General features: G+C 39.7%; 4 protein-coding genes across 7 annotated transcripts in view; 3 read left to right on the forward strand and 1 right to left on the reverse strand.

Moving 5' to 3' along the window:
* LOC115223189 (hephaestin-like) overlaps positions 1-14251 on the forward strand; it is a 42397-nt gene extending 28146 nt beyond the window's left edge. Inside the window, exons 11-14 of the mRNA XM_036512113.1 lie at positions 397-604; positions 8486-9102; positions 11114-11431; positions 14074-14251. Of these exons, the coding sequence (XP_036368006.1) occupies positions 397-604; positions 8486-9102; positions 11114-11431; positions 14074-14120 (1190 nt within the window). The 3' untranslated portion in view covers positions 14121-14251. The remainder of the gene's footprint in view (positions 1-396; positions 605-8485; positions 9103-11113; positions 11432-14073) is intronic.
* Positions 14252-25116: 10865 nt separating this feature from the next.
* LOC115223273 (beclin-1) lies at positions 25117-46713 on the forward strand. Its single transcript, XM_029793779.2, has 15 exons — positions 25117-25664; positions 27707-27777; positions 29598-29653; positions 31581-31674; positions 32289-32351; positions 33572-33645; positions 35613-35810; positions 36494-36556; positions 39465-39548; positions 40795-40855; positions 41704-41792; positions 42546-42656; positions 44841-44883; positions 45235-45338; positions 46083-46713. The coding sequence occupies exons 1-15, from the start codon at positions 25529-25531 to the stop codon at positions 46186-46188; spliced, it is 1353 nt and encodes a 450-aa protein (XP_029649639.1). The 5' UTR covers positions 25117-25528; the 3' UTR covers positions 46189-46713.
* Positions 46714-49265: 2552 nt separating this feature from the next.
* Positions 49266-59888, reverse strand: LOC115223326 (elongation factor Ts, mitochondrial). Of its 2 annotated transcripts, none has more exons than XM_029793845.2 (6): positions 59798-59888; positions 57356-57578; positions 56076-56204; positions 52084-52191; positions 50756-50933; positions 49266-49995 (listed from the first exon to the last, which is right to left on the reverse strand). In XM_029793845.2, exons 2-6 carry the CDS (start codon positions 57548-57550, stop codon positions 49628-49630), a joined length of 978 nt encoding a protein of 325 aa, XP_029649705.1. In that variant the 5' UTR covers positions 57551-57578; positions 59798-59888; the 3' UTR covers positions 49266-49627. The 2 variants fall into 2 exon arrangements, with proteins under 2 accessions (XP_029649705.1, XP_029649704.1); XM_029793844.2 differs by lacking the exon at positions 59798-59888 and adding an exon at positions 58174-58226.
* Positions 59889-71603: 11715 nt separating this feature from the next.
* LOC115223211 (protein SMG7) overlaps positions 71604-72089 on the forward strand; it is a 174891-nt gene continuing 174405 nt past the window's right edge. For 2 of the 3 annotated variants that reach the window (XM_029793686.2, XM_029793685.2), the window contains exon 1: positions 71604-71770. In XM_029793686.2, coding sequence (XP_029649546.1) covers positions 71745-71770 — 26 coding nt within the window. In that variant the 5' untranslated portion in view covers positions 71604-71744. The remainder of the gene's footprint in view (positions 71771-72089) is intronic. The other variant, XM_029793684.2, reaches the window with a different exon arrangement.

A 72089-nucleotide genomic window follows, 5' to 3' on the forward strand; every position in this document is an offset into this window, starting at 1 on the left:
CACAAGGGGCTAAACATAGAGGGGACAAACAAGGACAGACATAGGTATTAAGTCGATTACATCGACCCCAGTGCGTAACTGGTACTTAATTTATCGACCCCGAAAGGATGAAAGGCAAAGTCGACCTCGGCGGAATTTGAACTCAGAACGTAACTGCAGACGAAATACCGCAAAGCATTTCGCCCGGCGTGCTAACATTTCTGCCAGCTCATCGCCTATTATTTAAATAATAAAATTCCACAATGAACAAAACGTCGAAGAGCTGTCGTTATCCCGAATTGTCAAATGTTTTTCTACTCATTACAGCACAATCAAGTCTGTTACGGATTTTTTGCCATTGTTATTGTTGTTTTTGATCAGTTCCTACGTCTTTTTTTCCTCTATTTATCATTTCAGGCCGCTGGCTCCTTGAATGTCGAACTACGATTCACTTCAAAGAAGGCATGAGGGCATTTTACAACGTTAAAATATGTTATAATGCTCCAGACTTGCCTCGCAAAACGAATATTCGTCGTTATTTTATCGCAGCAGAAGAATTAAGGTGGGATCATGCCCCAAAGAAGAGAAGTATAGTCACTGGTAACGACTTGAATAATGTAGATGAGTAAGTACTGTCATGTGTATGTGTGAATTAGTTGAAGACGAGTTATTACTCGTATACACATATATTAGTTAATCAAAGCGGGAAATTTTCAACCAGTTTCTCCGGGTATATTTGGTGACTGAGATAAATTTTTATATACCTCAAGGTACTCTTGCTTTTGTGCATGCACACAAGGATTGCCAAAGCAGTTATTAGCTCAGTTGGCAAATTTGCTTAACCGGAAATAATTAAAAAGTTCTAGATCTATAACATTGATTTCACATGGTTCCAGATTCAGTTCAACTACGTGGCACCCCGGGCACGTGTCTTCTACTCTAGCCTCGGGCCAGCCAAACCTTTGTGAGTGGATTTGGTTGACGGAAATTGAATGAAGCCTGTTGTGTACATATGTGTGTTTGTGTGTGTGCGTTTGTGTGTGTTTCTGTCTATGTTTGTACCCTGCCGCTGTTTGACACAAGTGTTGGTATGTTTGCGTCCTTTTTTCTTAGCGGTTCAACAAAACAGACTGATAAAATAAGTATTTTAAAAAGATAAGTCCTAGCGTCGATTTATTCGACTAAAAAACCTTCAAATCAGCGCTCCAGCATGGCTGCAATCAAAAGATTGAAACAAGTAAAAGAAATGCGTTATAAGATGTGAATTTTTTTTTTTTAAGTCAGAATTATATAAAACCTTTTAGAAAGAAGCATTCGTTATATCGCTTTCGCTGTTTACAGCTTTTCAAACTCTCGTGTTATGGGATTATCTGTATAAAATAATTTTTTTCTAGCAGTATAGACCATTTTCGGTTTAGTTTCACATTTAGAATTCTTACAAAGTGCTCTTCTTTTGCCTTTCGTAGTTGATCATTTCCTTCGTTTATTTTAAAACTTCCATGTACTCAAATGCCGTATAATATTCCTAAGAGAAAAATCTATGATTTGTTGTTTAGGTACTCTAATGCGATCTACAAATTTTGAACCTGTTTCATCGATGTAATTCTCATTACATTTTGGGTATATGATGCTGTAAACGAGACGTTTTGCAGGGTGGAGTTTGCAAAATTATATTTGCATTAATCGTCAATTCCTTCACATTCGTGAAATTTTGGCTGTTCAATTATTTGAAATGTCCTACATACACATTACACACACACACACACACACACACACACACACACACACACACACACACACAACACACACACACATACTTGCATGTGTGCGTGTGAGTTTATATGTATGCATGTTTATATGAATCTCTCTCTCTCTCTCTCTCTATATATATATATATAAAGGGAAAGTTTACGAAAATAAACAAAAGACGAAGGCAGGTGGAGTACAAACAAACAAATGTATTAGTATAGCGCTCAGGAATAGAAATAGAAACAGTCTTTTACGTTTCGAGCCTACGCTCTTAGACAGAAAGATACACAGAAAAAAACAAGGAGAGAAAAAAATGCGTGTAGGAGCTAACGATCTATTATAGCGATCTATATATATATATCATCATCATCATCATCATCATTTAGCGTCCGCTTTCCATGCTAGCATGGGTTGGACGGTTCAACTGGGGTCTGTGAAGCCAGAAGGCTGCATCGGCCCAATCTGATCTGGCAGTGTCTCTACGGCTGGATGCCCTTCCTAACGCCAACCACTCCGTGAGTGTAGTGGGTGCTTTTTACGTGCCACCCGCACAGGTGCCAGACGGAGCTGGCAAACGGCCACGGACGGATGGTGCTTTTTACGTGCCACCGGCACGGGGGCCAGGTGAGGCTGGCAACGGCCACGAATGGATGGTGCTTTTTACGTGCCACCGGCATGGAGGCCAGTCGTGTTATGGGATTATCTATGATTTGTTGTTTAGGTACTCTAATGCGATCTACAAATTTTGAACCTGTTTCATCGATGTAATTCTCATTACATTTTGGGTATATGATGCTGCAAACGAGACGTTTAATGCACACAACTATCTTCAGCCATTCTCGTCACATGACCATACCAGCGCAAACGTCTCTCTTGCACACCACAACTGATGCTTCTTAGGTCCAACTTTTCTCTCAAGGTACTTACACTCTGTCGAGTATGAACACTGACATTACACATCCATCAGAGCATACTAGCTTCATTTCTTGCGAGCTTACGCAAATCCTCAGCAGTCACAGTCCAAGTTTTACTACCATGTAGCATGGCTGTTCGTACACATGCATCATACAGTCTGCCTTTTACTCTGAGCGAGAGGCATTTTGTCACCAGCAGGGGTAAGAGCTCTCTGAACTTTGCCCAGGCTATTCTTACTCTAGCAGTTACACTTTCAGCACACCCAACCCCGCTACTGACTTGGTCACCTAGGTAGCGGAAGCTATCAACTACTTCTAGTTTTTCTCCCTGGAAAGTGGTAGAAGTTGGTCTCTGCACATTTTCAGTGTTTATTGCTCCGAGCATCTGCCACAAACAAAAACTATTTTCCTAGTTAGCCTTCCTTTGACATTGCTGCACCTCTTATGTGTCCATAGCTTACACTTGGTGCATCTTATAGAGTTTCTACCTACACCTTTTCTACAGATCGAGCAGGGCCATCTACCTGAAGGCGTTTGTAATTGGTCTACCTTCCTACTTATTAGGACTTTGGTTTTGGCTAGGTCGATTCTAATCCTTGCTTCCACACTTGAAACTTCTCCTCCAGTTCTGATAGTGAATCAGCAATTAGAGCAAGGTCATCAGCATAGAGGAGCTCCCAGGGGCATCCTGTCTTGAATTCCTCCGTTATTGCCTGGAGGACTATGATAAATAGGAAGGGACTGAGGACTGAACCTTGGTGGACCCCAACCTCTACCCGGAATTCTTCACTGTACTCGTTGCCAACCCTCACCTTACTAGCAGCGTCTCTGTACATGGCTCGCACAGCTCTCACTAACCATTCATCTATCCCTAGTTTCCTCATTGACCACCAGATAAGGGATCGGGGGACCCTGTCGAAGGCTTTCTCCATGTCAACAAAAGCCAGGTACAGGGGCTTATCGTTGGCTAGGTATTTCTCCTGCAGCTGTCTTACCAGGAATATTGCATCAGTAGTACTTTTCCCTGGCATGAACCCAAACTGCATCTCATCTAAGCTAACTCTCTCTCTCTAATTAGTTGGGCTATAACCCTCTCCGTAACCTTCATTACCTGATCCAGCAGCTTGATACCCCTGTAGTTATTTGTATCTAGGGCGTCACCTTTACCTTTGTAGCAGTTGACTATTATGCTGCTACACCAGTCATTGGGTATGACTCCTGGTTAACTATACGGGTGACTAGGCTATAGCCTACACTACCAGATATTTTGAGCATCTCTGCTGTAATTCCTGATGGGCCTGGGGCTTTCCCTGTTTTCATGCTTGTAATTGCCTTAACTACTAAGGAACTGTCAACTCGGATAGCTGGTCCCTCTGTTGGGTCGACATTCGGCAGACTCTCTTTATCCCATTCATTTTCCTCATTCAGCAACCTTTCATAGTAGCGTCTCCAAACCTCTCTCTTTGCATCCTCATTTAGCGCAAGTGAACCGTCATCCTTGCGAACACATTTCTCTCCTACCACGTCGCGATTCTCTCTCACACACTGTCTTGCAACACGAAATACCTCAAGTCTTTCATCCTCACGGTGCAGAACATTGGCAATTTTTTTCTTATCTTCTTCCCCTCTGGCTAAATACACCTGCCTCCTAACTTCCCTTCTGGCAGTCTGATACACTTCCCTGCTACCACCGTTCTTTCAGTCCTTCCAAGCCTGTTTCTTTTGTATAATAGCCCTGTCAACAATATTGTTCCACCACCACGTTATTTTGGGTCTTGAGGGGACTTTGCACCAGCCACAGATCTGGTCAGTGGCTTTCAGCAGGTTGTCCCTTAGAAGCGTCCAGTTGTCTTCTACCCCATGTGTAGCTATACTCCCTTCTATTTCGTCAAAGGCTTCAAGTAACATGTCTCTAAATCTCTGTCCATTCGCAGGATCTTTAAGCTTCCATACCCTTCTACTCCATGTTGGTCGTCTTCTAGTCGTCCTCTTAGTCCTGATCCTAAAGTCACTAACTACCAGTCTATGTTGTGGGGTATATTCTTCGCCTGGGAAGGTTTTGGCATTTATAAGCAGCCATCTTTCCCTTTTTCTGGCAAGGATGTAGTCGATTTGGCTAGTATGTCGGCCCGATCGTTAGGTGACCAGATGGCTTGTAGGTTTCCTGAAGTTAGTGTTGCAAACCATAAGACTATTCGCATCGCAGAACTCCAGCAGCCTGGTTCCCTCCTCGTTGCGGGAACCATAACCGTAGCCTCCATGTACGCCATGGAAGCCCCCAGCATGTCGTCCAACATGCCCATTGAAGTCACCAGCCACAAAGAGAAGGTCCCTGTCGTTCGTCAATGAGGTGGTCTGCAGTAGGGTGTCATAGAAACGGTCTTTCTGTCCATCGGGTAGCCCTGGCTGAGGGGCATAGGCCGATATAATGGTTGCTAAACTATGATGAAGCACTAATCTAATCTTAAGTATTCTGTCGCATACTTTGACTACCTCGATTACCTTATCTACCCATTTTTCGGCGATAAGTATACCCACACCCCCGACCCCGTCAGTATTCCCAGCCCAGAAAATCTTGTACCTCTGTCCTTTGCCTGTGAGGAACCTAGCAGGACCTCCTCTCCACCTCACTCCTTGAATGCAGCATATATCAACACACCTCCGTTCAAGCAATTCAACGATCTTGCCAGACCTGCCTTTCAGTGTGCCAACATTGAGGGTGCCAACCCTGAGGGTGTGGGAGGTATTGGCCCTAGTAGCTTCATGAACCTGAAAAGAAAACTCGCGTTTGGCAGGATTCATAGACAAACAATAAAACTCAAGTTCAAACCCGAGGAACCTAGCAGGACCTCCTCTCCACCTCACTCCTTGAATGCAGCATATATCAACACACCTCCGTTCAAGCAATTCAACGATCTTGCCAGACCTGCCTTTCAGTGTGCCAACATTGAGGGTGCCAACCCTGAGGGTGTGGGAGGTATTGGCCCTAGTAGCTTCATGAACCTGAAAAGAAAACTCGCGTTTGGCAGGATTCATAGACAAACAATAAAACTCAAGTTCAAACCCGCTTACACTACACTAACATATTTTGCAATGAATGACCACTACCTTTTATGGAAGGAGGTGGGGGTGGCGTAAGACTTTGAAGTGTACATGGGAGACAACAAGGATGAGAAAATTTAGGACTTCCTGTAACGGTAGAGGGGGTGGGAGGGCGGGTGCACCGCGAAAATTACCAGCCATGTAGGGGCGCCTCTTATTTCTTGGAAAAGGAATACTTATTAGTAGGTATAAAATACCTAAATTTGAGAGAGAGATATTTTGCAGATTTATGGGAGATACGTGAGCTAAATTTATCTTAGACATCGATAAGTAAGAGGAGCTATAAAATTATAAATATACGAGCAGTATCGCCCGGCGTTGCTCGGGTTTGTAAGAGAAATAACTATATAAGCATTTTTAGAGAGTTACTTCCCTTATAGATGCCAATTCGGGCTTTCTTAGCCATTTCTGTTTTGGTGTCTTCAAGCCATGAAGTCGTTGTTCTAAAAGAACGCTGGTCTCCTTGACAACGCTTTACGACGTTGATTTTCTTACACTCCCTTCCCCACAGCTTCACGAGGGAGGGAAGAAGGGGGAGAAGCAAACAGGTGCAGGTGTGACCATGGACGCCAACTCCGCCGCCATCGACACACGAAAAATTATGCATTAAAATGGAATAAAAAATGATGTTTAATTATTTTTAAAATCGTAGACTCATCGTAGACGCGCGCTAATACGCAGACGGGCTCGATATGAATCACAACTATAAGATACCCGAATTTGGTTAAACTGCACCGCAAAATGTGGGAGTAGTTAGGAATCTAAATCGAAGGGGACAGACACTCACACAACTACAGTTTTATATATATAGATATATTTATTCTATATTTAACGAGACGTGAGGCTGATCAATAATTAGGGAGGGAGCTATAGGATTATATATATATTTAACACAAGACGTGAGGCTGAAATTTATCTGAGACATCGATATATTGAGATGAACTATAGAATTATATAAATGTATAACACGAGGCGTGAGGCTGAAATAGACAGAGTAAAAGTCATAACATAACAGAGATAAACAGGGATAACTAAAGATCAATCAATTGCACAGAAATATTACTGGTAGGCACGGGCTGAATTAAATTAATATTGCTTAGCTGTGATTCATCTTTCGGTCGAAGTTGACAGCAACAGTTTGAATCAAAAAGTGGGACCGCTGTCATTCAGGCGTTAGTGTATATAGGGTGGTGGTGAAGGATATATATATATATATATAGATAGATAGATAGATAGATAGATAGATAGATAGATAGATAGATAGATAGATAGATAGATAGATCGCCATAATAGATCGTTAGCTCCTACACGCATTTTTTCTCTCCTTGTTTTTTTCTGTGTATCTTTCTGTCGAAGAGCGTAGGCTCAAAACGTAAAAGACTTTTTCTATTTCTATTCCTGAGCGCTATACTAATACATTTGTTTGTTTGTACTCCACCTGCCTTCGTCTTTTGTTTTTCGTAAACCTACCCGTTATATATATATATACACGACGGGCTACTTTCAATTTCTGTCAACCAAATTCACTCACAGGGCTTTAGTCGGCCCGAGGCTTAACTAGAAGACACTTATCCAAGGTACCACGCAGTACACCTGAATCAGGATCCACGTGGATAGGAAGCAAGCTTCTTACCACATAGCTACGCCTGTAAAAGATAATTTATTTTCATACCATGCTTTTATGTTAGTAAATATGTATTTTTCATACACACACACACACACACACACACACACGGACTCACTTGGTTAAGGGTGGGAGATTAAAAACTTGATTACAAATTTTTTGTTGTTGACTAAAGCGCCCAGCAATGGACGACTGCATCAACATTCCATAAAATGAGTTTACAGAGGAAAAAAATTAACAATATCATTGCATGTGACAACGAGGAAAGTATCAGGTGGTCGTTGGATGAGCTAGAAACAACAGCTAGGCCACCCTTAAATCACACACCTTTTCGTCTGAGCATTATTTTGAAATTATGGAGAGAAACAAATTTCATATTTAAATTGTCCGTATTTTAACCATCTTTTTAACCATCTTTTTTTTTTAATGGCCAAAATCGGTACTGATTGGGAGAGGGTGGGGTGAAAAATTCATAAATTTTCAAACCTTTTTTTTTTCATAAAAAGCTTCTTCCCACCAACCACTCCCTATCATTTGCAAAGGTTTAGTGGGGAAAAAATTTGAAAAATCCCCGTCAAAATGAAGAAAAATCTATATGAATGTGATACTCAGGCGCAGGAGTGGCTGTGTGGTAAGTAGCTTGCTTACCAACCACATGGTTCCGGGTTCAGTCCCACTGCATGGCATCTTGGGCAAGTGTCTTCTACTATAGCCTCGGGTTGACCAAAACCTCGTGAGTGGATTTGGTAGACGGAAACTGAAAGAAGCCCGTCGTATATATGTATATGTATATGTGTGTGTGTGTATATGTTTGTGTGTCTGTGTTTGTCCCCCCACCATCGCTTGACAACCGATGTTGGTGTGTTTACGTCCCCGTCACTTAGCGGTTCGGCAAAAAGGTACCAATAGAATAAGTACTGGGCTTACAAAGAATAAGTCCCGGGGTCGATTTGCTCGACTAAAGGTGGTGCTCCAGCATGGCCGCAGTCAAATGACTGAAACAAGTAAAAGAGTAAAAGAGTAAAGAGTCAGAAAGTCTGCCATGGCATTCTATTGCGAAAATTGCCTGACAACATCGGAGTACTCAACCAGTATATAACGTTTTGTATTTTCTCAGGGATGGCAACATTTATATCCGTCATAACCAATACTTCATCGGTTCCGTATACAAGAAAGCTCTGTTTCGCGAATATACAGACGAGAAATTCGACCAAAGAGTTGTGAGAGACAGCAGCGATGTACATCTTGGAGTCATGGGGCCAATAATAAGAGCTGAGGTCGGAGAAACTATTGAGGTGCATTTCAAGAACAAGGCGTCCAGACCATATTCTATGCTTCCCCATGGGTTATATTTTCAGAATGAGGAAGATGGAGAACTTTATAATGCAAGTAATCCAACTGCTGCTTCTAAAGTAATGCCCAACAGTACTTTTAAATATACTTGGAGAGTTCCAGCAAGTTCTGGACCAGGTGCTAAAGACCCCAATTGTATTTCATGGCATTACATTTCGGCTGTGGACCCAATTAAAGATGTCTACAGTGGATTGATTGGTCCGATAATTATTTGTCGAAAAGGTATTTTGAATAATAACGAGAAAAGAAAGGACGTCGATAAAGAATTTGTGTTCTTGTTTTGGGTTTTGGACGAGAACCAAAGTTGGTATTTCAAAGACAACATCAACTATTATGCTCCAGGTAGAAAGAAGATATCTGGTGACGAGGACTTCGAGGAAAGTAAGTGAAGTAGTACTATCTTATATAACACATGCAATGTGTGTGTGCGTGCATGCGTGTGTGTGTGTTTGTGTGTGTGTGTGTGTGTGAGTGTGTGTACGTGCGTGTGTGTACGTGCGTGCGTGCATGCACCCGTGTGTAGATAGACAGACAGATAGATAGATAGATAGATAGATAGATAGATAGATAGATAGATAGATAGACAGACAGACAGACAGACAGACAGACAGACAGACAGACAGACAGACAGACAGATAGATAGATAGATAGATAGATAGATAGATAGATAGATAGATAGATAGATAGATGGACAGATAGACAGACAGACAGACAGATAGATAGATAGATAGATGGACAGACAGACAGACAGACAGACAGACAGATAGATAGATAGATAGATAGATAGATAGATAGATAGATAGATAGATAGACAGACAGACAGACAGACGACAGACAGACAGACAGACAACAGACAGACAGATAGATAGATAGATAGATAGATAGATAGATAGATAGATAGATAGATAGATGGACAGATAGACAGACAGACAGACAGATAGATAGATAGATATAGATAGATAGATAGACAGACAGACAGATAGATAGATAGATAGATAATAGATAGATAGATAGATAGATAGATAGATAGATAGATGGACAGATAGACAGACAGACAGACAACAGACAGACAGACAGACAGACAACAGACAGACAGATAGATAGATAGATAGATAGATAGATAGATATAGATAGATAGATAGATGATAGATAGATAGATGGATGTCCTGCCTGTGTAATGGGAATGTTGTTGTTAGTCATAGTTTTCATAATGTGAGGAAGATTATGTGTGTAGACTATGACCGCACTAAAGTCTAATTGAGTTTTCAAATATTTCTATTAACCTTCATCGTTATATTAACAAATGTATATCGAACAAATTGATGGAACAACGTCCTACGAGCGTCATGCTTAGGAATCTTCTGTACGTATATAATTTGCTAGATATCATTATGCATGTAGTGTAGTGGTTATCACATCTGCTTAACACGCAGATGGTCGTGAGTTCGAAACTCGCTGGAACCTCAAATGACTTTTTTAAGGCGGCGAGCTGGCAGAATCGTTAGCACGCCGGGCGAAATGCGTAGCCGTATTTCGTCTGCCGCTACGGTCTGGGTTCAAATTCCGCCGAGGTCGACTTAGCCTTTCATCCTTTCGGGGTCGATAAATTAAGTACCAGTTACGCACTTGGGTTCATCTAATCGACTTAATCCCTTTGTCTGTCCTTGTTTGTCCCCTCTATGTTTAGCCCCTTGTGGGCAATAAAGAAATTAGATATCATTATGCACGTAGCGCGAACAATCTAAATCTACATATAATTAACTTTTCTTACTAGACATTACAACTTAAGATGTTGGCTTATGTTGATTACGACATAAGTATGTTACTTAAGAAATGGAAAAGGTAAGAAGAAAGGACAACTCTCAGAGACAAGCAGCAGAGATTCCCCTTGACGGTTAGTGGCTCTCTGGTTAGGTTTCATTCGAAAGGCTTTTATAGCTGTAAACCATCGTTCGAGAATCTTCAACCAAACTGTTTCGCTGGGAAAACTCGCATACTTTCTTTGATATTTGCGAGTTTTTCACCATACTAACTGCTAATTAGTCGAGTCATATTTGCGTAGCTGTTAATACCATTTATGAATATACCTTAGTTCTATACTGGGAAAACCTGAATGCCATGGTTCAAATCTCAGCCGGTGTTTGCTATAGCAGGGAACTTTGTTGAAACCTAAAATTATATTAAGCGATGGTTGTCTTAGTATAAAAGTATACTCATAATTTGTTAAAGCAACAGGACTAGGCATTAAACTGTCTAACTTAATGAGATCCTTAAAAATATATAAAACCCCTCCATGATTTTCTTAAGATAAGAATATAAAGCAGGGGTTAGATAATAACGATTATTTCAAACAATCAGTATTTAACATTAATTTCTCATATCTTCCAAATAGGTAATTTATTTCACTCAATTAACGGTCAAATCTACGGCAACAATGAAGGTCTGTTAATTAATGTTGGTGATAAAGTTGCCTGGTATTTGATGTCGTATGGAAGCGAGAACGACGTCCACGTTGTTCATCTCCACGGTCAGACGTTCATAAACAAAGCCGGAATGCGTCAGAGGAGTGACGTCATAACAATTTCGCCTAGCACCACACGCCAGGTTGAATTCGAGGCCACCAACCCTGGTACTTGGTTCTTACACTGTCACGTCAACGACCATATCGCCGCCGGCATGGAAACCGTTTACACAATTCTGAAGAAGCGCTGTATGTATTATTTCACTTCTAGTTTATAACTTCTCTCTCTCTCTCTCTCTCTCTCTCTCTCTCTCTCTCTCTCTCTCTCTCTCTCTCTCTCTCTATCTATCTATCTATCTATCTATCTATCTATCTATCTCTATCTATCTATCTATCTATCTATCTGTCTATCTATCTATCTTTCTAGCTTTTTTATCTATGAGAAAGATAGAGAAAGTTAGTGATAATGAGCTCCTTATTCATTTATCAGCTCGTAATTGCTGACTATGCCTCCCTGAAAAACGCCATATACTGCAACAGCTCATGGCATCCATCAACAGGAAAAGTATTCTATCGTATTATTGCCTTCAAAGAAACACTTTGTTGATAAATTTCAAACGCTTGGTTGCTAATAGCACAAAAAGGCCGCCTTTACTCTACTTGTCCTGTATGCAGTCGCAAAGAAAACAACCCCTGTTTATTCATATTGTGATAAAACCTAGCACCAAATACGTCAAATACAGTAACGCACGATGCACTACCGACATGTTCAGTAAATTATACTCGTGCAATGCGAGTAAAAGACAGCGAAGCGAGATACCCGGATGTGCGAGATACCCGGATGTGCGAGATACCCGGATGTGCGAGATACGTTACTAATTAATTCACAGTCCGCTGTGTGTGTGTGTGTGTGTGTGTGTGTGTGTGTCTGTGTGTCTGTGTGTCTGTGTTTATTCCCTCACAATCGCTTGACAACCGATACTAGTGTGTTTACGTCCCCGTAACTTAGCGGTTCGGCAAAAAAAAGACCGATAGAATAAGTAGTAAGCTTACAAAGAATAAGTCCTGGGGGTCGATTTGTTCGAATAAAGGCGGTGCTCCAGCATTGTCGCAGTCAAATGACTGAAACAAATAAAAGAATGTGTGTGTATGCGTGTGTGTGTATGCGTGTGTGTGTGTGTGTGGTGTGTGTGTGTGTGTGTGCATACATACACATATATGTACTATCACCATGATTGATCGTTAACTCCAAAGGTTTTTTTCTTATTCTCTCTCTCTCTCTCTCTCTCTCTCTCTCTCTCTCTCTCTCTCTCTTGTTTATTTCCTCGTGTTCCTTTCTGTTGAAGAGCGTAGGCTCGAAACCTAAAAGACTTTCTCACCTTCCCGAGCGTTAAACTAATACACCTGCTTGTTGTTTATACACATGTCTTCGTCATTTGTTTTTCTGTAAACTTCAATCGCATATATATACATTTACATAAATTAAATACCAAGGGTAGAAATTAATATTATTAAATAGTATTAATTTAAACCGGTGACCAGTATATATATATATGAAAAAAAACCTCTGAGGACTGCAAATTATATTCAGATATATAAATAAGAGGAAAGACCACTAAGTGGATTCCTTGTGTGCTGAAGATAGACACCAAATCGTCCTACCACGAAAACTATGTTCTAACGAGAACACATATATCGTGGTAGGATGATTTGGCGTCTATCTTCAGCATAGGCATGGTTGTGTGGCAATAGCTTGCTTCCCAACCACATAGTTCAGTTCGATTCAGTCCCTCTGCGTAACACCTTCATGTCGTTTGGAAGCAGCTGTCTTCTAAAAAACCTTGTAAGTGGATTTGATAAACAGAAACTGAAAAAAATCCCGTCGTGCATATAATAATAATAATAATAATAATAATATTAATAATAATAATAATAATAATAATAATAATAATATATAATAACAAAAACAATAATAATAATGATAATGATAATGATAATAATAATAATAATAATAATAATAATAATAATAATAATAATAATAATAATAATAATAATAATAATAATAACAATAATAGTTTCAAATATTACCACAAGGGCAGCCATTTTGGGAGAGGGGATGAGTCGATTACATCGACCCCAGTGTTCAACTGGTACTTAATTTAGCGACCCCGAAAGAATGAAAGGCAAAGTCGACATCGGCGGTATTTGAACTCAGAACATAAAGATAGATGAAATACCTATTTCTTTACTACTACTACTACTACTAATAATAATAATAATAATAATAATAATAATAATAATAATAATGATGATGATGATGATAATAATAATAATAATGATAGTAATAATAATAATGATGATAATAATAATAATAATAATAATAATAATAATAATAATAATAATAATAATAATAATAATAATAATAATAATAATAAACATGGGTGGTTCTTTCAACATCCTTAAACAACCCTTATTCAGGGACCTTTTGAGCGGGATGGGCTACTCAACCTGAAGAAATTTCTAACTGGGCCCCACCTGCAAGGTCATGTGCTGTTTATCTTGATATGAGATCACGATGTCGCGCACATATGGTTGTGATGCATGTGCCTGGTGTACCCTTATCAGACGGGTAGTCATGATGGGTATATTGGGCTTCGTATATTTTACCCCAGTGTCACTTTGATGGCATGAACTGCTCTTTCACTCAATAATAATAATAATAATAATAATGATATAATAATAATAATAATAATAATAATAATAATATAATAATAATAATAATAATGATAATAATAATAATAATAATAATAATAATAATAATAATAATAATAATAATAATAATAATAATAATAATAATAATAATATTTGTTATTGTTGTTGTTGTTTTTCAGCTCATCTGGTAAGATCTTTCAACCCGTTTGGAAACCGAGACTACTAGAGAAAAGGGATCCTTTTGCCAACCATTCAGTGTATGATTAAATATTAAACACGAATGGTTCTAATTACTTTCCATATTAACTTTTATAACCTCGAACATTTTCTATGCAATAAACACATTTTTACAATTTACTTGATCTTTTAGTAAATTTACTTGATCTTTCACTTCAGTTCCATCCATTGTCATCCAGTGTTTGCTTTTCAGAAACCGTGTATTTTAATATCATCATAAAAGATCCTTCCTAACATCGTTACAAATAAGAGTGTGTGTGTGGAGGCACATGGCCTAGTGGTTAGTGCAGCGGACTCGCGGTCGAAGGATCGCAGGCTCGAATCTCAGACCGGGTGATGATGTGTGTGTTTATGAGCGAAACACCTGAGCTCCATGCAGATCCGACAGAAGGTAATGGCTAACTTCTGCTGACTCTTTCGCCACGACTTTCTCTCACTCTCTCCTCATGCATCTAGCAGCTCACCTGAGACTGACCGGCGTCTCGTCCAGGTGGGGAACCTATACGCCAATGAAACCGGGGAAACCGGCCCGTATGAGCCAAGCATGGCACGAGAAGGAACAACAACAACATATATATATATATATATATATATATATATATATATATATATATATATACATATAGTGACGTATATTTGCCATTTGAATATGGCTAACCCCTAAGGGTGGATGCTACTGTAGTTTGTAGCCCCAGGAAGACACCTTCTCCAGCTGGCTATAGACACACTTTCTGTGCCCTATCAGTATTTGTGAAGGGAAGCCATCCTTCCCGTCTTCAACTTATGATACACACGGACTCGAGTTTCAGGGTATTGACCCATCATCGGCGTGTGACAATCATAGTTGTCGACGAGAAGTCAGTTCCCCTCACAAATACATATACTTTTTCCAGTATCGATTGACACTGATATTGAAAAAGTGAAATCAAACAATGATAAATCTCAGAGCGAGTTATAAACAGTTGCGGCAACACATCGTGACGTATATTTGCCATTTGTATATGGCTAACCCCTAAGGGTGGATGCTACTGTAGTTTGTAGCCCCAGGAAGACACCTCCTCCAGCTGGCTATAGACACACTTTCTGTGCCCTATTAAATGGCAAATATACGTCACGATGTGTTGCCGCTACTGTTTATAACTCGCTCTGAGATTTATCATTATATATATATATATATATATTATATATATATATATATATATACATATAGTGACGTATATTTGCCATTTGAATATGGCTAACCCCTAAGGGTGGATGCTACTGTAGTTTGTAGCCCCAGGAAGACACCTTCTCCAGCTGGCTATAGACACACTTTCTGTGCCCTATCAGTATTTGTGAAGGGAAGCCATCCTTCCCGTCTTCAACTTATGATACACACGGACTCGAGTTTCAAGGTATTGACCTATCATCGGCGTGTGACAATCATAGTTGTCGACGAGAAGTCAGTTCCCCTCACAAATACATATACTTTTTCCAGTATCGATTGACACTGATATTGAAAAGTGAAATCAAACAATAACTCTGAGCGAGTTATAAACAGTAGCGGCAACACATCGTGACGTATATTTGCCATTTGAATATGGCTAACCCCTAAGGGTGGATGCTACTGTAGTTTGTAGCCCCAGGAAGACACCTCCTCCAGCTGGCTATAGACACACTTTCTGTGCCCTATTAAATGGCAAATATACGTCACGATGTGTTGCCGCTACTGTTTATAACTCGCTCTGAGATTTATCATTATATATATATATATATATATATATATATATATATATATATATATATATATATATATATATATATATACATACAAGGCCAAACAATTCACGAGAAAAATAATTCTCGAAAAATTAATTTGCTAAGATATTATTAAATTTGTTATTATCTGGAATGACTATTTTAAAAAATAATAATAACAGAATCAATAATATAGGCGATTGCAGGACCAAGAAAAGCATTAAATAGCTGAAGGATTAAAATTAATCAAAGGACATACTAAGTATGTCTGCTTGCTGGAAATAACAGTCAAAACTCTTGTTATCATCATTTTTTATAATAGTCATTCCAGATAATGACAAAATTAATAATATCTTAGTAAATTAATTTTCGAGAATTATTTTTCTCGTGAATAATTGTTTGCCCTTGTATCGAGAGTATTTCCTTACTGGTGACTGTAATTGATTTCGGCGCAAAACGAATTAGTTGCGGCGCAGACTTCAAAACGATAGGTTGGGGGTCTCTATCATTGTAATGCGTACTGAAGAAGCTAAGGCGATATTTTTTTGCCAGTGCAGAAACCGGTCCACGTGACTCCAAATGGTTAAATGTACGTTGGGAGATTTTATTAACCTGATCTGCTTTCGGTTGGTTTCTGTAGTTGTCATCAGTGTTTTTTGCGATTTAAATAAGAGTTTTAACTGCTCTTTCCAGCAGGTAGACATAATTTGATTAATTTTAATCCTTCAGCTCTGTGTGTGTATACATATATATGTATGTATGTATTTAAAGGGCTAAAAAACCACTATGTGGTCAGCCATATGCTAGAAGTAGATCACCTACGAACAAACTACAAAGAAAAGAAAAGAAAATTCAGCGGACACCAGAACAATATGCGGGCAAGACAAATGAAAATTATATAAAAAACAAGAATTAATCGCAGACCGGCGGCTTCGCCTATTAACGAATGAATCACTTACGTAATACCTCGTCCGTAGGGCTCGTCAGTGCGATCGTTCCACAGGTAATATAATTTGTAAAACTAACCACCAGTTTTCCGTATAAAAACAGACACGTGCTTAGTTTCATATATGTATGTATTGTGGCGAGAGTACAACACCCTCTGACGAGAATAGATGGTACCACTACATATAAATAGTAGCGGTCTGATGTGGTGGCAGTTCGTAGCTTGGTCTTCGAAGTCCAGGTACAGTTTACAGTTCGAGTTAGTGTGTTGGAAATATTGATCATTGGTTCGTTACGTGTTTGTTACTGCCGCTGTTTCTATTTTGAATTGTTGTAACACTGTTACAGTGTATTCTTCATCTGTCGCCGACAATATCAGCCGTACTACGATAATGGAGGCGTATGGATATAACATCTGATGACGAGGATTTTTCGAAGCTCACATAGGTTATTTGACAATTTATGAGTCGTATAAATTGTTAAATTATGGAGATCCTTATTAGCTGCAGTAATACAGCTTCAAGAGAAGCAACAGGAACAACTGCAGGAGTTGCAGAAGCAGATATTTTATTTCTTTACAACCCACAAGGGGCTAAACACAGAGGGAACAAACAAGGACAAACAAACGGATTAAGTCGATTATATCGACCCCAGTGCGTAACTGGTACTTATTTAATCGGGCCCGAAAGGATGAAAGGCAAAGTCGACCTCGGCGGAATTTGAACTCAGAACGTAACAACAGATGAAATACGACTACGCATTTCGTCCGGCGTGCTAACGTTTCTGCCAGCTCGCTACAACAACAACAACAGTTAACTGAGTTACAGTCAAGGAAATCCGAAAATTCGTTAAGTTCGTTTACGCCAGACGGCGTGGCGAACTCGATTTCTGAATTCACTTATAATCCAGAGAAGAGTATTACGTTTTCTGCATACTATAGAAGGTACGAAGAAAATTTTAACAAAGATTGCAAGTGGTGGTCAGATGAGGAGAAACTGAGGTTATTACTACGCAAGGTAGCTCCGGCCGAGCATGAAGGCTACTGTAACTTTATATTTCCCAAAATGTCGAGTGAGATTGGTTTCCAAGAAACTAAGGAATTACTATCAAAGATCTTTGGTGACAAAAGTTCGTTATTTAACACTCGAATGGAGTGTTGGACTTAACAAAAAATGACGATGATGACTTTATTACATACGCCGGTGTAGTCAACTTTACTTGTTTCAGTCATTTGACTGCGGCCATGCTGGAGCACCGCCTTTAGTCGAGCAAATCGACCCCAGTACTTATTCTTTGTAAGCCTAGTACTTATTCTATCGGTCTCTTTTGCCGAACCGCTAAGTTACGGGGACATGAACACACCAGCATCGGTTGTCAAACGATTTTTTGGGGACAAACACAGACACACAAACACACACACACACACACACACACACACACACACACACCACACACACACATATAATATATATATATATATATATATATATATATATATATATATATATATATATATATATATATATACATATACACGACAGGCTTCTTTCAGTTTCCGTCTTCCAAATCCACTCACAAGACTTTGGTCAGCCCGAGGCTATAGCAGAAGACACTTGCCCAAAGTGCCATGCAGTGGGACTGAACCCGGTACCATGTGGTTGGCAAGCAAGCTACTTACCACACAGCCGTGAAAACTTTAAACTTCAGGAACTCATTCATGTTTAAATCCCTTATCCATGTTTAAATCCCTTATCTTCGTACAAGGCCTTACGGCAGCTGAAGATAGAGAAATTCGGGCAAGAATTCTCTCAAAAATGAAGCAAGCAAACCAAGGCTTAACCCTACAGACTATTGCAGAAGAATGTCAAACAATGGTAAACCTGAAGCACATGACAAAAATTCAGTAGAAAGATTCTGCAAAAATACAGATGCATCGACCCAGAAAGTACAACCAAAAAAGAGTACCAGGCCCCAATCCATGTTACAGATATGGAAGCCTACACTTCAGAAAAGAGTGTCCGTTTAAAAACCGAAAATGCTTTAGTTGTCAGAAACTTGGTCACAAGAGCTCACACTGCAGGACAAGGTTACGACGGTCGAACGCAAAAAGTTCTAAGGGGTTTCCAGCAGAAAGTGAATGAGACACAAAAACAAGAAAATTCGTACAGGTAAAAATAAATGGTGTAAATATTAAACTACAGTTGGATACGGGTAGTGATATTTCAATCATAAATGCGGATACATAGAGAAAAAATCAGGAAACCGAGGTTACGTAAAACAGCGAAAATTGACGTGGAGTGACGGACGATAAATTACAATTCATGGGCGAAATGTGTACAGACGTCACATTTCGGGGAAAAACATGCGAAGCAAAAATATTCATTGTGGAGAATACAATCAATCTGTTTGGTACAGATTGGTTGAAGTTGTTTGAATTATGGCATCTCTCCATAAGTCTCTACTGCAGAAACATAAATGGTTGTCCCGTTAAAAATAAATCGTCTGAGGAATTGAAGAGAAAATTGAAAAAGGTGTTTCCTTAAGTACTATTGAAGGACTTGGATTTATGTAAAAGAAAACTGAAACCTGCTTTCAAGTAAGTGAAAACACTGTGCCGGTTTTTAAATCTAACAGAAGAGTTCAGTTCGCGGCAATTGAAATTGTAAATGAATAGTTGGGCCAGAAAAAGGGGAAATCATCAAAAAGATGGATTACTCTAAGTGGGCGGCGCCGACGGTGTACAATTAGAAAGGAAAATAATAAGATTAGGCTGTGTGTCGATTTCTCTACAGGATCGAACGACTGCTTGAAGACATGCCACTCGACTCCAGAGGACATTTTCGCAAAATTAAATGGTAGAAAAATTTGCTCCAAGTTGGATCTGTCTGACGCTTAGTTATTGATTAAAACAAGTGACAAATGCTCAAAGTATCTGACAGTAAATACATACAAAGGATTATACAGACATACCCGGTTGCCCTTTGGATTAACGGTTGTACCGGCAATATTTCAGCAAATTATGGACGCCATGTTATCTGATTGTGAATTTGCGATCCCTTATTTGGACGATATATTGATTAAGAATAATTCGCGTGGACATCATGTGGATCATATAAAAGCAGTGTTCAAGAAAATGAAAGGGTACGGGTTCGCCTTGAGTGAAGAAAAATGCGAATTCTTTTTGTCTCAGGGCAAGTACTTAGGGCAAATAATTGATAAAAATGGTAAACGACCTGACCCGTCGAGGACAGACGCAATAAAGAATATGCCTGCTCCAACATCTACACCAACATTACAAGCGTTTCTTGGGCTGGCAAACTACTACCAAAACAACATTCCTAACATGCATAAATTAAGAGCTCCATTGAATGACTTATTAAAAAAGGAAGTAAAGTGAAATTGATTAATTAAATGCCAAAACGCGTTTGAAGAAATAAAAAAAGTTCTAATCGCAGATTTGTCTCTAGCGCATTTCGATCCTGAAATGGACATTGTTGTAGCATCTAACGCTTCGGAGTACGGAATAGAAGCAGTTTTGCTACACAAGTATAAATATGGAAGTGCGAAACCAATGATACATATTTCGCGCTCTCTGATAGCGGCAGAGGAAAAATGCAGTCAGGTAGGAAAAGAAGCCCTATCGATTATCTTTGCTGTGAAAAAATTTCACAGGTTTCTACGTGGTAGAAGTTTTCTGTTACAAACGGATCGTTGACCATTGCTATCATTTATGGGTCAAAGAAAGGGTTACCTACCCATACAGCGAACCGACTACAACGCTGGGGGTATAATATTACTAAATTACAATTTCAAAGTGCAGTATATTCCATCGAAAATTGGGTCATACGGACAGTCAGATGAGACTAATTACGGAACCACTAGAAGGTACCGTAATAGCCGCACTACAAGCAGAAAATGAAATTAAAAAAGTGTCCATGAACCTTTCCACCTGCCCATTTGACCTCGGGTGATAGGGTGGAGGGAAAATATGCTTCCATCGCATGCACAGAAGTTTTTGAATTGCGTTCCATTATCAGAAACTAACGCATCTGGAACACCGTATCGCGGGAACAATTCATGGAGGAACTTTATAGTTGTCTTAGCGGTTGGTTTATTGTACCTGCATACCTCTGGCCACTTTGTGCAGCTGTCTGCCGATTAGATAGTAAGCACCGTTCACTGGTCCGGCATAGTCGATATGTAACCTAGGCCATGGGTTCTCAGTCTCCGGCCGCGATCGATATTCTACCGGCGGGGCTTTGGCCGCGAGAGCGCAACCTCGACAAGTTCTCACCAAACTTTTGATATCCCGGTTCATAGTTGGCCTATAGACGTAGCTCCTCATAAGAACTTTCATCCTCGACATTCCCGGGTGTCCGCTGTCGAATTGCTGCAATACACGTTTTTGTAATGTTTCAGTAATACAACTCTTTGCACATACAGCAGAATATCGTCGCATATTGAGAAACTACTCGAATTTGTATTTTTATTCTGCTTATTTTTTAAAGCTTCTTTCATTTTTGTAATATACTCATCGCTATAGATTTCATCCTTATATCCTGTGCAGTCACTGGCAGTTCTTGGATAACATTCGTCATTCTATGAACCGGGATATCAAAAATTTGGTGAGAACTTGTCGAGGTTGCGCTCTCGCGGCCAAAACCCCGCCGGTAGAATATCAATCGCGGCCGGAGACTGAGAACCCATGGCCTAGGTTACATATCGACTATGCCGGACCAGTGAACGGTGGTTACTATCTAATCGGCAGATAGCTGTACAAAGTGGCCAGAGGTATGCAGGTACAATAAACCAACCTCTAAGACAACTATAAAGTTCCTCCATGAATTGTTTCCGCGATACGGTGTTCCAGATGTGTTAGTTTCTGATAATGGAACGCAATTCAAAAACTTCTGTGCATGCGATGGAAGCATATTTTCCCTCCACCCTATCACCCGAGGTCAAATGGGCAGGTGGAAAGGTTCATGGACACTTTCAAAAGAGTGTTGAGAGAAGAACTAGGAACGAATTAAGTAACGATGAAGCACTAATAAAATTCTTGAGGGTCTGTAGAGTAACCCCAATCCAAGTACAAATTCAGGAAAAAGTCACCTGCGGGGTTAATGTTCACGAGAAGAATAAAATCGATTTTTGATAAATTATCGTTAGAGGAAAAAAAGATGCAAAGGAAATATTTCGAAGTAGGGGATAAAGTGCATTTTAAAACCTACAGAAATGGTAAAGAAGACTGGGAGGATGGCCTTGTAACCAAAAAAATAGGGAGTATGATGTATTTACTTAAAGGACCACGCTGGGAACATTTATACAGTTCCTTTTTCTTGCTTTTTTGTCCAGCTGGGCATCCAACGAAAACCAGGCTCCTTGCCAAGCGGGTTTCGTAGGGTTTTCTATGCAACTGGCTGTACTGGGTTACATGTTACCAATAACACTAAAAGTGATCTGGTTTGAAAAGGGACAACTGGACGAAGTGATTTTTGCGGAGCTTGGTGAAGTCAACACATCTAAGGTAATCAAAGAAAGGCGGCGAGCTGGCAGAAACGTTAGCACGCCGGGCGAAATGCTTTGCGGTATTTCGTCTGCCGTTACGTTCTGAGTTCAAATTCCGCCGAGGTCGACTTTGCCTTTCATCCTTTCGGGGTCGATAAATTAAAGTACCAGTTACGCACTGGGGTCGATGTAATCGACTTAATACCTATGTCTGTCCTTGTTTGTCCCCTCTGTGTTTAGCCCCTTGTGGGTAGTAAAGAAATAAATAATCAAAGAAGGGGAGATAAATGAAATGGGATCGCTTGAGTAGAGGTGTCATGAAATCGTGGTAGCTCCGAGGAGTAGAGGTCGCTGAAGGAGCGACACAAAAAAGATAGAGAGTTGCTGTGTCTGTGGCCAGAACCTGATGTGTGACTGTGAGCGATTTTATGCTAATCGGTCACATGAACCTTTGAGAACAGCAACAGCAGCAGCCGTTCAAGAACTTGGACCTGAAGATCTCCATTTCCAGCGACTTCGAGGGTCACCTCCCAGTGGTGTCGGGCGTCAACGAAGAGCCCTCGACTACAAGACGACCAAAGTTTTTTTTTTTTCCAAGGTCTCGGGTCTCCCGCCCTTAAGCCCTAGACCATCACCTAATCACCCTTACCCGTCTTGTTGCTTAACAACAACAACGACAACATCAACAACAACAACATCAACAACAACAACAGCAACAGCAGCAGTAACAGCAGCAGTAGCAGCAGCAGCATCTCACGTGTAAGATCAATATCCCACTGTGGTTTTCATTTTAGTTTTATAGAGTATCAAAACGAACAGCTTTGTCAGGCAGCAAGTCAACAAATACGCAAACAGATAGGAGCCACTCCTTGCGCAGGTAAAAAATGACGACATCTTCCCTGGTACGGCCATGTATCCTGCCACAATTCCCTGTCGAAAACCATTCTTCAGGACACAGTTGAGGATCGGCGAAAGAGAAACAAACAGAGAAGGTCCTGGTTTGACACATCGAGGACTGGACAGGTGACAAAACAGCGAATCTGCTACGCATAACAGAGAAAAGAGACCAGCGGCTGACTATTGAAAGCTTCTAGAGTGACACCCCAACAACTGGCTGCACCAGTTAATCCTTTAGCAATCAAATTATTTAGACAAATGTTCTGCCTATAAAGTCACATTGTTTTGAATTAATCCAGCTTTGTCTCGTAGCAACAAGATTTTGAGTACGTGTTTCTTTTATTTTTAGAATGACATTGTAAGATATGAGTGAGAGATCAGATCTGGCAAACTTGAACATAACACAAGGTTGACTATTTGAGCCCGATGTGGCCTGTTGAAACACTAAAGGGTTAAAGGATTTTGATGGGGATGACGAGAGTATCATTAATTGTTAGTGAACTTAAAGTATTTGTAGATTTGAAAAGGGTCAGTCAGTTGGGTCTTTGTAGATTTGAAGAGAAGGGTCAGTCAGTTGGGTCTTTGTAGATTTGAAGAGAAGGGTCAGTCAGTTGGGTCTTTGTAGATTTGAAGAGAAGGGTCAGTCAGTTGGATCTTTGTAGATTTGAAGAGAAGGGTCAGTCAGTTGGGCAGTAGTCTGGATGTGTTCATGGCTGAGCTTTCGCCGGTCGAACTCCTCGCTTTCAGAGAGCAACAGTCCAATAAATAAAGGGAAAGTTTACGAAAATAAACAAAAGACGAAGGCAGGTGGTGTACAAACAAACAGATGTATTAGTATAGCGCTCAGGAATAGAAAAAGTCTTTTACGTTTCGAGCCTACGCTCTTCGACAGAAAGATACACAGAAAAAAAACAAGGAGAGAAAAAAGTGCGTGTATGAGCTAACGATCTATCATGGCGTCCTCGATCCACAACCAGCACTTATCGAATTCATGTTACTCCTTTTATCGATGGAGATTGCAAGATAATGAGATCTTAAGATTTTAGTTGGTTTCTGTTGTATTTTTTAATGAAATACACTTAATTTTGAAAAAAAAATCTTGCTTCTCACAATATAGGAACACTTCTCATGGCTCCAACAAATAAAATGGAAAAAGCGCTGCCCTGGAGGATGGTGAGGGAGAGGCGCATCTTTATCTTTTTTTTTTTTTTTTACTTGTTTCGGTCACTGGGCTGCGGCCATGCTGGGGCACCGCCTTGAAAGGCTTAGTCGAATAAATCGACACCAGGACTTAATTTTTTTTAAAGCCTGATACTTATTCTATCGGCTCACGTTTAACACACCGCTAAGTTACAGGGACGTAATTAAACTAACACTGGTTGTCAAGCGTTGGTGGCGTAAAAATCACACATGTATGTATGAATATTGGCCAGTGGCTATAGTAGAAGACATTTGCCCAAAGTGATAAGCAATTAGAATGAACCGGAAACAATGTGGTTTAAGAGCAAAACTTCTAATTACTCAGCTATGCCTGTATCTATTGAAATTTTACGTGCAAATTTCTTTTTTTAATCCGTTCTAAGTCGAAACTGAAATTAGCAAGAAGGAAAAAAATCAATCCAAGGGAAACAATTCTAATTATTTATTTATAATTGTCTCCCTTGCTCCATACATGTATTCGCCACCATTTTCTTTTTTTATTTTGCTTCATATTTCGTTTTACGGCAAACCGTAAATTCTAAGTGACTCGACATCAATCAGGAAATCTTTAAAACTATTCAAAATAAAAAGAGAAACGGAGCTCCGATTTAGTGGTCTTGAAGGGAAATGTATAAAATATTTTTAAAATAAAAACTGCCGTAATCGATTTGATTGTAATAAAAACAATCTAACGACAGTTGGTAAACAGTAGGCAATCTCGTTTATGGAAGCACCACCCTCCATCGCGGGTTCATAGTGGAACACTTCTTCCTTCTTCGCGTTGTTATCGTTTCTTGTCTTAAAAATTGCTAATTGACGCAGGCAAATATGTGAGAATAATAGAACGAAGAAGGAAAGATCTTTCTACACTCGCTCATCCATCATAGATACCTTCTTTGTTGTCGCCTGAAATATTCCACGTAACGCGAAACTCCGCGTTACAATGCAGTGAATTATCAACTCAGAAATTAAAAACAAAACTAAAACTTTGCTATATGTTCTGAGTAATCTTTACTGCCGTTTGTATATATACACCCAAGCGTGTATATATATATATATATGTATATATAGATCTATATATATTTTATATGCATAACGGAACTTAGTCAAAGAATGGCTTCACCCAGGATAGACCCAACAAAAAGCTCGAAGACACCTGTGAACTTCGTATGCCAAAGATGTCACCAAGCACTCAAGCTCGACTATTCCTTCAATGTTATGGAGCAGAAGTCTTGGAAGGAGTTAACAGGTAAAAAAAATTAAATCTCGAAACAGATCTTATCGTTCCTGCTTCCTATTTCACACCTCATCTACCTGTTGGTTGTATAGACTTTTTGCATTATGTTTTTATCATCTGTTACTTATTCCCAGTTAAGCCTTGTTTCACTAGACCTATCATTAACACATAAAGCGCAACTAGCCACGATCGTGGTCATCTGGCACAGGTCGAGAGGCCATGATCGTCGCCCACATAGATGCATTTAATTTATGGGCATTTATTGGGGTCCAGTGTTACTCAAATGCTTAGAAAGGCGGCGAGCTGGCAGAAACGTTAGCACGCCAGGCGAAATGCGTAGCCGTATTTCGTCTGTCGTTATGTTCTGAGTTCAAATTCCGCCGAGGTCGACTTTGCCTTTCATCCTTTCGGGGTCGATAAATAAAGTAGTAGTTTCGCACTGGGGTCGATGTAATCGACTTAATCCCTTTGTCCTTGTTTGTCCCCTCTATGTTTAGCCCCTTGTGGGCAGTAAAGATATTTACTCAAATGCTCCAATACTCAGCAGAATGCAAGAGGACTATTAGTTCAACTAATGACTTTTCAGATGATGTAGAACTTGCCACCATTTTATACTAAGAAGATATTTTAACTATTTTCTGTTTTTTGTGTGTGCATGGCAGTCTCATTTTCATAAAATGTGCTCAGCAGTCCATACGATGTAAGTACTATGTATGTGCAAATCCCAGCGCTTTGGGGGTTAAGCCTTGTTTCATTAGACCTATGGTTAAAGCATTCCAACAGTGACCATCGCTTATTTTAAAGAATATATCTAGCAGTACATTATCCAGTACGTGTCCTTGTTTAACATAATATAATTTGTTTTGAAAGAGATTTGGCTGCTATTTCTTGCAGGTCGTAAAGTTCTGGAACTATACTCTCTCTTTTACTCTTTTACTTGTTTCAGTCATTTGACTGCGGCCATGCTGGAGCACCGCCTTTAGTCGAGCAAATCGACCCCGGGACTTATTCTTTGTAAGCCCAGTACTTATTCTATCGGTCTCTTTTGCCGAACCGCTAAGTGACGGGGACGTAAACACACCAGCATCGGTTGTCAAGCAATGCTAGGGGGACAAACACAGACACACAAACACACACACACATATATATACATATACATATATACGACAGGCTTCTTTCAGTTTCCGTCTACCAAATCCACTCACAAGGCATTGGTCAGCCCGGGGCTATAGCAAAAGACACTTGCCCAAGATGCCACGCAGTGGGACTGAACCCGGAACCATGTGGTTGGTTAGCAAGCTACTTACCACACAGCCACTCCTGCGCCTATAAGGACAATATCTTTATAGTCTCTTACTTGTTCCGTCACGGGACTGCGGCAATGCTGGAGCACCACCTCGAAGGTTTTAATCGAACAAATCAACCCTGGTACTTAGTTTTGAGCTTACTATTTATTCTATCGGTCACTTTACGGGGATGTAAATGAAACAACAATGGTTGTCAAGTAGTGGTAAGAAACAAACAATGACGCATACATGCATGGATGTATGTATATGTATATATATATATATATATATATATATATATTATATATATATATATATATATATATATATAGAGAGAGAGAGAGGAGAGAGAGAGAGAGAGACATATATATATATATGTACACACATACACACACTCACTCACATATATATATATCATCACCATCATCGTTTAACGTCCGTCTTCCATGCTGGCATGGGTTGGATGGTTCAACTGAGGTCTGGAGAGCCAGCAGCTGCACCAGGCCCCAATCTGATTGGCAATGTTTCTACAGCTAGATGCCCATCCTAACGCCAACCACTCCAAGAGTATAGTGGGTGCTTTTTACATTCCACTGGCACAGGAGCCAGTCAGACAGGCCTGGCAGCAATCACGTTTGGATAGTGGAGCCAGTCAGCAGGTACTGACATCAGCCACATTCAGATGTCTGTGTATGTCTATATATAGATATACACACTCACATTTATGTATGTATGTGTATATATATATTTTTTTTTTCTCTTTCCCAGCTCCACCAAAAAGCAGCTCTGTAGACACAGATGGATCCATCGGGATATTGTCATCTCAAGAAAGTTTACAGGTAACTATATATCTTATATTATATTATTTTATGTCAGCTTTCCTTGCTCTGTGTGTGTGTGTGCATATGTATATATGTATGTATATCATCATCATCATTTAACGTCCATTGTCCATGCTGGCATGGGTTGGAAGGTTTGACCAGGGCTGGTAATCTGGGAGGCTGCACCAGACTCTAGTCTGATTTGGCATGGTTTTCTACAGCTGGATGCCCTTCCTAACACCAATCACTCTGAGAGTGTAATGGGTACTTTTACATGCCACCGGCACGTGTGCCATTTGCGTGACACCGGTACCTGCCACAATTGTGATTTTGCTCAGTTTGATGGGTCTTCTTCTGAGGTCTTGGTCATTACCTCCCTGAGGCCCAACACTCGAAAGGAACTCAGCCACTTTGCCTCCAAGAGATACAGACAGACAGATAGCTGCTTAAAGAAGTGCCAATCTCTTTATGGATGGAACCTGTGGAAGAGGTTGATCCAGGAAGACATGGGGTGAGGAGATTAAGTATGATGTTCGGATGCTGAGTCTCATAGATGCAATGATGAGTGACTGAGACTTTTGGCAATTTCCTGTGGTTGAGAAGAAATGTCAAACCAAGTGAAATCATTGTTAGTGGCCGGTGCCGATGACACGTAAAAGACACCCGGTACACTCTGTGGAGTGGTCGACATTAGGAAGGGCATCCAGCCATAGGCTTCTTTCAGTTTCTGTCAACCAAATCCATACACAAGTATAACCGATGTTGGTGTGTTTACATCCCCATAACTTAGCAATTCAGCAAAAGATATTGATAGAATAAGTACCAGGCTTTAAAAAAAAAATTACTGGGGTTAGTTCATTCAAGTAAAAGTTCTTCAAGGTGGTGCCCCAGCATGGCCACAGTCTAATAGAAATTAAGCCAGATCAGACTGGAGTCTGGGGCAGGTCTCTGGCTTACCAGATCCAGTCAAACCATCCAACCCATGCCAGCATGGAAAACAGATTCTGACTGATGATGAGGATGAGAATGATAGCGAGAGAGGTGAGGAGTAACTACATTGACATCAGACTGTTGGATCAGGATATGAAGATTACAGAAAGCATTAATACAAAACTGATTCAGAAGGGGGTTAGCCAAACCGAGATGCTGTTCAGGTTTATCCAGGAAGAGTTACGACTGCACTGTATTCCTAGTGGATGGAAGTACTCCATCGGTTCCGACGACGAGGGTTCCGGTTGATCCGATCAACAGAACAGCCTGCTCGTGAAATTAACGTGTAAGTGGCTGAGCACTCCACAGACACGTGTACCCTTAACGTAGTTCTCGGGGATATTCAGCGTGACACAGAGAGTGACAAGGTCGGCCCTTTGAAATACAGGTACAACAGAAACAGGAAGTAAGAGTGAGAGAAAGTTGTGGTGAAAGAGTACAGCAGGGATCACCACCATCCCTGCCGGAGCCTCGTGGAGCTTTAGGTGTTTTTGCTCAATAAACACTCACAACGCCCGGTCTGGGAATCGAAACCGCGATCCTACGACCGCGAGTCCGCTGCCCTAACCACTGGGCCATTGCGCTTCCACAGTATTCCTAGTAAGACAACTACAAGAGAAATACTCTAACATTCATCAATCTACGAAAGGCCTTTAATATTTTTACTGTGGAAATCAGAGATCCTCTCCGGCCCCTTAGATCCTCTCCGGCCCCTTAGATCCTCTTCAACTATGCAACCCATTTCCAACGTGGAAAACAAGTGTAAAATTGCGATGGTGGTGTGTGTATTCATTCATGCATTTGTTTCTGTTAATCTTTATGCTTCTGTTTGTTTTTCAACTTCTCAGGATATGGACTTCACCCCTCAGCCTTACACTGTCCGGCGATATATAGGGCCTCAAGGGTAAGTCTAACATTTCTTGTTTGTGTGTAACTGAGATGAGGAGGGGCACCCTTTCGTTACTCTATTTATTTTGAGATGCTCTGTGTTTCTTTCAATTACTTTAAATATAACAAAGAATTTAATAAAATGACTTAGTTATCATTAAGCTAGTGTTAGGAACATAAATTGTGACTAAGGTTTGGTGGAAGATTTTAATTCAAAACTTATGAAAACAAGACATTTGTATTCAGAGCCAAGGCCGGTTTCAGCCGGGTTGGTAACGAAAGGGTTAAATATCTAAGTATCTGAGATGAGATGTTAATTAAAATATAATTTCCCAGACTAATTAACCCCCATCTTTTGAAAGGAAACGTTTTACAATGTTCTCGTGTCTTTTACATATTTCACTCGCTGGACTGCGGCCATGCTGGGGCACCACATTGAACTGTTTAGTCAAACAAACAAGCCAACAATGGTTGTAAGTGGTAGGGGAGACAAACACAAACACACACATGTGGAAGTCCTCTTTACAACACACACACACACAAAGGGCTTCTTTCAGTTTCTGTCAACCAAATCCATACACAAGTATAACCGATGTTGGTGTGTTTACATCCCCATAACTTAGCAATTCAGCAAAAGATATTGATAGAATAAGTACCAGGCTTTAAAAAAAAAAATTACTGGGGTTGGTTCATTCAAGTAAAGTTCTTCAAGGTGGTGCCCCAGCATGGCCACAGTCTAATGATTGAAACAAGATAAAACATATAAATTTGTATATATGGATCTGTGTGTGTGTATATATATATATATTGCATTGACTGGCTTCCATGCCAGTGGCACGTAAAATGCACCAACCGATCGTGGACATTGCCAGCCTCCTCCGGCCCCTGTGCCAGAGGCACATAAAAAGTACCCCCTACAGTCACGGAGTGGTTGGCATTAGGAAGGGCATCCAGCTGTAGAAACACTGCCAGATCAGACTGGAGCCTGGTGCAGCCTTCTGGCTTCCCAGACCCCGGTCGAACCATCCAACCCATGCTAGCATGAAAAACGGACGTTAAACAATGATGATGATATATATATATATATATATATATATATATTTATTTATAGGCACAGGAATGGCTGTGTGGTAAGTAGCTTGCTAACCAACCACATGGTTCCGGGTTCAGTCCCACTGCGTGGCATCTTGGGCAAGTGTCTTCTACTATAGCCCCGGGCCGACCAATGCCTTGTGAGTGGATTTGGTAGACGGAAACTGAAAGAAGCCTGTCGTATATATGTATATATATATGTGTGTCTGTGTTTGTCCCCCTAGCATTGCTTGACAACCGATGCTGGTGTGTTTACATCCCCGTCACTTAGCGGTTCGGCAAAAGAGACCGATAGAATAAGCACTGGGCTTACAAAGAATAAGTCCTGGGGTCGATTTGCTCGACTAAAGGTGGTGCTCCAGCATGGCCGCAGTCAAATGACTGAAACAAGTAAAAGAGTATATATATATATATATATTATGTATATATATATTATATGTATGTATATATATATCCTCATTTAACATCCGTTGTCCATGCTGGCATGGGTTGGATGGTTGCATCCAGAGCTGGGGGAGCTGCACCAGACTCCAGTCTGATTTGGCATGGTTTCCATGGCTGGATTCCCTTCCTTAATGCCAACCACTCTACAGAGTGTGATGGGTGCCTTTATGTGGCACCATATCGGCACTTTTACGTATCACAGCACATTCACATGGCACCGCCCACGAGTGCTTTACACTACCAGAAAGATCGGTCTTAACACTTCTGCTGTGAATTCTTAGGTCTTCTTGGGTACGCCAAGGCACCAAGCATCACGGTCCTTTCTCATCCTGCCCACAGACACACACACACACACACACGCACATACATTTAACTGCTCCATACTGATACCATTATATTACTTCCAGAGACTTCGACATGGAAGATGAGCTCAGCTCAGATTTCACCTTACTTGGTGAGACAGGGTTAGGTGTGATGGAGAACCTCAGTTTAAGACTTAAAGTAAGATATCTTTACTTTTATCTCACGTACAACTCTCTCTCTGTCTCTCTCTCTCTCTCTCTCTTTCTTTCTCTTCTTCAGCCTCACTTTAAGATTTAAAGATGTTCTTTCTCTGTCTCATGTCTTGCTCTCTTTCCTTCAACAACATTACTTTATAACATACCTACTCTATCTTCACTCTCTCTTTCACCCTTCTCTTCTCCCTCCCTTCTCTTTTCTTTTTCATTTCTCTTCTCTCTCTTCTCATTCTCCTCTTCGCTCTCCTATTCTCTCTCTCACCCTTCTCTTCTCTCTTCTCCTTCTCTTTCCCATTCTCTCTCTCCCTTCCTTCTCTCTCTCTCCCATTCTCTCTCTTCCCCCTCCTCTCTCTCCTCTTTCCCATTCTCTCTCTTCTTCTCTCTCTCCCATTCTCTCTCTCTCTCCCTTATCTTCTCTCTCTTCTCTCTTCCCCTCCTCTCTCTTGATATATATGTGTTAATATGTATCTCTGTTCCTACAACTTTATGACAAACGAACTCTATTGTTACTCTCTCTCTGTCTCTCCCTCTCTCGCCACTCTCCACTCTCTCTCTCTCTCCTCACTAACCACCACAGTGTTTTCTTCTCCATTACAGGCCACAGGATATCTTTTTGACATCATGTCTGGTCAGTCCGAAGTGGACCACCCCCTCTGTGAGGTAACGACTTTTTTTTCCTCTTGTTCTCTTGTCTTAGATCTTTCATGAAAACCAGTAAACTTAATAACTGGACACATTCAGTCGAGAATTCAAATTAGGACATAGGGTCGTCTACTTCACCCCTTCGGACATTAGCTGAACAACTGGATATATGACCTGGCCAAAATTGAAATTAACAGACAGAATTTTAATTCTTTCAACTTTGAAATTTCTAGTTGATAACTTTGAATTGTTTTTGTAAACAGAAACCCATGTTGATGACACCTAATACACTCTGTAGAGTGGTTAACATCCAACCATAGAAACCAAACCAGAATAGACTGGAGCCTAGTGCAGCTCTCCAGCTTACCAACTCTAGTCAAACGTTTAACCCAGTGATTCTCAATCAAGACCCATATAAGCAAATTGGAGTTCCACAATAGGGTTTTAAGGAGCCCCTGAAAAATTTTTGCTTTAAATGCCAGTATTGGTATGTATTGCAAGAAACAGCTAGGTTTCTTTCTCTAACATTTTACATAGTACAACCTAAACAAGGGAATGTGTGGGAAGCAAAATAGGAATTTTGAAAGAAGTCTCTAAAATTAGAGGGTCCACCAGAATGAAATAGTAATCAAAAGGGGTCCGTGCAAGCAAAATAGTAAATTGGAGATCAATGATAGTATTTTAAGGGGCCCTGAAAAAATTTTGTTTTAGATATATGTATTGTAAGAAACAGCTAGGCTTCTTTCTCTAACATTTTACATTGTTCATCCTACACAAGTTAATGTGTGGAGAACAAAAACATGGATTTTGAAAGAAGTCTCTATAAAATTAGAGGGTCCACCAGAATGAAATAATAATCAAAGGGGTCCATGCAAGTAAAATAATAAATTGGAGATCAATGGTAGTATTTTAAGGGGCCCTGACTCTGTAGACCAATTCTTGCATAGAAGAGCCAATGGCATTGACTGAATGGCAATGTTGGTGGAAGACAAGATTGGTTTTGGTCGAGGCTTTTTCTCTTGTTGTTTGAGTTCTTCCTTTTCTCTTTTGGTGGCTTCGAAGTTTTTGGTTCCGATGGTGATAGAACACCACCACTTGGTAGTTTCAGGTTTGTGTTTCAAATGATTTAGGTTCAATTCCAGTGGCTTTCAGTGTTGTATTCATCTTGTCAAATCAGAAAGAATTGTTTTATTTTTATTTTTTCTAATTTCTTCTTTATTTTTTTTTCCATTCTTCAGGAATGTACAGACACACTTCTTGACCAACTTGATCGTCAACTCTATTTTACAGAGGAGGAATGTAAACAATACAAGTAAGTCCATCTGATCGTTTCTATCACTGATGTAGTTTTATCACATGATGTCTAGACAAAGGTAGACGCACACATACACATACACATACACACACACACATACACACACACACTATCTCTCACACATACATTCACACACATGACAAGCTTCATTCAGTTTCCATCTACCAAATCCACCTATTAGGCTTTGGTCAACCTGGGGCTATAATAGAAGACATACCCAAGGTGCCATGCCGTGGTACTGAACCTGAGACCATATGGTTGAATAGCAAGCTTTTTTAACCCCATAGCCTTACCTACATCAAAAATGCAAAAGAAACTTGACACACGAGCAGTGGTCAGACAGTGACCTGGAGAGATTACTCTTTTACTTGTTTCAGTCAGTTGACTGCGGCCATGCTGGAGCACCGCATTTAGTCGAGCAACTCGACCCCAGGACTTATTCTTTGTAAGCCCAGTACTTATTCTATCGGTCTCTTTTGCCGAACTGCTAAGTGATGGGGACATAAACACACCAGCATCGGTTGTCAAGCAAAGCTAGGGAACAAACACAGACACACAAACATACACGCACATATATATATATATATATATATATATATATATATATATACGACGGGCTTCTTTCAGTTTCCGTCTACCAAATCCACTCACAAGGCTTTGGTCGGCCCGAGGCTATAGTAGAAGGCACTTGCCCAAGGTGCCACGCAGTAGGATTGAACCCGGAACCATGTGGTTGGTAGGCAAGCTACTTACCACACAGCCACTCCTGCGCCTATAGTCCAGGTTCAGACCTGGCTGCGTGGTTTTATAGATTGTTTTTTTTTCACTCTTATCATATGACTGAAGTGGAGATAGGTCAGTGAGAGACCAATGCTATCCAACTATATACTCCTCCACAATCTGTGGTCTTACCATCATCATCATTTAACCTTTAGTGCACTTAGGTGCATCATGCTGCTATATGCGTTTTCTCTCCTGAAGCTGCAGGTGCACTGTATTGCATTGAGAGGGGAGATATCTCATATGACAATATGATGCACCTACAGCATGTTAAAGTTCAATGTCCACATTCCATGCTAGCATGGGTTGGGCTGTTTGACCATGTTGTTGGGAATCAAACTTCTTGCCATGCAGCCACTCCTGCACCCCATGTTAAATTTTTAAAAATCTATATCTGTTTCTTTATTACCCACAAGGGGCTAAACATAGAGGGGACAAACAAGGACAGACAAACGGATTAAGTCGATTACATCGACCCCAGTGCATAACTGGTACTTAATTTATCGACCTCGAAAGGATGAAAGGCAAAGTCGACCTCGGCAGAATTGGAACTCAGAACGTAGCTGCAGACAAAATATGGCTACGCATTTTGCCCGGCATACTAATAATTCTGCCAGCTCACTGCCTTTTAAAAATCTGTATGCCAGCGCCGCCCCGACTGGCTTCTGTGCCGGTGGCACATAAAAAGCACCATCCGAACATGGCCGTTGCCAGCGCCGCCTTGGCTGGCTTCCGTGCCAGTGGCACATTAAAAGCTCCAACCGATCGTGGCCGATGCCGGACGCCCCTAGCACCTGTGCAGGTGGCACATAAAAAGCACCCACTACCTTCGCGGAGTGGTTGGCGTTAGGAAGAGCATCCAGCTGTAGAAACTCTGCCAGATCAGACTGGAGCCTGGTGCAGCCCCTGGCTTCCCAGACCCCGGTCGAACCGTCTAACCCATGCTAGCATGGAAAGCGGACACTAAACGATGATGATGATGATGATGATGATAGTATGAAAGGCAAAGTCGACCTTGGCGGAATTGGAACTCTGAACGTAGCTGCAGACGAAATACTGCTACACATTTCACCCGGCGTGCTAACGATTCTGCCAACTCACCGCCTTTTAAAAATCTATATCACTTAATTGAAGATCTTAGTTACTTCTCCACTGATACCTTTATGTTTGTTTATTTATTTCAGAGATTTCCTCTTAAACCTGGACAACGCTGAAGAGAAGGAGGACCTGGAGACTTTAGACAATGAGCTGAAGCAGCTGGAAAAGGAGGAGATGTTGTTGAGGGAACAACTGGAGAAGGTGGAGACGGAACGTTCGGAGATGGCGAAGTTGATTGAAAAGGAGAAGGAAACTGCTAAACAACTGGAAGTTGAAGAAGAAAAGTATGGAATTGTTGTTGTTTTTTTTCATTGTATTATTTGTGTTGCAACGAAATACTTAATTGCAGCAAAAGATCTCCTTGACTAACACAGACAACCATGGAAAATATGAGGAAGTAGACATTATGACAATGATAGATGCAGGAGTGGCTGTGTGGTAAGTAGCTTGCTAACCAACCACATGGTTCCGGGTTCAGTCCCACTGTGTGGCATCTTGGGCAAGTGTCTTCTGCTATAGCGCCGGGCCGACCAATGCCTTGTGAGTGGATTTGGTAGACAGAAACTGAAAGAAGCCTGTCGTATATATGTATATATATATATGTGTTTGTGTGTCTGTGTTTGTCCCCCTAGCATTGCTTGACAACCGATGCTGGTGTGTTTGCGTCCCCGTCACTTAGCGGTTCGGCAAAATAGACCGATAGAATAAGTACTGAGCTTACAAAGAATAAGTCCCGGGGTCGATTTGCTCGACTAAAGGCGGTGCTCCAGCATGGCCACAGTCAAATGACTGAAACAAGTAAAAAATATATATATATATAAATCTGTATATCACTTGTCTCTACTCCTATCACACACACTCTCTTTTACTCCACACACACTCCCTTTTACTCCACTCATACTTTCCTATACTCCAATCACACTTTCCTATACCCCACTCACACTTTCCTATACTCCTCTATTTACAGATACTGGCAAGAGTATAACCAATGTAAACGAGATCTTCATCAATTTCAAGATGATCAAAGAAGGTGAGTTGATTGGTTGTTTGGATTTGACTAATGGAACTACACGCACAAGACCCAGCAATTCTTTCCATCTAATACAACAGCAGTCAAACCCACATCATCTGATTTCCAAATACATTACTGGGTTATTCCAGTGAAATTCAACAAGGGTCCATCACGAAGGTTCTTAGATTTTCTTCGAGTTTACACCATTCGTTAGTATCCATGATGGGAGTTATTACTGAAGATTTTTCACTTTGTCCTATTTTTGACCCACCTGCCCCTGCTCAACAAAACAGGTTTTTCAGTAAGTGAATTCATGTCTTCTGTTAAGATTTCAGACCTTGCTGTAAGACTAGAGAACATGGGATGCTCCCTAACTGTTGTTACTAAGTAATAGCTACCTAAACTTGATTTTTTTTTTTTTTAGAATAGCCCTCAAAATGTGGATTTTTGTCACTCTTGGTTGGCATTTTTTCTGCATTGGCTGAGTTAAAAGAATTGATTTTTAGTACCTGAAGAACTTAATTCAGTGGGGATTAAAGAAACATACTTTCCAATACTTTGCAATAACTGGTCCCTAAATATTAAAAAAATCCAATATTTTGAAAAATTTCAGAGATGGCCTTAAAATCTGACTGGCCATAGCTATAGAGTTGACATTTTCAGGGATTACTTCTCTCATGGATACTAACAAATGATATAAATCTGAAAAAAATCCGAGATCCTTTGCAATGAACCCTTGTTGAATTTCACTTTGTTCTCAGTGGTTTGTGGGAAGTTTATTTTGATACATTGCCATACAAAACCCTTTTTTTTTTTTGTAATTTTTACACTTTGTTTAACCCTGCCTTAGTTATTACTTAGGTAATATTTGCCTCCTAATATAAAATGATATTTATTTCACCTTCTTTCCTTATATAATAAGGTGGCAAGCTGGCAGAATCGTTAGCACGCCAGGCAAAATGCTTAGCAGTATTTTGTCAGTCTTTACATTTTCTGAGTTCAAATTCCATTGAGATCGACTTTGCCTTCCAATTTTTGAGGCTGTGTAGGCGATAAAAATAAGTACAATTCAAGCACCGGGATCCACCTTATCAATTTCCCCACCTCTCAAAATTGCTGACCTTGTGCCAAAATTTTTTTTTAATTGTTTTTACTATGGGAGATAACTCTTTCTATCTGATAGCGTCGAGATGAATATATTCACTGGATGTTGTTGTTACAGTTGCCGCACTAATACTGAGAACTATTTGAAACATTGTGAACTACTGGCTGTTAGCAAACACACCACCACCACCACCCTCATTCTCTCTCGTCTACTCCTATGTATATCTATGTGTATATGTGACTGTGTTCTCAACCAAACAACTGGTGTTGGTTTGTTTACATTCCTGTAACTTAAGTGGCTTGGCATAGGAGACAGACAGTAGAATAAATATCAGGCTGATTAATACACTCCTTTCATAGGAGTTTTGTGTGAAGTCCTTCCAACGAACTGCTCCAGCTTGTTAACTCCCAAATATGTCCCCTGTTCGAACTCTGGACCAATATTTCTTGACTAATTACTACCTTAGGTGCAGGCATGTCTGCCTGGTGATAGGTTTGCTTCTCAAGCACATGGTTCCGGGTTCAGTCCCAATGCGTGGAACTTTGGGCAAGTGTCTTCTACTATAACCCCAGGTCAACAAAAGCCTTGTAAGTGGATTTGGTAGATGGAAACTGAAAGAAGCCCATCATATACATTTGTGTGTGTGTGTGCACATGTGTGTATATATCTATGTGTATATGTGACTGTGTTCCCAACCAAACAATTGGTGTTGGTTTGTTTACATTCCTGTAACTTAAGTGGCTTGGCATAAGAGACAGACAGTAGAATAAATATCAGGTTTTTTTTTTAAAATTCTACTGGGGCGGGGGTAGGGATTCATTCTACTAAAATTCTCCAAGACAGTGCTCCAGCATGGCCACCATCCAATGACTGGAGCATGTAAAAGATAGAAAGACAGGATTCACTGGGTCTCTTTATCCGGCACCTTATGGAATTAGGAACATTAACAGACTTGGTTTGTAATGATGGTGGTGATGATGATGATAATGGTTTCATACTGATGTTGTAGTAGTAGTAGTAGTAGAAGCAACAGCAGCTCCTTAGCCAATTTCATTCAAACCCAATACAAATGTCAATATTAGTCCCATGGGTGGATTTTAAGGACTGGTATCATGTCACTGAGCAGTTAAATTCTACTTCCTGCCCACATGAATAGGTAACCAATGTCTCCATTGCCGGTACCATTCCTACATGATATGTTACCGATTCTTCTTGGTGCCAATTCTTCCCAGGACAGGTCTGGATCTAATGTGATATAATGTTGTGTTCACTCACAGAACACGCAGAAATACTAGCAACAGCTGTGCACTAGGTTTGAACTTACAACCTGCAAGCAAGCAACTCAATACCCTACCCACCTGATCACTTTCTACCAGATACTTCTATACGTCTTTGTGGTGGTTGGGGTGCAGGGTTTCAAATCTTGAATACAGTTATATGCTGGGTCAAGTAAGAGTAGCAGCCTTAAATGGGCACTGGTATGGTAACTTTTGTTTCCATAGCAACACTAAAGGCTCATGTGTTGGATTGTTACTATATAGCAACACTGGCCACTCAATGTTTAAATAGTTGCCATAGTAACACTCACCAGTCACTTTGTATTGTTACCATAGCAACACTGACATTCACTGTTTATACAGCTCTCATAGCAACACTGATCACTCACTGTTTTTATAGTTCCCATAGCAACTCTGATCACTCGCTGCTTATACACCTACTATATCAACACTAAACACTGGTCATATAGTTACTATAGCAACACTTACAGACTTATTACCATAGTAACACTGATGTAATTGCTGTCTTTTATCACCCCCACAGTGTCACCTTACAGCTGCAGTATGCCCAGAGTCAACTAGAGAAACTGACCAAAATTAATGTCTTCAATGCTACATTCCATATATGGTAAGTGAAAGGTCTATTGGTCTGTTGTTGTTGTTTATCATTTTAGACACCCAAACTCTTGCCCCTGGTACACTGTACTACTCACCACCCTAAATACATGTGTCATGCCAAATAAGCCCTGGCTGATCAAAACTCTTTGAGTTGGTTTAGTAGATGGAATCTGAAAGGAGGCTGCCAAGTGCCTGTGTGGGTGGGTGTGTGTGTATGTGTATCTCCTTGTCTTGACATCACATGATAGTTGTAAAACAAACATCCCCATCATCAGGTGGTGTCCTTCATTTCTGGTCATTCAGGAAAACCTGTTCGATCATGAGAAGGAAATGAGTTGGGTTGGTGACGTCTACTTTTCAATGTTTGCATTGGGTCAGATGGATTTATTGAAACAGATTTTCCTGCAGCTGGATGCCCTTCCTGTCACCAACCATTACTTGTTTCCAAGCCAGCTAAAATGTCCATATGACCAGACATGTTTTCATAGAGTATTGGAAATGGGGGTAAAGACCCCCTTCGGTCATGAATGACCATGGAATTGCACCTAGAAAGTTACCCTCCTACACACAAGTCCGGGCAAGGTTGTTTATGGAAGACCAGCAGTCGCCCATGCATACCAGCCTCCCCTCTCCACGCCACCAGTGTTATCCAAGGGAAAGACAAAGGTCGATACAGCTTTGCACAAGTGACGTCGCAACTCATTTCTACAGCTGAGTGAACTGGAGCAACGTGAAATAAAGTGCCTTGCTCAAGAACACACCACGCAGCCCGGTCCGGGATTCGAGCTCACAACCTCACGATCGTAAGCTCGACACTCTAACCACTGAGCCATACAGTGACCCTAATTTACAACTTTCATGCAATGTCAACACAAAGAGACATACATACATATATAGCCTTGTGAGTGAATTTGGTAGACAGAAACTGGAAGAAGCCCAATATGCCTGCATGGAAAATGGACATTAAATGTTGATGATGATGTGTGTGTATATGTATATATATTTGTGTGCGAGTATAATTGTTCAATGTCATTTTGTTTAAGTCTTCTTATAATATATTAATTTCAGACAAAACCCTATTTAATAACCCTCACCTTTTTAATCTTATAATCTTATCCCTTATCATAATCTGTGACCCATAACTGAATAACAACTACCTATGTATACTGAACCCAGTAAGCCATCATACAAAAATGTCAAAATAAAAACTTCTTCATGGCCTCTTCCCTTCTATTTCCATCCTTTTTCTTTTACAGGCACAATGGTCAGTTTGTGACAATAAACAACTTCAGGTTAGGTCGTCTTCCAAGTGCTCAGGTTAGTCCAACCATATCTATGTATCATGTCCATTGCTCTGTCTAACCCTTTTGTTACCATGTTAAGAGGCACAAGCACTTTCACTCACACATACACATACTCACACAATGGGAACCTCCGCCTCCCAAATTCAATCTCAAGGCTTCAGTTGGCCCAAGCAACACAGTGGAACTGAACCCAGAGCGATATAGTCGTGCATTTGCCTGCATCTTGCCCAAATCTCATCAATGGCACTTCTTTACCCAACTTACATCTGTCATCCTCATCACATGTCCATACCAGCACCATCCATCTTGCACACCACATCTTATCTGCCTCTTTTAACCTGTTTTTCTCTCAGCTCATCTCAGCTTCACTGTTCATCCACATTAACATTACACATCCAGCGAAGGAGCGTGGCTTAGTAGTTAAGGTATTCAGCACACAATTGTAAGGTTGTGAGTTCAGTTTCCAGTGGTGCATTGTGTCCTTGAGCAAGACACTTTATTTCACGTTGCTCCAGTCCACTCAGCTACCAAAAATGAATTGTACCTATCTTTCAAAAGGGCCAGCCTTGTCACATTTGCCATGTCACACTGAATCTCTCTCAGAACTACATTGAGGGTACACGTGTCTCTGGAGTACTCAGCCATTTACACATTAATTTCACAAGCAGGCTGCTCCGTTAATCAAATCAGCTGGAAGCCTCATCCCCATCATCATAACTGATGGAATGCCATTTATAACACATCCAACAGAACATTCTCAATCCAGCCATCTCACTTTCTCCATATTCAACATCTGTATCTCATTATCATCATCCTGCATCACACTTTCTTATATAAACGTTGTTTCCTTACCAAATATAGGTTGATTGGAATGAAATAAATGCTGCCTGGGGCCAGACTGTTCTCCTCCTCCATGCTTTGGCCAAAAAGATGAACCTTAAATTTACAAAGTAAGGTTTTATTGTTTTTTATTTTATTCTCTAACTGATGTACTCTCCGACCTTAATCAGGTAACCTAGGGGAATTTCGAACCTGTGTTCTCATTCCTATTACTATTATGTGTAAATAATGCACATAATTCCTTATCTCTCAAATATAGAACTATATATATATATATATTATATATATATGATGATGATGATATATATATATATATATATATATGATGATGATATATATATATATATATATATGATGATGATGATATATATAATATATATATATATATATATATATATATAGTTAATCCAAACATGAAAACACAAAGAGAAAACGCAGGGACGTGGAACAAATATAGTATTATTGGACGCTCAGGAAGGAAGGGAAGAAGGAGGGTTTTATGTTTCGAGCGGAGCTCTTCGTCAGAAACATAGGAAAAGGAAAGATCCAGAGAAGGGAAGACGGAGGGAAAAAAATCACCAACGGTACACACGCGGTCACATTTTGAAATCATTATATATATATATGTATATATATATATATATATATATATATATATATATATATATATATATATATACGAAGGGCATCCAGGTGTAGAAACATTGCCAGATCAGATTGGAGCCTGGTGCAGCCGCTGACTTTCCAGCAAACTGTCCAACCCATGCTAGCATAGAAAACAGATGATGATAATGATATATATTTGAGTGAGAGAGAGATTTGTCTATGCTATCACTCTAACACTACATATAATTCTATTTCAGATACCGCCTGGTTCCCTACGGCAACCATTCTTACTTAGAGTCGTTAACTGATAAAAGTAAAGAGTTGCCACTTTATGGTTCTGGTGGATTCCGGTTTTTCTGGGACACAAAGTAAGTTTGTTTTGCAATTAATCTATTCTTTGATTTCCATTCTTTCTATAATACTCTGATAGCTTAATGACTCCTGGGTATTAAATGCAGGTTACTGTTTTTGTTGTTTAGTCCTAGGTCAGCCCTGATCCAGTGCACTTATAATCAAACATGTTCCTACCATGACCCTGTCATCATAACCCCCCTCCCCACTTCCCGTAGGATTTAAGCTACTCAATAAATAAAAAATAACGGAGATCTGCCCCCCCCCCCTCCATTAACAGGGACAAAACCTGGATTTAAAACACTGGATGATGATGCTCATATCATAGGATTGCAGTTTCGATTCCCAGACCGGGCGTTGTGAGTGTTTATTGAGCGAAAACACTTAAAGCTCCACGAGGCTCCGGCAGGGGGTGGTGGCGACCCCTGTTGTACTCTTTCGCCCCAACTTTCTCCTGTTGGCCTGCTCACTTAGCCAGCGGGGTGGCGTCATTTGAAGGCTAAAAAACAATGCGAAGCACGTTGTGACCAGCGATGTGTAGCAACATCTGATAGCCTGGTCGGTCACGGTGATATATCATATATGATATATATATATGTATTTCTTTACTAGCCACAAGGGGGTACACACAGAGGGGACAAATAAGGACAGACAAACGGATTACGTCGACCCCAGTGCGTAACTGGTACTTAATTTATCGACCCCGAAAGGATGAAAGGCAAAGTCGACCTCAGCGGAATTTGAACTCAGAACATAACGGCAGACAAAATACAGCTACGGATTTCGCACAGCGTGCTAATGTTTCTGCCAAATCGCTGCCTTTTATATATATATATATATATGTATGTATATATACACACACACACATACATGCAGCAAACAGGCAAAATCATTAGCACGCCAGATGAAATGCTGAGCAGCATTTCTTCTGGATTTACATTTTGAGTTCAAATTCCTTTGGGGGTCGGCTTTGTCTTTTATCCGCTCAGGATCAATAACATAAAGTACCAATTAAGCACTGGGGTCGATGTAATCAAGGTGAGGACAAGCCAAGTCTAATATTCTCAGTTTGGTCTGTGATCACTTTGACACACCATACACCTGTACAGGTGTTGTTGAATTTTGACAGAGAGAAATGAACTAATGTACACACAAACATTTGATCCACACAGCGGAACTGAACCTGGAATCATCTGGTTTGGAAGCACTCTTCTTACCACACAGCAATACCTGCTGTTGCTGATGATGATGATGATAATTGTGTAAAAAAAGGAATGAGCAGCCAATTTTGAGAGATGGTCTCACTACTAATAAATGCTATTTTCCTCATGCAATTTGTTATGCCATACAGAATGTCCAGTGAACCACATTCTACCCATATCTTGTATTGAGTACAACAGTGATTTCTCAACAATACGCTCTTAAATATGGTTTCTGATTACAAATATCTTGGGTCATACATATCATCATCTGAAAAAGATTTTCTAACTAGAAAGGGTATGGCCTTGTCAGACTGTAATGATATGCATAAGATCTGGTCATCAAATCTAAGTAGAGATTTCAAACTAAAAATCTTCAAAGCCACAGTCAAACCAATTCTACTATATGGCTCAGAAACCTGGACGTTATCAAAGAAGCTTGAGAGGTGGTTGGATAGAACTTACACTCGCCCCCTTATGAGAGCTCAAAATCTCTCATGGAAGCGTCATCCAACCAAAGTACAAATATATGGGAAATTACCACCTGTATCGTCTCTTGTGAAAGTAGAAGAGTCCAGTTTGCTGGACATTGTTATAGAGCTGAAAACGAGGTAATTTCTACTCTTCTCTTCTGGAAGCCATCTGCTCGCGATACCAGAGGGCGCATACTCTCCTACCCTGATGTAATCTCCAGGGATACAGGCATCCAGCAACAGGACCTCTGTAGTGCTATGCTGGACCGTGAAGTCTGGCGTAACAGTGAATTCCATTGTCTCGACCACGGTCGAACAATGATGATGATGATGTATTGAGTATATGTTGCATCGATTATGATGTTTCGTGTGTGGTGACTGTGTATAAAAAGTGCACTTGAGGGTTGAAATATCACTGCACCCAACCGTTCTTTTTTTTTTTTGGACTTAGTATCAGAATTAGAATTTAATTGCCATTTCAAATTTTGCTTTCCTATATAAACCAGATTATTGTTGCATTTTCTTGCAGGTTTGATCATGCAATGGTAGCCTTTTTGGACTGCTTACAAGAGGTGAGTTTACGTGTGTGTCTTTTAGTGTTGTGGATACAATGTGTATGTATCTGTGTCTGTGCATGGCTTGCCAGTGTGTTCTTGGGACAATGGTGTGTGTGTATGTGAGGCAGAGACAGGTAGACATTCTGTTTGTATTTATGTGTGCTTATCGGTGTGTGTGAGAGAGAGAGAGAGAGAGAAAGTATAAAATTTTAAAAAGTTGTTGTTCAGCTCAGCTAAAACCCTTGAAGGCAGTGCTCCAGCATGGTCGTAGTCAAATGACTAAAACAAGTAAAAGAACGTATTTGTGTGTGTGTTCACTGTAACTTTAACGTTTTATTCTTACGTCTGTTTATGTTTTTAATTCAGTTCAAGAAAGAAGTGGAGAAAGGTGATTCCAACTTCTGTCTGCCATACAAAATGGAGAAAGGACGTATAGAAGATGCAAACACAGATACCTCCTATTCTATAAAGTAAGTATTTTCTAGTCTCTCTCCGTATCATGTGGTTCTCAACCATTTTTTCTCTGCCAGTTTGATTCATATTTTACTCTACTGGCCTCCATAGCCATTCAATGTATATAAAAAAAAGAATCCTACTGTATTTTTATAATTAAATATTATTTAGGAATTGTATAAAAAGTAGCTTGTTTACCAACCACATGGTTCCGGGTTCAGTTCCACTGCGTGGCACCTTGGGCAAGTGTCTTCTACTATAGCCTCGGGCTGACCAAAGCCTTGTGAGTGGATTTGGGAGACGGAAACTGAAAGAAGCCCGTCGTATATATGTATCTATATATGCGTGTGTGTGTTTGTCCCCTCAACATCGCTTGACAACCGATGCTGGTGTGTTTATGTTCCTGTTACTTAGCGGTTCGGCTCCAGCATGGTCACAGTCAAATGACTGAAACAAGTAAAAGAGTACTGTATTTTTATAATTAAATATTATTTATGAATTGTATAAAAAAAAATTTTAATATTTTGTGTAACGTATAATAAATTTATTGTATAAAAATTCAACTTAGTAAGTTGAATTTAACATCAGCATCTTATAAAGCTAGATTTATAAATCCTAAAATAGCTGTCATCTCAAACAGCTTTGATAATAATAGGTTCAGAACCTAATAAAAATTTTTATTATTTTGACCAGTTTTTTTTTCCCCCAGTAATCTTTATTAATAATTTTTTTTTTGTCTTCTCTTTACTTTTTTCTTGTAGAATCCAGTTCAATTCCGAAGAACAATGGACAAAAGCTCTGAAATATATGATGACTAATTTACGCTGGGGTTTAGCCTGGGTATCATCCCAGTTCCCCAATAAATGATCTCCAATCCTTTTCCTGACCCCGTTTCTGATGATATACACTTCCTCCTGTGTATTTCAGTTGTTGAAAATAAGGAAGATTTGGAGGGATTTAGCATGAAAATGTAACTAACTCTGTCATTACGAAGAACCCTTTTGATACCAAACCCCCCTAGACCACTCCTGATTCAATGTTATAGAATCTGGGTTTTAAAGTGAACGAAATTAAAACTTTCCATTAAAATTTCATTTTTATATTATATTCCAAAGACCAGCTGAATAACGATGGAGTTATTTTACTATGTTCCTTATTATTTTTTAAATTAATCAAAAGAAAAACTGTGATTCTAACTAATATGGTAACAAAAGGGTTAAAACTGTGTTTGGAGCATAATTTTACAAAATGTTCTTAAATACAATTAAAAAGGAATGCTATAATTTAATTAAACGGTGGGTTTCGTATGGTAGAACCAAAGGCTGTATCAAGCTAGTGTTGGTATCAAATAAAGGTTAACCCTTTAGCATCTAAATTGATCATATCCAGCCAGTATATCTGCCTCTTTTATTTTTCAAACTGGCCAGATCCAACATTTCACACCTACCTTACAATGTCATTGTAAAAATAAGCAATCACATCACTGAAATCTTGAAGCCACAAGATAATGCATAATTAATTGAAAATTATGAATACATTTGACAGAGTAATCTGAATGCTAAAGGGTTAATAATACCTTAATTAACCTCATTAAGCTGATTTTCTTTCAATACTATTAATTCTTGTTTCTCCCCAGTGCAATTAATACCAAACCCCCCAATCTATTCCAGCATTAGTCTTTCCTATGGCTGAGTATACCATGCCCTCTTGTTTGGACTCTTTTCATAACATGTTCAGATGTTGCTGTAGTCTTCCTGTACGGCCAAACACTTAGCGACACTTTAGTTTTGTCGTCGTTAACCAACATAACAACAACAACAACACAGGTATATTTTTGCTTAACAGATTTTTCCAAAATACTTACATAAAATGGAATTGGTCCTCCCCACCATCATCACCCAACAAAATATGAAGAGCAATTTTAAAAATAAATATATTTTAATTTAACTGTTTCCCAGTTCACGGCTGCAGGTAGCGTTGTGGAGTGGATGCTGATACTGTACATACATATTTAACAATTCTAACGCGCTCCCTTTCTCATTCTCTCTTTTTCTATAAGCTTGCTTCCCAACCACATGGTTCCAGGTTCGGTCCTACACCATGACACCTTGGACAAGTGTCTTTTACTATAGCCTTGGGCCAACCAAAGCCTTGTGAATAGATTCGATTGACCGAAAAACAACTGGTGTTGTTTTGTTTACGTCCCTGTAACTACGTAGTTCAGCAAAAGAAACCAATTGAATAAGGACCTGACTTTCAAAACAAATATGTACTGGGGTTTATTCATTTGATTAAAAATCTTTCAAAGCACTACTCCAGCATAGCCACAGTCTAATGACTGAAGCAAGTTAAAGATATTATTATTATTATTATTAAGACAGCAAGCTGGCAGAATCATTAGCACACCAGGCAAAATGCTTAGCGCCATTTCATCTGTGTCTATGTTCTGAGTTCAAATTCTGTTGAGGTTAACTTTGCCTTCCATCCTTTTGGGGTTGATAGACTAAAGTACCAGTGAAACACTGGATTCGATGGTCCCCTCTCGCCCAAAATTTCAGGCTTTGTGGCCTTGAGTAGAAAGGATTAATATTATTTAGGCGGTGATCCGGCAGAATCATTCGCATGTTAGACCAAACACTTAGTGCTATTTCTTCTGGTTTTGCATTCTGAGCTCCAATACACCAAGATGAACTTCTGATGAATCAATAAAATAAATACTAATTGAGCACTGGGGTCAATTTAATCAACTGTTCCCCACCTCCAAAATGTCAGACCTTGTGCCTACAGTAGAGAGGAAAAATTATTATTATTATTACTGTTCTGGACTCGGAAAGAGTTAATTCATATCCCTTTTATTTATTGTGTGGGTGTGTAAATGTATGAGTATATATATCACTTTGTATGTGTGTGACTGCATGCGTGTATGCATGAACATGTGTGCATGTGTAAATATATATATATTATACGTTTCAGAGCACATGCGTGAATGTATAAATGCATGTCTGTATATAGTATATATATTTTTTTTTTCAGTTATTCAATATAAATTAAAATAAATTCTTGGCTGAATTTTCTTTTTGCTTTTTTTTTCTTTTATATTTATTTTCTACACATGGCGGTGCCCCAGTATGGCCACAGCTCGTGAGCTGAAACTAGATAAAATAAAATAAATAAATAAACATGAAAGCATATCCCCAAATGGTTAAGATATTATTCTTTTGACCATAAGATTTTGGCTTCAATTCTTAGACTAGATGGTGCATTATGTCCTTGGGCAAGACACTTCATTACACATTGCTCTACATGTATAAAAGACCCCTTTGGTCATGAATGACCATGGAATTGCAGCTAGAATGTTATCCTTCGAGGCACAAGTCTGGGCAAGGTTGTTTATGGAAGACCAGCAGTCGCCCAAGCATACCAGCCGCCACTCTCCATGCCGCCAATGTTATCCAAGGGAAAGGCAAAGGCTGATACAGCTTGGCATCAATGATGTCGCAACTCATTTCTACAGCTGAGTGAACTGGAAAACTGCTGGTCTTCCATAAACAACCTTGCTCAGAGGGGTACTTTTTAGGTGCAGTCCCATGGTCATTCATGACTGAAGGGAGGGTCCTTTAGCTTTTATATATAAAACTAGCAGTATCACCCGGCGTTGCTCGGGTTTGTAAGGGAAATAACTATATAAGCATTTTTAGAGAGTTATAGCAAAAAAATGCATTAAAATGGGGAAAAATGATGGTAAATTTTTTTTTAAATCGTAGACGCGCGCTAATACCCAGAAGGGCTTGATATGAATCACGACTATAAGATACCCGCTTTTGGTTAAACTGCACCGCAAAATGTGGGAGTAGTTAGGAATCTAAATCGTAGGAGACAGACACACAACTTCAGTTTTATATATAAAGATAGTCAGACATTAAATTGAAGAATCACTCAAAGCCTTTCACTGGAATAGTACATTTATTTCGGTTTTACAAGGAAAAGGATGATGGTTACTTTCAAGTGTTGGCTGTGTTGACTGCATAGCAAAAACTTCAAAATAAATGTCAACCATTACCTTGTAAAAATTATACACAGAAAGCAGTCATGGATTGACCTGCAGCCTGCGGGCCACACACAGCTTGCATCACTTTCTGAATGGCACACTTAATAAAAAATTACCTTCACTCACTCAATGATGAGTCATATCTCACAGGCCCACTTCTTGAAAATGGTTGCCCATGCCTGGTAAACACACACACGCACATACATATGTACACACATACATGAGTAGAGGGTGTAACTCCAATCCTAACACACCCTATTAACTACTACTAGCAGCAGCTGTGGCCACAGTCTCCTTGTTGCTCTCCTCTTCAGCAAGAACCTCACCACACTCAAAGCGAACAAAGTCCTGAACCGTTATCGACATATCTGACAAGTATTGTCCGACAGTCTTGCTACTGTCGAGCAGGAACTCCTGGAAGATCAGAACATTCTCTTGGTCCTTGTCTGCGTGTGGTTCATCGCAATCGGGATTTCCGACCTTGGTAGGGTTCATACCGACAATGTGTTGCGCCAAACGCTGCCCTGCTTCTACCACGTTCTGCTCAGGCACTTCATCCGACGTTGGTTTAATTGTAACGATGGCAGCAAATTTACCAACGGCGCAGTCTGTTACTTTAGCTAAACCTGAAACAGAGGAAATAATGGTAAGTAAGCAAAACACATCTGTCTCTCTCTGACGCACACAAATTGCATTGCCAGTCTAGGAATCAAAACCATGATTCTGCGATCGGGAGTGCAACACCGAATTCGCATCATCAGTTTGGAACCCCTATCTTGCTCAGAACATTGACCTCCTGGAATCTGTTCAGAGACGTGCAACCAAACGCATACCCTCCATCAGACACCTACCATATTCTGAGCGCCTTGTTTCCCTGGGCATGGATTCACTGAAGCTCCGGCGTCTGGCGACGGACTTGGTAAACGCCCACAAAGTTGTCAACCGCCTCACCAACAACAACACTGAACACCTTTTTGATCTCCATGTGTCTAACACACGTGGACATGCCTACAAAGTCAGAAAACAGCACAGCTCCCATGACTTTCGGAAACATTTCTTCACACTCAGAGTTGCTGAAGCATGGAATAAACTGCCTGCGTCAGTTGTTGACTGCCACGACACTGCATCCTTTAAGGCCCTCATGCTTTCCGAAATCCGTCGAAACTACACCTGATTATATATACACTTTCGATGAGTTGTAGTGCACCTGAGCACTGTACACAATGTTTATTATTATTATTATTATTATAACCACTAGGCTATGAATCCTCGTTAGTTTGAGATATATATCAAGAAAAAGAAATATGACAGTCACTAGTGGAACACATTTGATCAGAGCTTTGTTGGATCAAGACTGACCTAGGGCTAAAAAAAACAAGTACTGACCTTGTGTTGAGTGTACGTATGACCCTAGCCAGGTGGATGGTGATAATGCTGTCTGGAGGTAAGCTGCTCTTCGGAGAGCCATGTTTTCTCCTATGTTACCAACCTCTTTAGCGACCTTGTCCCCTAAAGAGTTTGATCCATGAACGATTTGGTTCACCTGCTCTTTATTCAGTAACATCTGTAAGAGTGAAGGAAGGGAGGAATAACTGAATGAAAGAATGAGTGAATGAATAATTGAATGAAGGAAAGAATAACTGAATGAGTGAATGAATGAAGGAAGAAATAAATGAATGAATAATTAAATGAACAAATGAGTGAATGAATAATTGAATGAAGGAAAGAAGGAAGGAATAACTGAATGAGTGAAGGAAGGAATAACTGAATGAATGAATAATTAAATGAACAAATGAGTGAATGAATAATTGAATGAAGGAAAGAAGGAAGGAATAACTGAATGAGTGAATGAAGGAAGGAAGGAATAACTGAATGAATGAATAATTAAATGAACAAATGAGTGAATGAATAATTGAATGAAGGAAAGAAGGAAGGAATAACTGAATGAGTGAATGAAGGAAGGAAGGAATAACTGAATGAATGAATAATTAAATGAACAAATGAGTGAATGAATAATTGAATGAAGGAAAGAAGGAAGGAATAACTGAATGAGTGAAGGAAGGAATAACTGAATGAATGAATAATTAAATGAACAAATGAGTGAATGAATAATTGAATGAAGGAAAGAAGGAATGAATGAGTGAATGAAGGAAGGAAGAAATAAATGAATGAATGAATAATTAAATGAACAAAAGAAGGTAGGAATAACTGAATGAGTGAATGAAGGAATAACTGAATGAATGAATAATTAAATGAACAAATGAGTGAATGAATAATTGAATGAAGGAAAGAAGGAAGGAAGGAATAACTGAATGAGTGAATGAAGGAAGGGAGGAATAACTGAATGAATGAATAATTAAATGAACAAATGAGTGAATGAATAATTGAATGAAGGAAAGAAGGAATGAATGAGTGAATGAAGGAAGGAAGGAATAACTGAATGAATGAATAATTAAATGAACAAATGAGTGAATGAATAATCGAATGAAGGAAAGAAGGAAGGAATGAGTGAATGAAGGAAGGAAGAAATAAATGAATGAATGAGTGAATAACAAAATGAAGGAATGAAAGAATGACTTAAATGAGTGAGCGAATGTCTGAATGAATAAACAGATTGATAGATAGAGCAAGCAAGAAAACAAAAATCACAAGAAATTGTTTGAATTGTAATAGAAATTTTGGTCAATTAAAATATTCCCAGGATCACTACTTACTTTATTTTGTGCAGAATTATTGAAATAGTCTTGGCAACATGTTGACAGATTTTTGACAAGTTCTTGGAACTTTTCATTCCGAGCAACAAAATCAGTTTCACAATTCAACTGAAAAAAAAAAAGACATAAATATTACAAAAAAAAAAAAAGAAAAAAAACTGGAGTGGCTGTGTGGTAAGTAGCTTGCTAACCAACCACATGGTTCCGGGTTCAGTCCCACTGCGTGGCATCTTGGGCAAGTGTCTTCTGCTATAGCCTCAGGCCGACCAATGCCTTGTGAGTGGATTTGGTAGACGGAAACTGAAAGAAGCCTGTCGTATATATGTATATATATATATAAGTGTGTGTGTATATGTTTGTGTGTCTGTGTTTGTCCCCCTAGCATTGCTTGACAACCGATGCTGGTGTGTTTACGTCCCCGTCACTTAGCGGTTCGGCAAAAGAGACCGATAGAATAAGTACTGGGCTTGCAAAGAATAAGTCCCGGGGTCGATTTGCTCGACTAAAGGTGGTGCTCCAGCATGGCCACAGTCAAATGACTGAAACAAGTAAAAGAGTAAAAGAGTAATAATGTTGCTTATCATGTAGTCATCGTCCATCAAGTTTTAGCCATCAAAAAACTACAGCAATATGGCATAGCTCATCTATGAAAAACTACAGCAATATGGCATAGCTCATCTATGAAAAACTACAGCAATATGGCATAGCTCATCTATGAAAAACTACAGCAATATGGCATAGCTCATCTATGAAAAACTACAGCAAATGGCATAGCTCATCTATGAAAAAACTACAGCAATATGGCATAGCTCATCTATGAAAAACTACAGCAGTATGGCATAGCTCATCTATGAAAAACTACAGCAATATGGCATAGCTCATCTATGAAAAACTACAGCAATATGGCATAGCTCATCTATGAAAAACTACAGCAAATGGCATAGCTCATCTATGAAAAACTACAGCAATATGGCATAGCTCATCTATGAAAAACTACAGCAATATGGCATAGCTCATCTATGAAAAACTACAGCAATATGGCAAGCTCATCTATGAAAAACTACAGCAATATGGCATAGCTCATCTATGAAAAACTACAGCAATAGGGGCATAGCTCATCTATGAAAAAATACAGCAATATGGCATAGCTCATCTATGAAAAACTACAGCAATATGGCATAGCTCATCTATGAAAAACTACAGCAATATGGCATAGCTCATCTATGAAAAACTACAGCAATATGGCATAGCTCATCTATGAAATACTACAGCAATATGGCATAGCTCATCTATGAAAAACTACAGCAATATGGCATAGCTCATCTATGAAAAACTACAAGCAATATGGCATAGCTCATCTATGAAAAACTACAGCAATATGGCATAGCTCATCTATGAAAAACTACAGCAATATGAATAGCTCATCTATGAAAAAATACAGCAATATGGCATAGCTCATCTATGAAAAAATCAGCAGCAAATGGCATAGCTCATCTATGAAAAACTACAGCAATATGGCATAGCTCATCTATGAAAAACTACAGCAATATGGCATAGCTCATCTATGAAAAAACTACAGCAATATGGCATAGCTCATCTATGAAAAACTACAGCAATATGGCATAGCTCATCTATGAAAAACTACAGCAATATGGCATAGCTCATCTATGAAAAACTACAGCAATATGGCATAGCTCATCTATGAAAAAACTACAGCAATATGGCATAGCTCATCTATGAAAAAACTACAGCAATATGGCATAGCTCATCTATGAAAAACTACAGCAATATGGCATAGCTCATCTATGAAAAACTACAGCAATATGGCATAGCTCATCTATGAAAAACTACAGCAATATGGCATAGCTCATCTATGAAAAACTACAGCAATATGGCATAGCTCATCTATGAAAAACTACAGCAATATGGCATAGCTCATCTATGAAAAATACAGCAATATGGCATAGCTCATCTATGAAAAACTACAGCAATATGGCATAGCTCATCTATGAAAAAATACAGCATATGGCATAGCTCATCTATGAAAAACTACAGCAATATGGCATAGCTCATCTATGAAAAACTACAGCAATATGGCATAGCTCATCTATGAAAAACTACAGCAATATGGCATAGCTCATCTATGAAAAACTACAGCAATATGGCATAGCTCATCTATGAAAAACTACAGCAATATGGCATAGCTCATCTATGAAAAACTACAGCAATATGGCATAGCTCATCTATGAAAAACTACAGCAATATGGCATAGCTCATCTATGAAAAACTACAGCAATATGGCATAGCTCATCTATGAAAAACTACAGCAATATGGCATAGCTCATCTATGAAAAAACTACAGCAATATGGCATAGCTCATCTATGAAAAACTACAGCATATGGCATAGCTCATCTATGAAAAACTACAGCAATATGGCATAGCTCATCTATGAAAAACTACAGCAATATGGCATAGCTCATCTATGAAAAACTACAGCAATATGGCATAGCTCATCTATGAAAAACTACAGCAATATGGCATAGCTCATCTATGAAAAACTATAGCAATAGTCTACTTCATTTTACCCATCCTTAGGGCATTCAGCCGTAGAAACCAAGTCAAAACAGAGCCTGGTGCAGGTCTCCGGCTTACAAGCCCCAGTCAAACCATCTCACTCATGCCTGCATAAAAAATATACACTAAATGATAAAAATCCTGTTATTGTTCTCTATACCACACACTACTTGGGTTTTCATGTACCCCATTTAGTCGGTGAACCCTTGACCCAGTATAAATTTCTATTGCATAATATAGTTTATGTGTAGGCACATGGCCTAGTGGTTAGAGCAGCAGACTCATGGTCGAGGGATCGCAGGTTCGAATCTCAGACCAGGTGATGTGTGTGTTTATGAGCGAAACACCTAAGCTCCATGCGACTCCAGCAGAAGGTAATGGTGAACTTCTGCTGACTCTTTTGCCACAACTTTCTCTCACTCTTTCCTCCTGCATTTTGCAGCTCACCTGCGACGGACCGGCATCCCATCCAGGTGGGGAACTTATACGCCAAGGAAACCAGGAAACCGGCCCTTATGAGCCAGGCATGGCTCAAGAAGGAACAAATAATATAATTTATACAATGCATGCTGCAGCACTGGGATGTTGATTTACTTACTCAAAAACTCCGATACTCCAACAGCCACATTTGACAAACCCCATGCATAGATCAATGTGTTGCAAAATTTTTCAGGATATCCCTTCATTTGCCATTTTCAGATAAGCCAGAAGCAAATCAGCCAAAATAGCTAATCATAAAATCTCAAGAAGAGACTGAGTAGTAAAGCCAGTAGCCACATCAGAATGACAGATGAATGTTACTACTTGTTTAACCCCAGGCAGATTCTCCACCAGCTGGTTTTTCAGTGTAACACTCTACACCCTTAATATACAATACATTGCTAGCATTCTGTAAATGTCTCCCTAGTGCAGCATAGCAAGGGAGCTTCCTAGTTAAAAAATAAAGCAAAACAGTTCACCTCATTATCTTCTGCCTCAAAAACTCTAGCAATGGTTAGTCCACATTTCTCCATAAAGAGCAGGGGCACATTTTCTCAGACATATATATTTCTCCCTGGATGGGATGCCAGACTGTCACAGAATTACTCATTTTTGCAAGTTGAGTGGACGGGAGCAATGAGAAATGAAGTGTTTTGCTCAAGAACATAACACGTCACCCAGTCCAGTAATCAGAACCACAAGCTTACAATCATGAGTCCAACACCCTAACCACTGAGCCATACGCCTCTGCTCTAGTAATAGCTTACTTTATCATCATCATCTTTTAACATCCATCTTCCATGGTGGCATGGGTTGGACTACTCTTCCATCGAAAATTATAACAATAAAGTTTACCTCAGGTCTCGTTCACAAAAAAGTTTAAATAAATTACTTGTAAAAAGTCTAAATGAAATACTTGTAAAACATGAAATGGTACCTCTATCATGGTAGCAGAATTCTCTCGTAGCATCACTGCGACAAGACCCTGAGACATCTGCCGCCCTTGAAGTTTCAAAGCTTTCTGCCAACCTTCCTTCTGAGCTTGTTCTTTCAACCATGCTTCTGCCTGAAGAGAAAAAAAGGCCAATATTATTCCAGTTATCACTACATGGTTTAGTAGTGAACATGAGAAAGTGGGAGAGAGATTCATCTTCAAGAAAAACACTTTATCCCACAATATATAACATCCAAATATAATCTGTAAGCTAGATAAAGGTGACTGAAAACAATACCTCCGCTTTCGCTAAGGTGGAGGCAATAATAATTTATTACAAAAAGCATAAGGCTGGGCATTCAGGGTGAAGGGAAGTCAATTATATCAACTCCAGTACTTGACTGGGTCAGTTAGCAATTTCTTGGAACACAAACTTATACAGAGCTGATATCCATAACTCTAGTTTCGAAAACATATAACACATAATTGGCCAAAGTCATCTCATACGAGATGCTACGCAGTAATAAGAAACGTTGCCAGACACATTGCTTGATATTTCCTGATATTGCGAAGTACATTTTTTAATATTTTTACCCTTTAGTGTTCGCATTATTCTACCAAAATTAATCCTTTTTTATCCACATTGTTTTGAACTAATCATGCATTATCTTGTAGCTATGAGATTTTGATGAGGTAGCTGTTAATTTTTTAAAAGATATTGTAGGGTTGGTTTGAGAGACCAGATCTGGCCAGTTTGAACATAAAACAGGCAGAATACTTTTGGCCGGATATGGCCGGTTTAAATGCTAACGGGTTAACTTGTTTCCCTCCATGCTGGAGCACCTCCTTGAAGGGTCTTTTTAATTAAACAAATCGACTCTGGGACTTATTTCTTTTGTTTAACCTAGTATTTGTTCTCCAACATTTTAATTGTATATCTAGAAATACATTATTCACTGTTATTTTCTTATTCAAACCTTTAATGTTCAGATTCCTCTATCAAATGTGATCTTTATTTACTCACATTGTTTTCAATTAATCATGCATTATCTCATAGCTTTGAGACTTCAATGATGTAATAGGATATTTTGAAACTAACATTCTAGGGTAGGTGTGAGAGACTGGATCCAACCAGTTTGCACATAATACAGGAAGAATATTTTGGACAGATATGGCTGGTTTAAATGTCAAAGAATTAAGGTGGAACTTAGCCCCAAACTCCATGGTTGCAAAGTGAGTTTTTTAACCACCGGACTATCAAACAGATTTAAATGGTAGCTTACCTGCTCAATATCACTTCCAAATTTCTCCAAAGCTTTCTTGCAATTCACAAATGTAAACCCAGTTTTCTTCCGCAGGGCACTAAGAAGCTTCTTATCAACACTTGCTGCCCGCAGGCAAGAAGAATGGAATAACTGGCCTTGGTACAGCAGCTGCATAGCTTTAGCCATTAATGAAGTCCTTGTTGTTATAAGCATTTCCCCTTTAGGTGAGTCAACAAAGTACCTGGCAAGGAAACAAAACTTTACTCCTTCAATATCACAAACAGTGCAGGGATGCGGTGAGAAGTGAATGAGAGAGGACGAGAAAGTAATAACAAGATCTGACCTCTTGACCTCCAATCAAGGCCTATAAAAGGGGTTCCAGTCAGAACATTGGTCTGGAGACACAGTGACCCAGGAAGAGGCCATAGTATATCTAGGGTTATACTATTCAATGTCTATTTCCTTGTTTAAGACGGTGTGATTTGAAGAAAATTTGGCTATCATTTCTAGCAAATCTAGAGACAATATAGAGGCACTCTCAATGGTTCATGTTCAAGGATATTGATGTAAGTGTAGTGAAATCCTTCCCACATGTAAAACTATCTGCAGAGCCCCACTCAAAAACCTCACAGTCCTTTCAATTTTGAGAGAACTCCACCTTCAGATGCCTGAAAGCATTTCTGTTCCACCTTGCCAATTTCCTCTGGGAGATTCTGTCCCTAATCTCTAGATAATTATGACTGATTGATGACAGAAGGTTAACATGACTAAGAACAAAATAAAGACATTAGATAAGATTTTAGAAATTCAGTATTTGTAAGTGAAGGGAAACCAACAAAAATTCCAGTCCTTGTTGTGATGTGATGGCTTGCATGCCTCAATGACTCTGAGAGCTATGTCAGTAGAACACAAGCTCCTGGTAGAGCCTCCCATGGGTCTGCATTGGTTCAACACCCCTACCTTAAAAAAAATAAGAATCATTGGTGACAATTCAAAACCAAAAAGACCTAGGAAGAGGGCCTTCCTTTAGGGAAGGTGTGATGCTAAGAAAGAGCTGCTGAAAAAAAGGATCCAGCTGGGGAGAAGCAGAATAGATGGTCCAAATTTGAGAACACCGGAGAAAAATTGCCGATGGCCTCTGCTTCACAAGTGATGAACAGCTTAAGTAACTGAGTGACAGAATAAGGAAGACTCATAATGAAGTAGTGAGACCTGATATCTGAAAGTTGGTGAAAGGCAGATTTTGATCAGAGTGGACATAAGCTTTTATTATATATTTTAATGGTTTAATCAAGAGGAAGGAGCTGTTCCTATGATTTTGACATGCCTTTTGAGATTGGCAACATTGTTGTGGTTGAGTTCTTGAAGAACTGCACAAAAAACAGTGGGTGATAAGGGACCAGGTTCATGCAAGGTTGGTAACAGACTCAGGTCAGATGTAAAATGCCTCGTTTCAATTCGTAATAAGCCCAAGCCAGATGTAAAAATACAGGCCTATCCTTTAATTTGGAAGTTTCCAAAAAAGATTTCTAATATTGATTCTCTACATTTTGCTGATTAGTTTACAGGCGTAAATTTGCGAATATGAAAATAATACTTGTATATGATGTAATTGATAGTGAATATTTGTAGCACAGTAGGAAAGTTGTGAAAGACAAAAAAAATAAATATTCTATGAGTGTATGTGTGTCAATCTGACAGGAAGAGTCGTGACTGTTGGAGGCGCTCGAGGGTCAGATACTGGTGTTATACCGGCAACTTGAAGAAACCTGAAGATTTCCTAGTGCTGGAAAAAAATAGCAAAAAGAAAGTCGCGTCATTCATGTATTTCTTATTAGGGGTGTTGTTATTGTTATTAAACCCACAGTCGGTCCTTATCCAGCAAGCCCTGGTGGTCAAAGACAGTCCAGCAATGGTCGTTCTGTCGTTTTAGGTTTACCTAGGGCTACATAATACGACGTACTCTTTCCTTTTTTAAGACAGTGAGATGTGATTCGAGGAAGGTTTGGCTGCTAGTTCTACAAAGTCGAGAGACCACATAAAGGCTTCCTAGTTGGTGATGCTGTTATTTAGCACCGGGTCAACCCAGAGAGAAAGGGTCTATGATCGACGTCGTTCCACCCATCACCATCTCGTCCTATTTTCTTTCATGCATAGCATGAATGCATTTTTCTTTAAGACAGTGTGATTAACAAAATTTTAACTGCTATTACAACCAAGTCTAGAGATAATAAGGTGGCACACCTCGCACGTTCGTGCTCAAGGACATTAGCGATGTAAGTATAAAGAACATTGCACGTGTAAATTGATAAAGCAATGAGTATTTTTTTTTTTTTTAGATTGTTCTACAAGAGATAGACGAACAGCGACATCGTGTGACATGTATGACCCCACCCCCGAAATGCAAACCATTCTTCACAAGTTATTTAAATACGTGAAGACAACATTGCCAGAACTAACCTGTTAGATGAAACGACGACGTCCGACGATGATCCGGTGTGGCCCAGTCAGGATATTAAATACAGTTATCTCCCTTAATTTTACACACACACACACACACACTCACTCTCTCTATCTATCTATCTCCTTTTCACTATCTCTCTCTCTCTCTCTCTCTTTCAGTTTCTCTTTCTCTCTTTCTTTCATTCATTATCTTTTTATCTTTTGCTTGCTTCAGTCATTGGACTGCGGCCACGCTGGGATACCGCTTTGAAGGGTTTTAATCGAACGAATCGACTCCAGTTTTATTTTTAAGCCTGCTACTTATTCTATCAGTTTTGTAGGGGTCTTTGTATTTTTTTTTCTGCCAACCACTGACTTACGACGAAGTAAACAAACCAACACCGGTTTTCAAGCGATGAAGGGGCACACACACACACACACACCACATACGCATATTAAATTCAGATATAATCGTAATCTTTACACTCTGAAAGGTATTTGAAGATTTCATTAAAAGTACCCATTCTCCTGAAAGTTTAGAGTAAAGAAAGTTGACGTGTGTAAATTTTCCGAAACTCCCCTTCTCAAAAACGTTTCACCACAGTTTCCGATATAATCAAAATCTACACCATCAGAAGTGTATTTGTAGTAAATTTCATTTAAAAATATGCATTTTTCTAAAAGTTATAATGAAATATTATGGGGTGGGTTACACTTGTGTAGGTATACCAAAAATGTTATTATCAATATTGTCTTGCATGGCTTCTTTTTTTTTTTTTTAATTGTGCTGAAATCGACGTAAGGTTGTGGTGCACCTGAGCACTGTATACAATAATTTCATTATATATCAAAATGGACTGAAATCGAGTTTTTTTTTTTTTTTTTTTAATTACTTTTAAAAAAAGAACGACGTAAAGTCGATAAAGATGTAACACGAAATGGTGTAAGTTGAGGTATTACTGTATATGTATAGAATAGCGTCGGTGAAGTCAAACCGCATTGTGCTCCAGTGTCTGTTCTGTTATGGTTTCTACGTCTGGATGCCCTTCCTAATACCAACCACTTTACAGAGCGTACTAGGTACATTTTATAGTGGCACCACCACCAGTGAAGTTGTTATACAGCTCGCAAGACTCAGATCCCCATCTACTGAGTAGAGCTACAATAGGGATGGTGGTGACAAGGTGAAAGGGTGGATCCAGGGGGCAAAAGAACAAAAAGTGTGGATAAATATAGCAAGAGTGTATGCAGAAAGTGGGGGATACCTAGAAATTGGGCAGGGTGTGAATATACTGAATAATGAACGTGAGTCGAAAGTGGTGGGGATGTCGGTGGTAAATATGGTTTGTATGGAAGGTGTAAGAGAACAGATGGTGACTGAAGATTGGAAGGGGTAGAGGGGAGAATTTAGTGAATGGTGGACGGGTAATCAATGATACATATGAAAGTTAGGGAGTCGGTACTGATCGGCAACCCACCCGGCTAACATTCAGTTCACCGTGGTAAACTCCTTATTTCTAAATTTACTTTTATTTGGTTTCAGGACAATGCTCCGGAACCGGTATGCCGTGGCACACTCGTGTGTCACGAGGCGATGCTAGGTGTGCCGCAATGTAACCTGAATTTAATTTTTTCCCCCTTATACTTTAAATTATATTTTTAGTTCAGGTGCACCGCTGAATTTTGAAAAGAATGTAAGTGTACCGCGTGCGAAAAAAAGGTTGCGGAGCACTGGTTTAGGACAATTTACTTTCACTTTTTTCGACCTAAAATTGCATGTTAACCAAAGAGAGATAACTGGTCGCGTACATCTGCATGCATGCATGCATGCATGCATGCATGTATGTATGTATGTATGTATGTATGTATGTATGTATGTATGTATGTATGTATGTATGTATGTATGTATGTATGTATGTATGTATGTATGCATGCATGCATGCATGCATGTATGTATGTATGTATGTATGTATGTATTCATGAATGTATGCATGCGCGCAGGTACACACACGAACTTGACTTGTCTGGCGATGGACTTGGTAAACACCCACAAAGTTATCAACCACCTCACCAACAACAACACTGAACTCCTTTTTGATCTCCATGTGTCTAACACGCGTGGACATGCCTACAAAGTCAGAAAACAACACAGCTCCCATGACTTTCGGAAACATTTTTTCACGGTCAGAGTTGCTGAAGCATGACTGCCATGACACTGCATCCTTTAAGGCCCTCATGCTTTCCGAAATCCGCCGAACCTACACCTGATTATACATACACTTTAGATGAGTTGTAGTGCACCTGAGCACTGTACACAATGTTTTTATTATTATTATTATTGTAAAATATCCTAATCGTCTTCGCCTTCATGATTTTTCGTTTTTTTTTAGTATTATTTTTGTGTAATATTTTCTTCATGTTAAAGTTGAAACCTTGTATCAAGTGTACTATTTATAATGGGCGATATAGTTCGTCACAACTACATGAATGTAGCGAGTGTAAATAAAACTTTTGTAAAATTATATTGACTTCCAGAGAATTCACATAAAACCATTACTAACTTGTCATTTTGTTTATTATATTTAAAAACAATTTTTAAAATGTTATCCCGTAATTTTGTTTATCATAAACTAGAATTTATAACATTCTATACATACTTCCTTATTGTGGAGGTGAGGCCGATAATATAAAAAGTACTTGTGGCGTATTTGAGTCGGTTTATTTCGATAGTGAGAGTACACCCTAGGTGTGAGTGAATTTTAATAAAAACCCATAACAAACATTTAGATATTCCGTAGCTTAATAAGCGCGTTAGGGTAGCTTGTACGGACGGGTTGTAGGGAAGAAATCAGAAAGAAGAGGAGGTGGGAAAGAGAGGGAGGGGTGATGAGGGGATAAAATGCGTAGGAGGAGGAGGAGGAGAATGAAGTGAAGTGAAGAAAAAGACAAAAAGAAAAGTAGAAGTTGAAGAAAATAAAGGAAAAGTTAAGAGCTTATTTTTCATTCCATTGGAAAGTGAAGAAACGAAACATTTCCCTCGGTCCAGATGAACGGAGGAAGAAGAAGAAAAAATCAATTTACTTTCAGAATACTCCAAACAGTGAAGAGATGGAATATAGATGAGTATCTGTTTCTTTATTGCTCACAAGGGGCTAAACTCAGAGGGGACAAACAAGGACAGACAAATGGATTAAGTCGATTACATCTACTCCAGTGTGTAACTGGTACTTAATTTGTCGACACCGAAAGGATGAAAGGTAAAGTCAATCCCAGTGCGTAACTGGTACTTATTTAATCGACCCCGAAAGGATGAAAGGCAAAGTCGACCTCGGCGGAATTTGAACTCAGTACGTAGCGGCAGACGAAATACCTATTTCTTTACTACCCACAAGGGGCTAAACACAGAGAGAGAGGACAAACAAGGACAGACAAACGGATTAAGTCGATTATATCGACCCCAGTGCGTAACTGGTACTTATTTAATCGACCCCGAAAGGATGAAAGGCAAAGTCGACCTCGGCGGAATTTGAACTCTGAACGTAACGGCAGACGAAATACCGCTAGGCATTTCGCCCGGTGTGCTAACGATTCTGCCAGCTCGCCGCCTTAATATATAGATGAGTATCAGCGTTAATTGGAAAGTTCGAGTAATGATTTCTCCCTTACACATCGTTCAAACAAACAAACAAACAAAAAAATGGAGAAACAAATAAATAAATAAATAAACAAAACGCAAAGAAGAATACAAAAGAGAAAAAGTTTCGGATATGTGTCTTGTAAAACGTAGAAACGGGGGGGGGAGGGCTAGGGAATATTTTCTTAGCTCCTTAGTCATTTATGATTTCCTCTTTTTCTGCCAACTATTTTTCTTTCTTTATTTCTTTCTATCTCTTCTACTTTGTCACTTCCTCTCTTTCTTTCTTTCTTTCTTTCTTTTTTTTTGTTTTTGTTTCCTTTTTCATTCTCTCTCTCTTTTTTTCATTCTCTTTTCTTCTGACTGCTTTTCCTTACATTTTTATTTTCATTTATGATTTCTTTTCTTCTCACACCTTTTATTCCTTCCTACCCTTGGCTTTCCTTCTTTTTACCTGACTTTCATTTTTTTCTGTGGGAGGGGGGGTCTTACATTAAAACTTATACTCTCTTTCTTTTCTCTTTCTTATTTCCTTTTCTTTCTTTCTTTCCTTCTTTCCTCTCACCTTTCTTTCTTGTTTTTTTCTTTTTTCATCTTTCCTTTCCTTCCTTCCTTTCTTTCTCTCTTTCCTCCTTCATTCTTCCTTCTTTTCTTTTTCTTCCTCCTTCCCTTCTTTCTTTCCTTCTTTCCTCTCACCTTTCTTTCTTGTTTTTTTCTTTTTTCATCTTTCCTTTCCTTCCTCCTTTCTTTCTCTCTTTCCTCCTTCATTCTTCCTTCTTTTCTTTTTCTTCCTCCTTCCCTTCTTTCTTTCCTTCTTTCCTCTCACCTTTCTTTCTCGTTTTTTCTTTTTTCATCTTTCCTTTTCTTCCTTCCTTTCTTTCTCTCTTTCCTCCTTCATTCTTCCTTCTTTTTTCTTTCTTCCTTTCTTTTTGCTTCTTCCCTTCCCTTCTTTCTTTTTGCCTCTTCCCTTTCTTTCTTTCTTTCTTCTTTCTACTTCACTTGCTTTCTTCTGTTGCTCTTCTTAGCCCCCCCCCCCACCTCCTACCTCCTTTTAACACTTCAGCTGCTGGATGGAACCAAAGTCAAATGACTTGACCTCATTACATTTTGCTCTTTCCCTTTGGGCTGCTGGTACTCTTACAACATGCAGTATAACCAGTTTCATTATACTTATTGTACACCACACTACATTAAGCCAAGCCTTACCTCACTAAACCATATCCAGGGCTGGAATTAAACCTAGTCAGGGCCCCGGGCCAATAGGTTTTGCAGCTCCTAAACCAGTAGGTTTTGGGGACACCTTCAATTTTGCTAGTTCAAAACATTTTGCAGTCTCGCCTGGCCTCTGTGCTGGTGGCACATGAAAATCACCATCCAATCGTGGCCGTTTGCCAGCCTCGTCTGGCACCTGTGCCGGTGGCACGTAAAAAGCACCCACTACACTCATGGAGTGGTTGGCGTTAGGAAGGGCAGTTGGTGTTAGGAAGGGCTGCCAGCCGTAGAAACATTGCCAGATCAGACTGGGCCTGGTGCAGCCTTCTGGCTTCCCAGACCCCAGTTGAACCGTCCAACCCATGCCAGCATGGAAAGCAGACGCTAAACGATGATGATGATGATATGTAATATATAAAAAAGTAAAGATCCCCTTTGGTCATGAATGACCATGGGATTGCACCTAGAAAGTCCCCTGTTGGGGCATAAGTCTGGGCAAGGTTGTTTATGGAAGACCAGCAGTCGCCCATGCATACCAGCCTCCCCTCTCCATGCCACTGATGTTATCTGAGAGAAAGGCCAAAGCCAATACAGTTTGGCACCAGTGACATTGCAACTCATTTCTACAGTTAAGTGAACTGGAACAATGTAAAATAAAGTGTCCCAGTCTTGGAATTGAACTCCCAACCACACGATTGTAAGCCCGATTCTCTAACCACTGAGCCATGTTCCTTCACATATAATATATAATACATTATTCAGGTGTGGCTGTGTGCTAAGAAGCTTGCTTCCCAACCACATGGTTCCAGGTTCAGTTCTACTATGTGGCACCTTGGACAAGTGTGGTGGCACTAGTAAAGGGGTGACACTTTTCATAATATTGTAGTATGTGACTGTGTAGTAAGTAGCTTGCTTACCAACCACATAGTTCTGGGTTCATTCCCACTGCATGGCACCTTGGGCAAATGTCTTCTACTATTGCCTCGGGCCAACCAAAGCCTTGGAAGTGGATTTGGTAGTAGGAAACTGAAAGACGCCCATCGTATATATGTGTGTATATGTTTGTTCCCCCAACATCACTTGACAACCGATGCTGGTGTGTTTACATCCCCATAACTTAGCAGTTCGGCAAAAAGAGACCGATAGAATAAGTACTAGGCTTCCAAAAAATAAGTCTTGGGTTCGATTTGCTCGACTAAAGGTGGTGCTCCTGCATAGCGGTTCGGCAAAAAGAGAATCCGATAGAATAAGTACTAGGCTTTCAAAGAATAAGTCCTGGGATCGATTTGCTCGACTAAAGGTGGTGCTCCTGCATGGCCACAGTCAAATGACTGAAACAAGTAAAAGAGTAAGAGTAAAGAGAGTATTGCTATAGGCAATATGTGTTTTTTGTGGGATCCAGGGGCCGCAAACAGAAGGGCCGCCCCAGGCAGCTCATATTCTAGCTATGCTAGTGAGGTGTATGACTCATTTTTGCCAGCTGAGTAGACTGGAGCAATGTGAAATAAAGTGTCTTGCTCAAGGACACAACACGTTGCCAGGAATTGAACTCATGACCTTATGATAGTGAGCCAAATGCTCTAACGACTAAGCCATGCCCTTTCACATTATGGTGGTATACCACATCACACATAAGTAAAGAACATCACTCCACAGCACAAGCCTGGTGAATCAGAATTCAGCTTGGCTACTCCAAAATGCCAAAAAAAGCCATTCACTGATATGGTGGAACCATTAACCACAAGGAATTCTGTCTCACACTTTTAGAACTCTCCCAGTTCACCACCCTCTAATTTGCCTTATATCAAAATCAAAATCGATCAACAGCAATGGAAATTGTAGCTGTGATACCAGTGCCGGTGGTACATAAGAGAATCATCCGAACGTGGCCGTTGCCAGTGCCGCCCCGACTGGCTTCCGTGCCGGCGGCACGTAAAAAGCACCGTCCGATCATGGCTGTTTGCCAGCCTCGTCTGGCACGTAAAAAGCACCCACTACACTCATGGGGTGGTTGGCGTTAGGAAGGGCATCCAGCCGTAGAAACATTGCCAGATCAGATTGGGCCTGGCACAGCCTTCTGGCTTCCCAGACCCCAGTTGAACCGTCCAACCCATGCCAGCATGGAAAGCGGATGCTAAACGATGATGATGATGATACAGGATGTTTCAGCTAGATTCAACAATATGTTATGCCTCATTTTTTCAGAAACACCTTGATGTATTGGTGAGCAGTCAATAACATTGATGAACATTAAGATTTATGTTGTGGATGAGAAAAAGTTAGCTGACATGGAGGATTGGAAGCCATCTTGAATATTTGAAAACAGGCACAGGAGTGGCTGTGTGGTAAGTAGCTTGTTTACCAACCACATGGTTCCGGGTTCAGTCCCACTGCGTGGCACCTTGGGCAAGTGTCTTCTACTATAGTCTCGGGCCGACCAAAGCCTTGTGAGTGGATTTGGTGGATGGAAACTGAAAGAAGCCCGTCGCATATATGTATATATATATGCATGTGTGTGTTTGTGTGTCTGTGTTTGTCCCCCCAACATCGCTTGACAACCGATGCGTGTGTGTTTATGTCCCCGTTACTTAGCGGTTCGGCAAAAGAGACCGATAGAATAAGTACTGGGCTTACATAAGAATAAGTCCCGGGGTCGAGTTGCTCGATTAAAGGCAGTGCTCCAGCATGGCCGCAGTCAAATGACTGAAACAAGCAAAATAGAAAGAGTTACCCATATTGTGATTTATACTGGGTGTCAAATGCCAGTGACAGGACTGCTTCTCTGTGCTCCATGAACACTCGTGGGACATGACATGGACATCATGCAAACTAAGTTCCCACAAACTGTATTGGTCTTTGGGCGACTCCAGTGAGAGTGACATCATGCTGCCCCACATCATTCAACCGGGCCTTATGCTCGATTCAGACAGCCATGTGAAACTGCTGGAGACTGTGGTCAATCCCTGGCTGAAGCAAGTTGTCATCATCATTGTTTGACCGTGGTCGAGACAATGGAATTTACTATGCTACGCCAGACTTCACGGTCCATCATAGCATTACGGAGGTCCTGTTGCTGGATGCCTGTATCCTTGGAGATTACATCTGGTATCGTGAGTAGATGGCTTCCAGAGGAGAAGAGTAGAAAATGCCTCGTTTTCAGCTCTACAACAATGTCCAGCAAACTGTCTAATGACTGAAGCAATAAAAGACACACACACAAACACACACACACACACACACACACACCACACACACACATACACACACACACACACACACAATACATACATGCATCCCAAGCGAGAGAGAGAGTGGGGGGAGTATGTGCATCAATAGCTGCAACAGTATTTTATGCCTGCTTTCAATGTTGGCATGGGTTGAACAGGTCCTTACTCTCTCTAAGATGAATGAGGGGCCACAGTTAACTCTACTGTTTCATGTTTGGCTTGGTTTTTCCACCTGAATGCACTTCCTAACACTGACCACTTTACTGAGTGTACTGGGTGCATTTTTTTATAGCACCACCAAGGTTGTAATGGCATAAAAAAAAAAAAAAAAGTAATCTCAACCCTGCACTTAACAGAGGGTACTGGAAACATTTTATCTCAGACAAAAGAATCTCCAGAGGCTTGATGTCACTTTGGAGGATGCAGAGGGGCTGGCACAAGGACTGCTAGCGAAGGAGAGCATTGGTGGACCTGGTTGGTTCTCTGCATGATGACATCTTTGGGACCACCAAGTTGGGATGAAGCCAACCCCATCAAGCAAGAACATGAAGTAAGCAAAACAAACAGAGAGGATAGGAATGAGAGAGTGAAGATTAGCAAGAGGTGAATAAAAGGTGAATGTGATCGAGTACCAAATGGCCACAGGATGAGTACAGGTAGAGTGTATGTGATACATGCAAGCTTCATTTCTTTCTAGCCTTTGCATGTCCTCTACATTCATGGCCCATGTTTCACTACCATGTAGCATTGCTGACCACATACAAGCATACAAAAAATCTACCTTTCACTTTGAAAGAGAAATTTTTCATTACCAACAAAGGTAATAGTTCTCTCTCTATGTATATATATATACTCTTTTACTTGTTTCAGTCATTTGACTGCGGCCATGCTGGAGCACCGCCTTTAGTTGAGCAAATCGACCCTGGGACTTATTCTTTGTAAGCCCAGTACTTATTCTATCGGTCTCATTTGCCGAACCGCTAAGTGACGGGGACATAAACACACCAGCATCGGTTGTCAAGCAATGCTAGGGGGACAAACATACATATACATATATACGACGGGCTTCTTTCAGTTTCCATCCACTCACAAGGCATTGGTCGGCCCAGGGCTATAGCAGAAGACACTTGCCCAAGATGCCACGCAGTGGGACTGAACCCGGAACCATGTGGTTGGTTAGCAAGCTACTTACCACACAGCCACTCCTGCGCCTATATATATATATATATATATATATATATATTTATCATCATCATCGTTTAACATCCGTTTTCCATGCTAGCATGGGTTGGACGGTTCGACCAGGGTCTGGGAAGCCAGAAGGCTGCACCAGGCTCCAGTCTGATCTGGCAGTGTTTCTACAGTTGGATGCCCTTCCTAATGCCAACCACTCCGTGATATATATATATATATATACATATATATATATATATATATATATATATATATATATATGTACATGTGTGTATATGTTTGTGTGTCTGTGTTTGTCTCCACCCCCACCCCCAACATCGCTTGACAACCGATGCTGGTGTGTTTATGTCCCTGTAACTTAGCAGTTCAGCAAAAGTGAGCGATAAAATAAGTACTAGGCTCATAAAGAATAAGCTGTGGGGTGATTTGCTCAATTAAAGGTGGTGATCCAGCATGACCACAGTCAAATGACTGAGACAACAACTAAGAGAATATATATATATATATATATATATATAATTACTATGAGTATATTTAGACCTTTTATAGGGATATTTTTTATCCAAGATACACTGGTTTAAAAATATTGTATTTTGAAGATATTTCTTCAATGAATATATTATATAAAATATGAAATATCAAATATTATTTTTGAAATATCAAATATAAGTTTGAAAATGGAAAGATCTAATGGATACAAATTAATTTATTAATTAATTAACATCTTCACCTACAATTGTTTCATTTCTCAACCAAAATTAAAACTACAAAACATATATAAATATATAATTTTGCAATTTAAAATACCTTGGGTGGAAAATCATCAGGGTATACAATAGGACAATACAAGGATTACATTATGATCCCTTGGAATACTCCAATATACTCAGAATCCAAGGTATTTTAAAATACAAGATTATATATTTATATATGTTTTGTAGTTTTAATTTTGGTTGAGAAATGAAACAATTGTAGGTGAAGGCATTGATTAATTAATAAATTAATTTGTATCCATTAGATCTCTCCATTTTCAAACTTAATAATAATAATAATAATATACATAAATCCAAACTTAGGGAACAGAGTGGGTAAAATCCAGGCTTACATGTTTCCTAGTATGGATGGATAGATGGATATATTTTTGGCTTGATAGTTACCTAGTGGAGTACTTCTCATTGATTAATTACTACTTTTGAGGATCTGCTAGCTAGGAAACCTTTGTAGCCTGGATTTTACCTGCTCCATTCCTTCAATTTTGACTTTTATTTGCATACACAGCAAACCCAGCTGTTGACCGTGAACGATAAAATAACCTTTTTAAGCTTATCAAACTTTGATATGGGAAATGTTTACGAGTGGCTGTGTGGTAAGTAGCTTGCTTACCAACCACATGGTTCCAGATTCAGTCCCACTGCGTGGCATCTTGGGCAAGTGTCTTCTGCTATAGCCCCGGGCCGACCAATGCCTTGTGAGTGGATTTGGGAGATGGAAACTGAAAGAAGCCTGTCGTATATATGTATATATATATATATATATATATATATATATATATATATATATATATATTATATATATATATATATATATATGTATGTGTGAGTGTGTTTGTGTGTCTGTATTTGTCCCCCTAGCATTGCTTGACAACCGATGCTGGTGTGTTTACGTCCCCGTCACTTAGCGGTTCAGCAAATGAGACCGATAGAATAAGTACTGGGCTTACAAAGAATAAGTCCCGGGGTCGATGTGCTCGACTAAAGGCGGTGCTCCAGCATGGCCACAGTCAAATGACTGAAACAAGTAAAAGAGTAAAAGAGTAACCTTCTAAATCAATAAACCAATGCTGTTCCTGAATGTTGTTTTTATACATTCTACAGGCTGCTTGAAGCTTACTAACTTCCTACACATTGATCTTACTTTTACACTCCCTCCACACACAGACGCATGTGTATGTGTGCATTCATTCTTACATACATACATACACACACACACACATATGTATATATATATATATATAAACATCAGACTAGAGCCTGGTGCAGCCTCCTGGCTTCCCAGACCCAAGTCAAACCGTCCAACCCATGCTAGCATGGAAAACGGACGTTAAACGATGATGATGATGATACATACACACACACAGCACACACATATATATATATCCATATACACACAGATGTATGTGTATTCATACAGGCATACATACATACATACATACATACACACATACATACATACTTACATACATACAAACATACACACACTCATACACACATACATACATACATACATACATACATACATACACGCACACATACATACATACATATATGGGGGAGGAGCGCGCAGGTGATGAAATGAAAAAGTTTGAAAGAAAGAAAAAAAGAAAAAAAAAGAGAAAAAAAAGAAGGAAGAAAGAAAGAAAGAAAGGAGAGAAAGGAAGACGGAAAGAAAGCGAAAGGTTAAAAATATATAGTAACCAACAAACAAATCAACAAAACAAACAAATTAAAGCCAAGGGAGCGAACCAGTGCAGTCGTATTTCACTCGGTTGCAACGGTAACTGTTAAACGGTGTAAACGGTGTGAAACAATGATTGCTCCCCGTGGTTTAGCGTCAGCAACCTGTGTCCTATCATGGATGGCACAGCTGATGGTTAAGTAACTTCACTGCGAAGTTTCGCTGGATTTCCAGTCTCTGGAAGATGAGCACTGCTCCTCAAGTCCTCAGGTAGGTCCTGTTGGTTTCTTTGGTACGGTCGTTGAGAAAGGAATCGGTTTATATACGTGTGTATATACGCGATAGGCTTTTTCGTGGTCTCTTTCCCCCCCTTCCTTCCTCCATAGATGTAGCTTTAGTGTTTAAATGTAAACGGTAACAGACTATATATATATATATATATATATATTTACGAATGTATGTTAAACATGTTATATATATATATATATATACACTGTTGTTTATATATGTATCTATATACATATGTGTGTGTGTGTATAATATATATATAGATAGATAGATAGAACTTATTTATATATATATATATATT

The sequence above is a fragment of the Octopus sinensis genome, linkage group LG22 (assembly GCF_006345805.1).
Source record: "Octopus sinensis linkage group LG22, ASM634580v1, whole genome shotgun sequence".
Classification (NCBI taxonomy): Eukaryota; Metazoa; Mollusca; class Cephalopoda; order Octopoda; family Octopodidae; genus Octopus; species Octopus sinensis.

Coding starts and splice junctions, on each gene's coding strand:
- LOC115223273 (XM_029793779.2), top strand. CDS start 25,529: ATGGCTTCACCCAGGATAGACCCAACAAAAAGCTCGAAGACACCTGTG. Junction 33,646..35,612: donor GAGGAATGTAAACAATACAA/GTAAGTCCATCT, acceptor TATTTATTTCAG/AGATTTCCTCTTAAACCTGG. Junction 39,549..40,794: donor AATGCTACATTCCATATATG/GTAAGTGAAAGG, acceptor TTTCTTTTACAG/GCACAATGGTCAGTTTGTGA.
- LOC115223326 (XM_029793844.2), bottom strand. CDS start 58,211: ATGCAAGCCATCACATCACAACAAGGACTGGAATTTTT. Junction 56,205..57,355: donor TTGGAAGTGATATTGAGCAG/GTAAGCTACCAT, acceptor TTTTCTCTTCAG/GCAGAAGCATGGTTGAAAGA. Junction 49,996..50,755: donor ATACGTACACTCAACACAAG/GTCAGTACTTGT, acceptor CCTCTGTTTCAG/GTTTAGCTAAAGTAACAGAC.